Source organism: Coregonus lavaretus (genome assembly GCF_964263955.1).
Source record: "Coregonus lavaretus genome assembly, chromosome: 22".
Lineage (NCBI taxonomy): Eukaryota > Metazoa > Chordata > Actinopteri > Salmoniformes > Salmonidae > Coregonus > Coregonus lavaretus.
This window is the reverse complement of record NC_140009.1, coordinates 44,005,691-44,077,779: the sequence shown is the minus strand read 5'-3', so window position 1 is coordinate 44,077,779 and position 72,089 is coordinate 44,005,691. Positions and strand designations below refer to the sequence as shown.

At 42.2% G+C, this 72,089-nt stretch overlaps 1 pseudogene across 1 annotated transcript; it reads left to right on the top strand.

The window, feature by feature from the left end:
* Nucleotides 1-14,025: 14,025 nt before the first annotated feature.
* LOC311149966 (cytosolic acyl coenzyme A thioester hydrolase-like) lies at nt 14,026-69,692 on the top strand (annotated as a pseudogene). The gene is made up of 9 exons: nt 14,026-14,057; nt 16,949-17,066; nt 28,373-28,529; nt 34,673-34,740; nt 51,878-51,992; nt 53,035-53,130; nt 67,665-67,781; nt 69,395-69,499; nt 69,685-69,692. The product of its transcript is annotated as a cytosolic acyl coenzyme A thioester hydrolase-like (transcript).
* The last annotated feature ends 2,397 nt before the right edge of the window (nt 69,693-72,089 follow it).

Sequence of the window (72,089 nt, the reverse complement as noted above, 5' to 3'; positions counted from 1 at the left end):
CAGCTGTCAAGTTGATTTTCCTCGAAGTACTGTGATATACACACACACACTATTATTGCACTGTTCACAATCATCCTCTGTGTGGCAATACATTTCCCTGTGTGTGTTACATAGTGAGGTTGCCAGTCTGTTACCACTGATAGGTGGTTAGAAGGGTAAGGCAAAGGAAGAACCTTCCAAATAATGTTTGTTTCATGTTCTTTGCCGTTATAGATCATGAGAGATTAATAAGCAAAACCAGTGATATGGAGATTTTAAAGGTGGTCTTTTTAAAAAAAAAATCGCTACACATACCTCTGACAGGCAAGACAGTGTGATAAGAAGCGGAGTCCTACTCCAGAGCACTTGCAAATTGTTTGTTAAACGCATTGGGAAATGTGGGACATCATCCATGTTTTAACATGCATTAATGAGGTAATGAGGACACCATGCCATCTAGTGGTAGAGTTGCGCTATTTCAGAAAAAAAACGACAGGCATTTTAGCAAAATGGGTTTATTCAATTGATCTAATCAGACAGAAACTATTCGTCAACAAATTTGCACAAACCAAATTTGCACAAACCTTCGGGAGACTTGTTCCTCTCCATTTAGTAAAGCAAAATAACATTGACAGAAAAATTGTAGGGAAATAGTTTGAATGTACTCCCAAATCCTACATCTATAAATTGTGTCTTTCGACCAATCACATAAGATCTTTTCACAGATCCTTTTCAGAGCTGATCTGATTGGTCACAAGACCAATTAGTGAGAAGAAAGAAAATCCGAATTGGGCTGCCTGTGTAAATGCAGCCTAACTGTTGGACAGACATTTCTGACCAATCTGGAGTTTCAACAAGCATGCATGTTTAACAACTCTCAGAATGTGTTATTCATAAAAAAAATTACACATTACATGTTGAATGGGGTATGGTAGTAGGTGCCATCGCACCGGTTTGTGTCAACTGCAACGCTGCTGTGTTTTTCACAAGGACGACGACTCAATATTAGGAAAGTGTTCCTAATGTTTGGTACATTCTTTCATGTACTTTCCTCTCTGATCCTTCATTTTGAGCTTTATCCATGTCCACAATAGTCTCAAAATATTTGGACTAATCTCTGCCTCCTACAACCTCTTAAGCCACCTGAAAATACACAAAACAAGCTGCATGTTAAAATACAAAACAAAGGTTAAACGTTGCAGAGGGAATGAAAACCTCAATCTCCCAACAGAATAATGTGATTATGAAAGCAGACACTATGCAACCTGCACCAAACTTTAAATGAAATCTCATCTATATTAATAACCATACCTGTGAGTCTTAATCATAAGAGCAGAGACGTCTGGTCTGGCATTTCTCTGTTGGCTTTGCAGGGGCTTTCACAATGTCAGACATTGGTCTGGTCTGAATGGGACTATTCTGAAACAAAACATGAAGATGACAAATGAGAGAATAGCTTTGAAACTCTGAAGGAAGCAGGGGAGGAGGTAAGGAAGAATGAAAAAAAAATACAGCGAGATAGACTACATAAAGCGAAATAACGCAAAGAAATAGTAAATACAGTATATACTGTATATTCAGACCTCTTCAGATTTCTGGTGAGCATGCCGTTGACCAGTTTAATGTGCTGGTCTAATAGGTCACCCTGGACTGCAAACATAAAAACCATAAAACTAAAAGGTCAGTTGAGGTGAGAAAAGGTAAAATGACTAATGCCTGAAGTACAGTGAGTTACACACTATGTATGTGGACTCACTATGAAATGCCATTCAGGTCAATCTACCTCAATCATCGTTAAACAGGCCTTCCCCAAAGTAAGGGAGGTAGGATTGTGATTTCTAATACCAACATGTATATCGAAAACATTTATAGCCTGTTGGATTTTATTTTTTACAATATATATATTTTTCGATCCTACCTCAAACTATAACATTTAATTGAATAAAGTCCTCGATAAAGGACTACAAAATAAAATGGTTGACAGAACAGGAATTTAAATATCTTTGTCCCAAAACCTACAGTTTAAATCCTTTATGGTCTGTGTAAGGTTCACAAATCAACCACATTAAGACCTATTGTTTCAGGTATTGGCTCCCTAACAGAAAGTGTCTCGTTATGTGGACTTTCACATTTATCCATTAGTCAAACAGTTGCGATTTTATTTTTAAAAAGACACCACTGATTTTCTAATGAAACTACAAAGTACAGTGGGGAAAAAAAGTATTTAGTCAGCCACCAATTGTGCAAGTTCTCCCACTTAAAAAGATGAGAGAGGCCTGTAATTTTCATCATAGGTACACGTCAACTATGACAGACAAAATGAGATTTTTTTTTCCAGAAAATCACATTGTAGGATTTTTTATGAATTTATTTGCAAATTATGGTGGAAAATAAGTATTTGGTCAATAACAAAAGTTTCTCAATACTTTGTTATATACCCTTTGTTGGCAATGACACAGGTCAAACGTTTTCTGTAAGTCTTCACAAGGTTTTCACACACTGTTGCTGGTATTTTGGCCCATTCCTCCATGCAGATCTCCTCTAGAGCAGTGATGTTTTGGGGCTGTCGCTGGGCAACACGGACTTTCAACTCCCTCCAAAGATTTTCTATGGGGTTGAGATCTGGAGACTGGCTAGGCCACTCCAGGACCTTGAAATGCTTCTTACGAAGCCACTCCTTCGTTGCCCGGGCGGTGTGTTTGGGATCATTGTCATGCTGAAAGACCCAGCCACGTTTCATCTTCAATGCCCTTGCTGATGGAAGGAGGTTTTCACTCAAAATCTCACGATACATGGCCCCATTCATTCTTTCCTTTACACGGATCAGTCGTCCTGGTCCCTTTGCACAAAAATAGCCCCAAAGCATGATGTTTCCACCCCCATACTTCACAGTAGGTATGGTGTTCTTTGGATGCAACTCAGCATTCTTTGTCCTCCAAACACGACGAGTTGAGTTTTTACCAAAAAGTTATATTTTGGTTTCATCTGACCATATGACATTCTCCCAATCCTCTTCTGGATCATCCAAATGCACTCTAGCAAACTTCAGACAGGCCTGGACATGTACTGGCTTAAGCAGGGGGACACGTCTTGCACTGCAGGATTTGAGTCCCTGGCGGCGTAGTGTGTTACTAATTGTAGGCTTTGTTACTTTGGTCCCAGCTCTCTGCAGGTCATTCACTAGGTCCCCCCGTGTGGTTCTGGGATTTTTTCTCACCGTCCTTGTGATCATTTTGACCCCACGGGGTGAGATCTTGCGTGGAGCCCCAGATCGAGGGAGAATATCAGTGGTCTTGTATGTCTTCCATTTCCTAATAATTGCTCCCACAGTTGATTTCTTCAAACCAAGCTGCTTACCTATTGCAGATTCAGTCTTCCCAGCCTGGTGCAGGTCTACAATTTTGTTTCTGGTGTCCTTTGACAGCTCTTTGGTCTTGGCCATAGTGGAGTTTGGAGTGTGACTGTTTGAGGTTGTGGACAGGTGTCTTTTATACTGATAACAAGTTCAAACAGGTGCCATTAATACAGGTAACGAGTGGAGGACAGAGGAGCCTCTTAAAGAAGAAGTTACAGGTCTGTGAGAGCCAGAAATCTTGCTTGTTTGTAGGTGACCAAATACTTATTTTCCACCATAATTTGCAAATAAATTCATTAAAAATCCTACAATGTGAATTTCTGGATTTTTTTTCTCTCATTTTGTCTGTCATAGTTGACGTGTACCTATGATGAAAATTACAGGCCTCTCTAATCTTTTTAAGTGGGAGAACTTGCACAATTGGTGGCTGACTAAATACTTTTTTCCCCCACTGTATACCAGTTATTAGTGAAGGAGATTGGCTGATGAGGCCCTCAAATTCTTCCTCTCCAACCGCTTAAGTGATGTGCCTACAAATTATAAATGAGCTTGCACAACTAGTGCCTAATAAAAACTATTTTCAATTTAATAAATAATACTACCTACAGACTTTTGGAAGAGCAATGGAAACTCCATTAGCTCCCACCTATGCAAATCTCTTCATGGGGAAATTCGAATTGGATTTTATTTATGAAAATAATCCTTACAAAGACCATGTTAAATATTGGACCCGCTATATAAACGATTGCTGTATGATCTGGACGGGTTCCGAAATTAAAATATATACATTTCTTAACTACATTAACTCTAGAGTAAAATCAATTTCCTTCACTATGGAAAATAACTAACTCTAGACATTTCTTAGATGTACTTGTTACAAAAGGACAATCTATAAGTACTACAGTTAACAGAACCTACAGATAAAAATACTGTATTGACAGCTGATAGTTATCACCCTCTCCCCCTAAAGAGGTTTACCAGTAAGTCAACTTCATAGACCGCGTCGCGTCTGTGACACAGAGGTAGAATATGAGACAATCAAATTTTCTCCTTGAGCATTTTCACTTGAGGAGATACCCCGATACCTGGCTTGATGAAGCTCAAAAACAAGTTAAAAGCTTGAACTGAAGCGAGTTACTTAACTCCCAACAAAAACAGAAGAAACAGTTCTGTAAACTATATACTTACTTTCAATGATAGCCGTAATGGCATCAAGTCTATTGTCAATAAACATCGGCACATTCAATTCAGATTCCTCTTTCAATTCTGCCTTCCAGAATCCACCTTTACTCACCTATAAACGATCAAGAAATCTATCAAACATATTGGTTAAATCAGATGTGTTCAGAGAGAGAAAAGAGGCATTCATAAAAGGACACTTCCCCTCTAGATCTTGTACCTCTTGTAGCACCATAAGGAAATGTTCTAACTTTGTATGCCCTCAGACTTCTAGGACCTATGAGATAATGTCATGTATAATGCATTACTAAAAATTGAGTTTTTTATATGTTACAGTGTTCTTGTAATAAGATTTATATTGGAAAAACATCCCGCACCTTGAAGGTACGCCTTGGAGAACATAAATCTCATGAATTGATAACGTATTTTGGTGAGCGGACACCTGGGGCGGTTGATTTGGGAGTTGCACTTCGTGCCCACTCCCATACCCTATAATTCTGTATTTCTTTGTGACTAATTTGTATACAGGTAACAGTAGACCAGAAAAGCCACATACCTGATTGGCAGATGAGTGGCAATCCTGATTAGAAGCACCTGCTGCACATCTGTTGTTCTTTATAGATGCTGTTCTGAATGAAAAGAAAACTGTACCTACACACTGAAGGCTGTAAAGTTGAAACGTCTGTGTACGCTATCCCTGATGCAGTGAAAATAATTTAAAACATAGAAGAAAGAAGTAAGCTTTATGCAACATCTTTTTGAGCGCAAACCCATTACACCATTTTGCTTAGCCAAAGTAAACAAATCCTAAGGAAAATAGTGCTAATTCATAATTGTGACAACAGGAGGTAACACTGGTCTAATTTCAGACTGAAATAGGCCTACGAGGTATTTTAAGATAGACTATAAGATCCATTAAACTCAATACCGTATGAAATAAATGACTTAATTATTTCTGCTGTAAGGCTTCGCATGGGTTGGCCATCTTATTTGAATAACTTCCATATCCTTGTCTGTACATAATGCCCTGAATCTTTTCTACAACGCCCGGAAATCTGCCCCCTTTATTCTATGTACCCAACGCACTAGAAGACCAGTTCTTAAAGCCTTTAGCCATATCCTTATTCTAGTCCTCCTCTGGTGATGTAGAGGCTAACCCAGGCCCTGCAGCCCTCAGTATCACTCCTACTCCCCAGGCGCTATCATTTGTTGACTTCTGTAACCGTAAAAGCCTTGGTTTCTTGCATGTTAATATCAGAAGTCTCCTTCCTAAGTTTGAGTTATTCACTGCGTTAACACACTCCGCCAACCCTGATGTTCTAGCAGTGTCTGAATCCTGGCTTAGGAAGGCCACCAAAAATTCGGAAATTTCCATCCCCAACTATAAAATTTTCCATCTAGATAGAACTGCCAAAGGGGGTGGAGTTGTAATCTACTGTAGAGATAGCCTGCAGCTCTATCATACTATCCAGGTCTGTGCCCAAACAGTTTGAGCTTCTACTTCTAAAAATCCACCTTTCCAGAAATAAGTCTCTCACTGTTGCCGCTTGCTACAGACCCCCCTCAGCCCCCAGCTGTGCCCTGGACACCATATGTGAATTGATTACCCCCCATTTATCCTCAGAGTTCGTACTGCTTGGTGACCTAAATTGGCATATGCTTAACACCCTGGCCATCCTACAATCCAAACTAGATGCCCTCAATCTCACACAAATTATCAACAAACCTACCAGGTACAACCCTAAATCTGTAAACATGGGTACCCTCATAGATATCATCCTGACTAACTTACCCTCTAAATACACCTCCGCTGTCTTCAACCAGGATCTCAGCGATCACTGCCTTATTGCCTGTGTCCGTAACGGGTCTGCGGTCAAACGACCACCCCTCATCACTGTCAAACGCTCCCTAAAACACTTTAGCGAGCAGGCCTTCCTAATTGACCTGGCCCAGGTATCCTGGATGGATATACATCTCATTCCATCAGTAGAGGATGCCTGGTTGTTCTTTAAAAGTAATTTCCTCTCAAATCTTAAATAAACATGCGCCATTCAAAAAATACAGAACTAAGAACAGATATAACCCCTGGTTCTCCTCAGACTTGACTGCCCTTGACCAACACAAAAACATCCTGTGGCGTACTGCATTAGCATCAAATAGCCCCCGCGATATGCAACTTTTCAGGGAAGGTAGGAACCAATATACACAAGCAGTCAGGAAAGCAAAGGCTAACTTTTTCAAAACAGAAATTTGCATCCTGTAGCACTAACTCCAAAAAGTTTTGGGACACTGTAAAGTCCATGGAGAATAAGAGCACTTCCTCCCAGCTGCCCACTGCACAGAGGCTAGGAAACACTATCACCACCGATAAATCTACAATTATCGAGAATTTCAACAAGCATTTTGCTACGGCTGGCCATGCTTTCCACCTGGCTACCACTACCCCGGCCACCAACTCTGCACCCTCCGCTGCAACTTGCCCATGCCCCCTCCCCGCTTCTCCTTCACACAAATTCAGACAGCTGATGTTCTGAAAGAGCTGCAAAATCTGGACCCCTACAAAATCAGCTGGGCTAGACAATCTGGACCCTTTCTAAAACTAGCCGCCGAAATTGTCGCAACCCTTATTACTAGCCTGTTCAACCTCTCTTTCGTAACGTCTGAGATCCCCAGTGATTGGAAAGCTGCCGCGGTCATCCCCCTCTTCAAAGGGGGTGACACTCTAGATCCAAACTGTTACAGACCTACATCCATCCTGCCCTGCCTTTCGAAAGTATTTGAAAGCCAAGTTAACAAACAGATCACCGACCATTTCGAATCCCACCGTACCTTCTCCGCTATGCAATCCGGTTTCCGAGCTGGTCATGGGTGCACTTCAGCCACGCTCAAGGTCCTAAACGATATTATAACCGCGATCGATAATAGACAGTACTGTGCAGCCGTCTTCATCGAGCTGGCCAAGGCTTTCGACTGTCAACCACCGCATTCTTATTGGCAGACTAAATAGCCTTGGTTTCTCAAATGACTGCCTCGCCTGGTTCACCAACTACTTCTCAGATAGAGTTCAATGTGTCAAATCGGAGGGCCTGTTGTCTGGACCTATGGCAGTCTATGGGGGAGCCACAAGGTTCAATTCTTGGGCCGACTCTTTTCTCCGTGTATATCAATGATGTCGCTCTTGCTGCTGGTGACTCTCAGATCCACCTCTACGCAGACGACACCATTTTGTATACATCTGGCCCTTCATTGGACACTGTGTTAACAAACCTCCAAACGAGCTTCAATGCCATACAACACTCCTTCAGTAGCCTCCAACTGCTCTTAAACACTAGTAAAACTAAATGCATGCTCTTCAATCGAACGCTGCTGGCACCCGCCCACCCGACTAGAATCACTACTCTCGACGAGTCTGACCTAGAGTATGTGGACAACTACAAATACCTAGGTGTCTGGTTAGACCGTAAACTCTCCTTCCAGACTCACATTAAGAATCTCCAATCCAAAGTTAAATCTAGAATCGGCTTCCTATTTCGCAACAACTCATGCTGCCAAACATGCCCTCGTAAAACTGACTATCCTACCGATCCTTGACTTCGGCGATGTCATTTACAAAATAGCCTCCAACACTCTACTCAGCAAATTGGATGTAGTCTATCACAGTGCTATCCGTTTTGTCTCCAAAGCCCCATACACTACCCACCACTGTGACCTGTACGCTCTTGTTGGCTGGTCCTCACTACATGTTCGTCGTCAAACCCACTGGCTCCAGGCAATCTATAAATCACTGCTAGGCAAATCCCCACCTTATCTTAGCTCATTGGTCACCATAGCAGCACCCACCCTTGGTCTGCACTCCAGCAGGTATCTCTCACTGGTCATCCCCAAAGCCAACACCTCCTTTGGCCGCCATTCCTTCCAGTTCTCTGCTGCCAATGACTGGAACGAATTGCAAAAATCTCTGAAGCTGGAGACTTATCTCCCTCACTAACTTTAAGCATCAGTTGTCAGAGCACCTTACCGATCACTGTACCTGTACACAGCCCATCTGAAATTAGCCCACCCAACTACCTCATCCCTATATTGTTATTTATTTTGCTCTTTTGTACCTCAGTATCTCTATTTGCACATAATCTCTTGCACATCTAGCATTCCAGTGTTAATACTAATTGTAATTCTTTAGCACTATAGCCTATTTATTGCCTTACCTCCATAACTTGCTACATTTGCACACACTGTATATATATTTTCAGTTGTATTTTTTTACTTTTTTTTTTTACCCCATATGTAACTCTGTGTTGTTGTTTTTAATCGCACTGCTTTGCTTTATCTTGGCCAGGTCACAGTTGTAAATGAGAACTTGTTCTAAACTGGCTTACCTGGTTAAATAAAGGTGAAAAAAAAAATGTAGACTTATGTTCCAGCAGCAATGGTATGACTGTACATTGTTAGTGTTTACCAACAGTGTACAGTGATATCATGGCTGCATGATGCATGTTTCAACAGGTGTTTATTTGCTAAAATAAACTGTGTTCCCAGGTAACTTACAGCCTACAGATAATTCAGTTTAGTTTGCAATGCATTTAACAAGGCCTCCAACATTTAGGCTGCACAACAAGGCGTAAATACAATCATAAAATTACAAAAGACAAAAGGAAGGTAGGCCTTGTTGCTAGGATACAGTTGGGTGATGAGCTGGAAGTCTGCTCTTGCCTTATCAAACTCCTTCATGACAAACACCGCCTGCCTCCTCTGGAATATAGCCTTCTCATTGGCCATTTCAAGCTCCAGGGGGCGCGCGCACACACACGAGAGAGAGCAAAACCAAAACTAGGTCAGTGAATAGTTGTAGTGTGGAATTTTCAGGTAGTCAGATAAGTTCAGAAACAGTCATGTCAGGTGTGGGTCTCCTGAGTGAGTGTGTGTTTTGGAAGGTGGAGCTTGGTTCCTGTGATTTGAGGAAGCACATGGTCAGGTTGAGGTGAGCAGCCAACTGCAGGGCCTGAGCCATCTGCTCTTCCCCGTTGGGCAAACTTGATTCATTCTCCGGCCACGACACGATCCTCTTTAACAGGAAAGACGCCGGCCAATACTTCTACCACACACCCACCATCCTTTTATGCTGCACCACTACTTGAAGCTACAGTACCAGTCAAACGTTTGGCCACACCTACTCATTCAAGGGTTTTTCTTTATTTGTACTATTTTCTACATTGTAAAACGATGAAATAACACATGGAATCTTGTAGTAACCAAAAAAGTGTTAAAATATATTTTATATTCTTCAAGGTAGCCATCCTTTGCCTTGATGACAGCTTTGCGCACTCTTGCAATACTCTGCACTCCAGGTGTTTGCCTGGAGTGCAGATGGGTGGGGTTGGAACTAGTCTATTGGTTCCATTGTGCCAAGCAAACTCAAGCAATCCCAGATAAATTATTGCAATGATTTCAAATAGTATTTGAACGCGGGTCTGATACCAAGTGGCCCATGTGTGCTGGACACATAGCCTTGCAGGGTGACTCTCACATTAAGTTCCTCTAGTACCTGTGTAGTACCACTGCTCACTCTAGTAGCAATTTTGTATGCACATGCTGTTTGCACTGTCCATTTAAGGGATAAGACAATAGAAGAACCTCAAATGCGTTTCCTTGATTCCTCGTGTCCTCTCCTCCTTCTCAAAACCCATTGGATTTGAGGTTCAGAGGTCTTTCCCCTTTGACCTCCTCATCAATAGGTTTTGAGAAGGAGCCGAGGAGAGAGGATGCGAGGAATCAAGGAAATGCAATTGAGTTTCTCCCAAGACTGTGAGAAACGTGTCATATGTTAGGGCCAAATCACAAAAATGACTAGACATTCTCTTCTCACAGCCTACATGTAACTGAAACTGTACATCTAAAACATGGTTTGTTATTACCAATCATGTCTGAAGATTATTGTTCAAAACAAACAGAAGACAAAATGTCTCACCTCTCACTGGTTTTTACTAGTTACACTCAGTTTGAATAATGGAGTTCCCAGAGATTTTAGAAACACTTAAAGGGCTGTGTTTTGTCTTAACCTGGTGTGACGTTTTGATAACTGTGTAAATCTCTCTTGGACCAGGTGACTTATCAATATATTCGGCTCTATTTACTCTTAGATTAAAGAATGCTAATTAGCATCAAAGTAGACATCATGCAAAACTACAAATCCCTGCAAGCTCCTGCGCGTCATCTCTAGCTGACACCTTTGTTAACATGTATTGTGTCAATTTAAAACTTGCACAAGACGGTTCACAGAATTGTCAATTTAAATAAATGTTGCCAACTTATTAATTACTACATTTGGCTAACATTCGATAGTTAATCCAGAGATTCGTACCTTTGCCTCGATTCAGCATGATCGTCCAGATCATCATGGCATTTGTAGTTCTTTCTGATAACCACATTAGCAACTAGTTAGCATTTAATTTTTTCATACATTCATACAGGTGAATATATTGATAAGTCACCTTGTCCTAGAGAGATTTACACAGTTATCAAAACGTCACACCAATGTAAACCTATACGAAAGTGTTTCTAAAATCCCCTATGGGAAAAATGAATGGTGGAAAAACGATTGAAACCATTTCCCTGTTTGACCGCTAGGTTTTATGGGTATTATGACTCATACTGGGGTACTCTATTCAACCAACCTGGAAGACCAGGTGTGTTGTATTTAGTCAATCACTGAACTGATCAATTAGCTCAGTTGGTCTGGTGTGGTGCCTAGTTGGGACAAAATCCTGCAGAACTCCAGGAACAGGGTTACCTACCCCTGCTGTAGATACTCATTCAATTAAGCCATTTCACATAGATTTGAGCTAATCATTCTCATTAAACTTACCATATTCATCAAAAAGACATCACTGGAAAATAAGTGTATGTGGAGCGTCTATGTGTTTGTTAAACAGATACCTCTCTCACCAGGTAAGCCTATTGAGACATGGATTGTGTTCATTAGGCATCAAATGGAAGAAAATTGACTAAAACAGGGAGGGACTACCTGGACTTAAAGGAAACCCTCATTTTTGTTTTAAAAACTTTTCGAAACATTTTGCTTCAGTGCGCCCTACTGAACGTAACCCAGACATGATATTGGTGATGCTAATTCTTAGTCAGTCCATATGATTATAGTACCTGTGTATGCACCACTGCTTTCTATGTCTGAATTACATCAATGATGCACTTTCATGCGACAGGAAGGAATTTTTGAAAGGTAGTCAAATGTTTTGTTGTTTGCCATTCTCTGTTTTGTATGTTTTCGCATTTTTATTTTTGTCTTTGTGGCATGTCAGCTGGATATGGACTTGTCGAAAGAGAATCAGCACCACATTAGTCGTTTGACAATTCAGTAATCTTTTGAAGATTGCTATTTAATTGTCACTTTATACACCGATCTGTTCAGTTATTATTTTATGACGGTCATCAGTTAGCCTACATGGGATGATTCGAAAACGTTGTTTCACTTTTTAAGCAGTTACTTTTTCAAAAGAGGGGGAACCAAATCCAATAATGAACAGAATTTAACACAACACAGTATCATTTTGATCTGTATTAAATGCTTTAAAAACTGGGCCCTGGAGTTGCGTGTTGATATTTGTCCTGGTAAAAGCTGTTATGTTGTGATTGCTATTGATCTAAAAATAACTTTGATTTTGCAACTGGTTCTCATCCCTATTGGGTTGCCAGATTCAGCTATTTTGTCCTTTGGTAGTTAGGAGGAGAGTGTGTGTCACTGTTGAGTTGCAAGCGAGAGAGATGATGAGATCAGCAGGGTTGGTTGGATTACATGAACAATTGCAGATTACATGACAAAGTCATTAGTTACATAATCCATTGGATTACTCAAAATGAGTAATTTTATCTGATTACTTTTTTATTACTTTCTTGGTTAGACAGATCTGCCTCCTCAGTTTCCTCTCTAACTATGCCCACCCAACCCCCCAGCATCCTTGGTGCTGGCTGCATATTCTTGATGAAATGGCATCACTGCTAAAAGGTCAGCTTTACTGTCAAGCTCCAGGGAACATATTTTGTTATGCAATTGTCGTCCTACTATACACTGCCACCAAGCAGATTGTGGCCAGTAAAAGAGGAAATGGTCATTTGAATGTATGATAAAGACGTCAATAGACAGCTGTAACGGAATACAAGAGAAACACACACACACACAGGGTAGCCTACACCTAAAGAGATCATATTTCATTTTTCTTTGGGCTACTACATACCATGTGTGTGCAGGTCTTATATTTGATCCCAATGTTATGCTGACTCACTTTATTGTATTACCTTTACACTTGTCATACATTCCTGTAACACATTTATTAGTAGTACCAAAGACAGTACATTATGAAGATGGGCAGAAACTGCTTCTACAATAGAAATTCCCGATCACACTCAGCTCATGCGCAGAAACACGTTATTGGGTATAACGGTCATCTCGTGCTGAACTGTGCATGTGCAGGCCTTCAAATCATAGACACTCCTTTGATATAAAGTTGTTTATAACGAAAACAAATATGTGTCAGTTTGTCACTTTCACAAGGTTGGAGTAATATAACGTTCAACTACTTAAATCTAGGTTGTGCCTTTTTAGATTTTGAGAAAATGTATAACTAAGGAAGATTTTTCACTTCTCTCATTGACTTCTCAAACCCCGGCCTGGTCTGCTTCGCAAGGATTCTCGGATGTATCGCAATGTTGTGCCTCTGGATTTAGAAACTTTGTGATCCGGATTTGAGCGAGTGCTCAGCTCGTTCTCGACACTGTGTGCACACGTATGCGTGCTGAACTCTACGCCCACCGTGACGTATAGCACCTCCCACCGGGCAAAATGGTGTGAAAAGAGTGTGTCCTGTCCGATTCTGGTCCATGCTATTTAGAATCCTTGGGATGCCCCTACCCCATTGAAGTTGACGTTTAAAATTGTTATGGTAAAGATCATGGATAAAGTGAAACTTATCCATTTTTCTACTTGATATTCATAATCTCCAGCACCACCCCAACATCAACATGTTGAAATGGTACGTTTCTATGTTTTGTAGTAAAAAAGGTAGAGAGATGTGTTTCCAATGACATGTGCATAGTGTGATTTTTACCAGTTGTAAGTAGGCATTGCCTACTAATTGTCTACTAATTGGTTGATGATGTCATTGGAAACACTTATCTTCCTCTCTTTTTTTACTACAAAAAAGAAATGCGCCATTTTCATATATGTTGATGTTGGGGTGGTGCTGAAGATGATGAATATGGAGTAAAACATTTTAGGAATTTTCCTGTAAGGTTGGGTGTGGACGTCCCAAGGATCCCGGATAGCACTAACTGTCCGGTTCTCACATCAGAGGCGGGGTCAGTGTGATGATGTCAAAGTATGATGTAACTGGGAGAAAAGGAGAAGGCTGGTGGACAGGTCACATACACTTGTAGAGACAGACAGCATGAGTGTTAAGACTGATTCAAGATCAGTGAACACAGGTTCCCTTTCAATCAGCAGAATGGAGATGGGCTCCATACAGCAACTCAGCAGGTAAAGTTGACTTATCTTTCTCACACACACACACACACACACACACAAACACGTGCAACCACACAAATTATTTCCTGAGAGGCCATGATCGTGCTTGTTTTTTAAATTGGTGTCATTTGGTCAGTTAATTTAGTAAAGAGACCGGTACTTTTACCTGGAACAAACATTGGTTGCTAAAGCTTTTGAAACGTTAGCCCTAAATTCATGTTTTATATTGATTGCAGATTGCAGTCCCAACAAATCTGAATGGCTGGCTAAATATTCCTTGGTTTCCCTTGGGATTTTACAATGCTGATATTCCTGTTTCCCTTTGTACATTTATTGAAGTGTGTGACAGCAAGGTTTACGTAATAATAGATACTATTGGTCAGCAGTTTCTCCCTATGAAGCTAGATCATGTCTGTGAGCGTCTGTGCCTACTCTGTCCTAATGACAAATCAAACAGAGCGGGACATTAACTAATTGGGGTGTGTGATGCAGATGGCTTTTTAGGGGGAGCACACTTCAGTGAGGCCTGAGAACAGGAAGAGGAAGTGTGGTACGGCTGACGGGGGGTGATCAATCTGACTTAACTGCTATAATACTCCAGATGTGTTGGGAGAGAGAAAAGCTCAGTCCATCTGGCCAGAAACAGTAGAGATTCACTCTTGAGACTTCCATGATTAATAGCTGAGAGAGCTGTGTTTGTGTTAGAGTGAGGGTTGTGGAACTCTGGCATACCAAAAAGCTAAGCATCTATCAAAATATTTGTATAAATATATAATTCTGATTTACACTACCAGTCAAAAGTTTGGATACATCTACTCATTCAAGGGTTTTTCTTTATTTGTACTATTTTTTACATTGTAGAATAATAGTGAAGACATCAAAACTATGAAATAACACATGGAATCATGTAGTAAACAAAAAAATGTTAAACAAATAAAAATATATTTTATATTTGAGATTCTTAAAATAGCCACCCTTTGCCTTGATGACAGCTTTGCACACTCTTGGCATTCTCTCAACCAGCTTCACCTGGAATGCTTTTCCAACAGTCTTGAAGGAGTTCACACATATGCTGAGCACTTGTTGGCTGCTTTTCCTTCACTCTGAGGTCCGACTCGTCCCTAACCATCTCAATTGGGTTGAGGCAGGGATTGTGGAGGCCAGGTCATCTGATGCAGCACTCCATCACTCTCCTTCTTGGTAAAATAGCCCTTACACAGCCTGGAGGTGTGTTGGGTCATTGTCCTGTTGAAAAACAAATGATAGTCCCACTAAGCCCAAACCAGATGTGATGGCGTATCGCTGTAGAATGCTGTGGTAGCCATGCTGGTTAAGTGTGCCTTGAATTCTAAATAAATCACAGACAGTGTCACCAGCAAAGCACCCCAACACCACCTCCTCCATGCTTTACAGTGGGAAATACACATGCAGAGATCATCCGTGTCTCACAAAGACATGGTGGATGGAACCAAAAATCTCAAATTTGGACTCCAGACCAAAGGACAAATTTCCACCGGTCTAATGTCCATTGCTTGTGTTTCTTGGCCCAAGCAGGTCTCTTCTTCTTATTGGTGTCCTTTAGTAGTGGTTTCTTTGCAGCAATTCTACCATGAAGGCCTGATTCACACAGTCCCCTCTGAACAGTTAATATTGAGATGTGTCTGCTACTTAAACTCTGAAGCATTTATTTGGGCTGCAATTTCTGAGGCTGGTAACTCTAATGAACTTATCCTCTGCAGCAGAGGTAACTCTGGGTCTTCCATTCCTGTGGTGGTCCTCGTGAGAGCTAGTTTCATCATAACACTTGATGGTTTTTGCGACTGCATTTGAAGAAACTTTCAAAGTTCTTGAAATGTTCCGTATTGACTGACCTTCATGTTTTAAAGTAATGATGGACTGTCGTTTCTCTTTGCTGTTCTTGCCATAATATGGACTTGGTCTTTTACCAAATAGGGCTATCTTCTGTATACCACCCCTACCTTGTCACAACACAACTGATTGGCTCAAACGCATTAAGAAGGAAATAAATTCCACAAATTAACTTTTAAGAAGGCACACCTGTTAATTGAAATGCATTCCAGGTGACTACCTGATGAAGCTGGTTGAGAGAATGCCAAGAGTGTGCAAAGCTGTCATCAAGGCAAAGGGTGGCTATTTGAAGAATCTCAAATATAAAATATATTTTGATTTGTTGAACACTGTTTTGATTACTACATGATTCCATATGTGTTATTTCATAATTTTGATGTCTTCACTATTATTCTACAATGTAGAAAATAGTAAAAATAAAGAAAAACCCTTGAATGAGTACGTGTGTCCAAACTTTTGACTGGTACTATATAATACTGATAAGAATGATTTATGATTCTTGAACGAGTCCAAGAATGTGTGAATTCAAAAATATTTTTGTACTTCATTCTAGATCGAAAGAAGTATTCAAATGCATGTATGAATGTTTGTACAGAATGGCTCTTGTAGCCCTCTAGCTACAACAGACTCTTAGTTTTAAAAGAAATATCTTAACTTCACCTCACATTCAACTAACACATCAACATTCATAGAGATAAAGTTAGCCTTCTATAGTTTGTTCATTTATTTTGAAGAAATTATTTTTGGTGACCAGCTTGGATGCTAACAATGTGGGGTTTAATGATACTGTACACTTAACACTTAGTTAAAAACTCTGAAAAACAAGGCCCCATTTGTCTACTGTGCCTACTTTGTCTAAGTTGAGCTACCTTTCACACTGAGATTGTATACAGATGTTAGTGCAACTGTACTGGTGCGATCATTTCTCTATGTGCGAGACTGTTGAAAGATTCCTCCTTGGAGGACAGTAAACCATTGCATTCTTCTATTCCTAATACTAATTTGTGATGCTTGTTCTCTTCTGTCTGTGCCAGGATCATGCGTCCCGATGACGCCAACATAGTAGGCAACGTGGACGGTGGCACCATCCTGAAGATGGTCGAGGAGGCTGGATGCATCATAGGAACACGTCACTGTAACATGTAGCCTGGGGTAAGTGTGTGTGTGTGTGTGCGCGTGCGATTTGCACCTGGAACAAGCATTGGCTGCTAAAACTTTTGAAACGTTAGCCCTAAATTCATATTTTATAACGATTCCAGATTGCAGTCCCAACATCTGAATGGTTGGCAAAATATTCCTTGGTTTCAGTTTTGTCAATAGAAACTGGTGTCTTATAGGGATGTGCACGGTTATTTGAATATCCGAATGGACGTTAGTATTCGAATACTTGTGTGAGTGTTTGTTTTTGCGAGAATTCTTTTTTTATAGGCCTATTTGTGACCGACCATCTTGATTTGGTCAGCACAATTTGAAATTGTGTTTTTTTACATTGAATAAAAGTAGAGACAGAGCTACAAAAGGGTATTTCATACACTGCAGTTGAGGAACAATGGGAAAGTAATTCTGCTTTGAAAGTTGATAAACTTGTAACCCCACTTTTGAGATAATGGCCCTTGAATGTTTTGGTACATCTACTGGAGAGCTCTTCTTTGTCTACACCCATTCAGCATCCTTCACACCCTCTTAAGCCTTAGCCCCACCCATTTCTTTAAGAATTCACATGTGAGGCCATGTACTAAACAGAGTGAGTAAGGTAGTGTACTAAACAATAAAAGATTTCAAGACTAAAAGTGGTAAAAGTAGTAGCCTACAATAAGGAAAAACTCAAAGTAAAAATACACTTAATCTAGTCCTTGGCCTATATCCTAATCTGATTTTGGTGCAGGTCATGTTGTTCTTCACATTACCGTCTCTGGTAAACACATACAATATCAAATAAAATGAATGTTTATTTGTCACATGCACAGGATACAGAAGGTGTAAACGGTAGAGTGAAATGGTTACTAGCATATTTTCATAGTAGCAATATCAAAAATAGAAAGGGTCCAGATAAAAACATTGTGTAAATATTTTATAATTATTAGATGATGCTTACCCAGACACACTTTATTACTTCACTCTAAATTGATGGGTCATGTGAAAGAAATGCTATAACCACCCCCCAGCCACATCTAGCTAAGTGGATGGGTCTCTATTGTCTAGACCTGTTCACGTGTTCATGAAATACAACAGATGTCTGAAATCACCCCTAGACACACCTGGCTAACTTGATGGGTCATTTGTTAGCTACCTAGCTAAACAATTAACCATACTCCCAACCCATACAGTACTAGCAATACAAACGGATTGTCATAGCTAGACACCATGCATGAAATGCTGTAGTATGAATCCGCAGGTAGCTAAAGCTAACCAACTAGGTTCAATGTTAGTTAGCTAGCTAACATTACGCTATAACTAGCAATGCAAATTGATTTCTGAGATGATGATGATGATGATAATATTACTACACAGATCATACATGTAATGTTAGCTAGCGAGCCAGCGGCTGGCTTCCGGGATAAGCAAGCAGTGCGGCTTGGCAGGGTCGTGTTTCGGAGGACGCATGGCTCTCGACCTTTGCCTCTCCCGAGTCCGTACGATGGGACAAGACTGTAACTACCAATTGGGTATCACGAAATTGGGGAGAAAAAGGGGTACATTAAATAAAAAGTGCAATGAAAACGTATAATATCTGAAAATGTAGCTAGACTCTTACCCATATATGTGGATGAACACTTCATGGCAGACTGGAACCACTTTAACTAAGTAAGACGTCCTGTGCCATTTCTGTTTTGTTTGTTGCTACAGCTTGTTTGGCCCATTGTGTCAAGTCACTCCGGTTCACACTGACCGTGTGCAGAAAGCAGTCCATCACAACTTTTTCCCACTGATATTTGTCGATGACACCTGCTAAATTCAGGGAAGCAATGTTGTTGAGAGCAGTTGCAACACTTTTGCAGTTCTCCATGGCTAACGTTATAACTTTCAAAAAAGCTGCGGTAGCAAGGATTAGCTACACATACTGAGCAGCTCATGTTATAGACAGAAGCATGCTACATGGCAGACCAATCTGAATTCATCTCTCGACATGTCCAGCCCATCCATTATCTTAGCCTATCATGGCTAGCGAGAAGGTTCCTGTGTTTTTCCATGGCTAAACCAACTAAGCTCGTAATTTAACAATTGTATTCATATTTACAGATGGCATACAAGTTTGTTATTAAGGTATATGAAAGTTCACATGTTCCAGATAAAAAATTATATGTTCAAATGTCTCTCCTGTGAAGTAGTGAGGTGCAACATACTCCTAGCTTCCTGAAACGGGTCACATTTTAACACTGAAAAGGCTTTTTCTAAATTAAAATATCCATGTGACATTGTTAAATACAAGGTTTGAATGCTTCTGACCTTGATGTGCATTTTGATAGCATATCTATTTCACTTTTGAATGTATAGTGAAAATTTACTAGACATTTTACATTTACATTTTAGTCATTTAGCAGACGCTCTTATCCAGAGCGACTTACAGTTAGTGAGTGCAAACATTATTTAAAAATAAATAAAAAATTCATACTGGCCCCCCGTGGGAATCAAACCTACAACCCTGGCGTTGCAAACGCCATGCTCTACCAACTGAGCTACATCCCTGCCGGCCATTCCCTCCCCTACCCTGGACGACGCTGGGCCAATTGTGCACCGCCCCATGGGTCTCCCGGTCGCGGCCGGCTACGACAGAGCCTGGATTCCAACCAGGATCTCTAGTGGCACAGCTAGCACTGCGATGCAGTGCCTTAGACCACTGCGCCACTCGGGAGGTGTTGTCTAATGAATTTTGACTATTGGCTGTTCTGTCACCACTCCCTCTTCAATCAGGGTTGATTTGGAAAATGCTTTGTTCAAAAAAATACCTATCTTTGTACTCCCTGATGAACGCCATACAGCCGAAACATGTCAGCTTTTAAATGTTCCATTGAACATGCCATACAAATAAAGGCATTTTAATTAATTATATCAAGAGTGCCTTGGTTCTCCTTTCTTTTTGATATACCATGACACTTCAAATTATTATTTTAGTAAAACAACTATGTAGACTACTGGTAGTTTAGGTCGCTGGTTCTAATCCCCGAGCCGACTAGGTGAAAAATCTGTCTGTGCCCTTGAGCAAGGCACTTAACCCTAATTGCTCCTGTAAGTCGCTCTGGATAAGAGCGTCTGCTAAATGACTAAAATGTAAATGGTAGCCAACTTGTAGCCTTCGTGTGTGTAGCTTGTTGTTTATGTTGGCCAATCAAAGAGGCTCAACGTGAAGCAAGTGGAGTGAGAGTTTGTATTTATTATGGATTCCCATTAGCTGCTGCCAAGGCAGCAGCTACTCTTCCTGGGGTCCAGCAACATAAGACAGTTTAAAATACTATATGACCTTACATTTCATAACACCTTACCCAACACATTCAGTGTGTTCCCTCAGGCCACCGCTCCACCACCACATATCTACAAAATCTGTGTGTAGAGTGAGTGTCTTATCATGTGTATGTGTGCCTGTGTGTGTCTCTAAACATTCCGTAAGGTATATTCTTATCAGTTTTTTTCAATCCGATTCTACTGCTTGCATCAGTTACCTGATGTGGAATAGAGTTCCATGTAGCCATGGCTCTATGTAGTACTGTGCGCCTCCCATAGTCTGTTCTTGACTTGAAGATTGTGAGGAGTCCTTTGGTGGCATGTCTTGTGGGGTATGCATGGGTGTCTGAGCTGTGTGCGAGTAGTTTAAAAATACACCTAGGTGCATTCAGCATGTCAACACTTCTTTCAGAAACAAGTAATGATGAAGTCAATCTCTCCTCCACTTTGAGCCATGAGAGATTTGCATGCATATTAAAGTTAGCTCTCCGTGTACATTTAAGGGCCAACCATGCTGCCCTGTTCTAAGCCAATTGTAACTTTCCGAGGACTCTTTGTGGCACCTGACCACATGACTGAACAGTAGTCCAGGTGAGACAAAACTATAGCCAGTAGGACCTGCCTTGTTGATAGTGTTGTTAAAAAGGCAGAGCAACGCTTTTTTTATGGACAGACTTCTCCCCATCTTAGCTACTGATGTATCAACATGTTTTGACCATGACAGTTTACAATCCAGGGTTACTCCAAGCAGTTAAGCACCTTAACTTGCTCAATTTCCACATGATTTATCACAACATAATAGTTGAGGTTTAAGGTTTAGTGAATGATTTATCCCAAATACAATGCTTTTAGTTTTTGAAATATTAGGACTAATTATTCCTTGCCACATATTCTGAAACTCTTTGTTAAGTGTTGCAGTGATTTCACTTGCTGTAGTAGCTGACGTGTACATAGCCACACTGGCTTTACTCAAGGCCAGTGGCATGTCATTAGTAAATATTTAAAAATGTAAGGGGCATAGACAGCTGCCCTGCGGAATTCCTGATTCTACCTGGATTATGTTGGAGAGGCTTCCATTAACCTTTTCACACGTACCAACATTTACATTTTTACATTTTAGTCATTTAGCAGACGCTCTTAACCAGAGCGACTTACAGGAGCAATTAGGGTTAAGTGCCTTGCTCAAGGGCACATTAACGTCATTTAGCAGACGCTCTTAGCCAGAGCGACTCACAAATTGGTGCGTTCACCCTATAGCCAGTGGGATAACCACTTTACAATTTGGGGGGGGGGGGGGTTAGAAGGAATACTTTATCCTATCCCAGGTATTCCTTAAAGAGGTGGGGTTTCAAATGTCTCCGGAAGGTGGTGAGTGACTCCGCTGTCCTGGCGTCGTGAGGGAGCTTGTTCCACCATTGGGGTGCCAGAGCAGCGAACAGTTTTGACTGGGTTGAGCGGGAGCTGTGCTTCCGCAGAGGAAGGGGAGCCAGCAGGCCAGAGGTGGATGAACGCAATGTCCTCGTTTGGGTGTAGGGACTGATCAGAGCCTGAAGGTACAGAGGTGCCGTTCCCCTCACTGCTCCATAGGCAAGCACCATGGTCTTGTAGCGGATGCGAGCTTCAACTGGAAGCCAGTGGAGTGTGCGGAGGAGGGGGGTGACGTGAGAGAACTTGGGAAGGTTGAACACCAGACGGGCTGCGGCATTCTGGATGAGTTGTAGGGGTTTAATGGCACAGGCAGGGAGCCCAGCCAACAGCGAGTTGCAGTAGTCCAGACGGGAGATGACAAGTGCCTGGACCAGGACCTGCGCCGCTTCCTGTGTAAGGCAGGGTCGCACTCTCCGAATGTTGTAGAGCATGAACCTGCAGGAGCGGGTCACCGCCTTGATGTTGGCGGAGAACGACAGGGTGTTGTCCAGGGTCACGCCTAGGCTCTTCGCACTCTGGGAGGAGGACACAGCGGAGTTGTCAACCGTGATGGCGAGATCATGGAACGGGCAGTCCTTCCCCGGGAGGAAGAGCAGCTCCGTCTTGCCAGGGTTCAGCTTGAGGTGGTGATCCGTCATCCATACTGATATGTCTGCCAGACATGCAGAGATGCGATTCGCCACCTGGTTATCAGAAGGGGGAAAGGAGAAGATTAGTTGTGTATCGTCAGCGTAGCAATGATAGGAGAGACCATGTGAGGATATGACAGAGCCAAGTGACTTGGTGTATAGGGAGAAAAGGAGAGGGCCCAGAACCGATCCCTGGGGGACACCAGTGGTGAGAGCACGTGGTGCGGAGACAGCTTCCCGCCACGCCACTTGGTAGGAGCGACCGGTCAGGTAGGACGCAATCCAGGAGTGAGCCGCGCCGGAGATGCCCATCTCGGAGAGGGTGGAGAGGAGGATCTGATGGTTCACAGTATCAAAGGCAGCAGACAGGTCTAGAAGGACAAGAGCAGAGGAGAGAGAGTTAGCTTTAGCAGTGCGGAGAGTCTCCGTGACACAGAGAAGAGCAGTCTCAGTTGAATGACCAGTCCTGAAACCTGATTGGTTTGGATCAAGAAGGTCATTCTGAGAGAGATAGCAAGAGAGTTGGCTAAAGACGGCACGCTCAATAGACCAACAAATGCGTGTGATCAGGAATTCCCTGCAGCGTACGATCAAACTGGTTTGATTAGAACACTTATTTAGAATGTCCAGTTTTGATTGACGCAACAGTCAGCATTTGAGCTAGTCACATTTGTTTTTTTTCACAGAAACATTTCGCACAAACACAGTCCTTACAAAGTTATGTCCTGAATATGACCAGTTTATTTTTGGATGCAATGTTCAGACATTAACAGAAGTAGCGACAGCATACACAATCACCCACATCGGAAAATGTAGGCTACATTAGTCCTAGCGCTAACTGAGGAAAGATTGACATAACACGAGGTCATATTTAGAGAACTCTCGGCTGACAGAAACCACACTATGAATTAGCTAATAGCAATTACTATTTATAATTCATCACATCACGGGTGAGCTCACCATTGATCAAAATAATTGAGTAAAACACTTTCTTGTAATCGAAAGTAATCTGACGATGAGTAGTTTATGCGCGCTGCCATGTTTGTTTATTCGCTTCAACCAAAGATAAAAAGAGATGTATTTGGTCTGGCAGACGTTTACTGTGACACCCAGAATGCATTGTATAATGTCAACAAACATGGCGCCACACAAAGCTGGCAAATAGCTTAGCATTAGCTCATTATAATCAGTACAACCTTCTAAAAATTATTTTACACACATCATAGGTGTCCATTACAATCTATGCAATAATCGGAATGGATTAGTGTTACGTGAATTATTTAACAAACTATTTCAGTGTCTCTGTGCGTCCCGGTCTGCATAGTCAGAGATTTATTCATTGAGAATTCTGCCATCACAATTTCAGCGTCCATCTTTTATACTCATACGTCATACAAACATCCCTCCTCTCTGTAGGCGGGCTGTAGTTTTCCACTTTAAAACTGCTCTCATGACCATCAGTTCACACACACACACACACACACAGCCTCACAATATCCTGCACCATATTTCATACTCATTAAAAAGCCTAACAGTTTCTCTCCTCCCTAAATTCCTCAGTTATCAGTTGCCTGTAGACAGTTCTCCTTGTCCTTTGTTGTCTGGCCTAACTCTTACTCACATTGCTAAATAGTAACACAATGTCATAATCTTTACTGGTCCTACACTCACATTCTAACACATTTCACACAGTTTCAGGGTGTAATAATTAGTAATTAATAATTAATCTATCAATTAGCTGTCACCAGTACTTGAGAACATGTGAATGAAACTGTAAATGCCAGCCAGAAAATGTGCCAGTTCGTGCAAGACTGCGCACGTCTGCAAACTTGATCTGCGGAAACACTAGGGAAGTGCTTGGGCTCTCCTCAAAGAGAGAAGTTTGTCGGGCTCAGTATAGCCTCAAACATAATGTCACAACGGCTGATGTAGATGTGGTGAAGGAGTCAAACGCAGACACAGAAGCTCAGTCCAATACTTTACTGAACACGACCAAAAATATACAAAACACTGGCCTCAAAAAAAACAAGAGGCGGACGATGCGCAACAATGCGCAAAAGGCTAGAATTCCAAGGCGCACGAAAACAGTACAGTGCGACGACAGGGAAAACAACAAACAAACAACGAGCCGACCTGATGACAGGCGAACAATAACACACAACACAAAACTAACCTAACGGGAAACTTATAGAGGACATAATTAACTAAACAGGACACAGGTGTACACAATCAGACAAAACCAACAGACAGCGAAAACATCAAACGGTGATAGCTAGTACTCCGGGGACGACGACCGCCGAAGCCTGCCCGAACAAGGAGGAGGAGCAGCCTCGGCCGAAACCGTGACACATAAATTGTCCGCAACACTGAAACGGGCTACTTCTATGTGAATTAATGAGGAGGCGGAACACACCTAAATTCAAACTGTTGTTAGAAAATATAACTTGTCAATTTCGAATTATTTTCTAACAAGTTGAAACATAGCCTATAGATAAAACAGGGCAGCGCGTGTTAACTGTCCTGTTGCGTAACAATCACATTTTGGAACAGTGAGTGCATTCTGACATCACGTGCGTAAAACAACTCACGCTAGGGCGACCGTTAGAGATATTTGTAACTCACGTGTGAAAAGGTTAAAGAACACCCTCTGTGTTCTGTTAGACAGGTAACTCTTTATCCACAATATAGCAGTGGGTGTAAAGCCATAACACGTACGTTTTTCCATCAACAGACTATGATCGATAATGTCAAAAGCCGCACTGAAGTCTAACATAACAGCTCCCACAATCTTTTTATCATCAATTTCTCATAGTGATTTTCTTGAAGGTCTATGTCCCTAGATTTGGAAAATGTGTGATAGCAGTGCAGCAATGGCAGCTTTCTATGTTATCACTCTTTCATTAATCCCTCCATCCCATTCATTTTTCCCATAGGGATTTTACCCTATGACAAACAATGTTAGTATTCAACAAGGTACTGCTCACATATACCCTTTTAATGTCAAATGTGCTGCTTTGTTTGTGGACCTGTTAAAAGCTTTTTATACTATTGATCATGCTATTTTATTGAATAAGTTGTCCTCGATAGGCCTGAGCTCTGACGCCGCTTCATGGTTTCATGATTATCTTAGTGACAGAACTCAGGCCATCATGATTTGATGGGGTTAAGTCTGAATTTCTTGAAATGCATAAAGGTGTACGACGGGTCGATTTTGGGACTTGTTCTCTTCACAATTTACAGTGCCTTCGGAAAGTATTCAGACCCCTTGACTTTTTCCACATATTGTTACATTACAGCCTTATTCTAAAATTGATTAAATAAAAATATTTCCTCCGCAACCTACACACAATATCCCATAATGACAAAAAAAACAGGTTTTAAGAAATGTTTGCAAATTTCTTAAAAATAAAAAACAGAAATACCTTTTTTTTTATACAAAAGTATTGAGACCCTTTGCTATGAGACTCGAAATTGAGCTCCGGTGCATCCTGTTTCCATTGATCCTTGAGATGTTTCTACAACTTGATTAGAGTCCACCTGTGGTAAATTCAATTGATTGGACATGATTTGGAAAGGCACACACCTGTCTATATAAGGTCGCACAATTGACAGTGCATGTCAGAGCAATAACCAAGCCATGAGGTCGAAGGAATTGTCCGTAGCATTCCGAGACAGGATTGTGTCGAGGCACAGATCTGGGGAAGGGTACCAAAAAATGTCTGCAGCATTGACGGTCCCCAAGAACACAGTGGCCTCCTTCATTCTTAAATGGAAGAAGTTTAGACGCACCAAGACTCTTCCTAGAGCTGGCTAAACTGAGTAATCGGAGGATAAGGGCCTTGGTCAGGGAGTTCCTCTGTGGAGATGGGAGAACCTTCCAGAAGGACAACCATCTCTGCAGCACTCCACCAATCAGGCCTTTTATGGAAGAGTGGCCAGATGGAAGCCACTCCTCAGTAAAACTCAAATGACAGCCCGCTTGGAGTTTGCCAAAAGGCACCTAAAGACTCCTAGACCATGAGAAACAAGATTTGCTGGTCTGATGAAACCAAGATTGAACTCTTTGGCCTGAATGCCAAGCGTCACGTCGGGAGGAAACCTGGCACCATCCCTACAGCGAAGCGTGGTGATGGCAGCATCATGCTGTGGGGATTCTTTTCAGCTGCAGGGACTGGGAGACTAGTCAGGATCAGGGCAAAGATGAACGGAGGAAAGTACAGAGAGATCCTTGATGAAAACCTGCTCCAGAGCGCTCACAACCTCAGACTGGGGAGAAGTTTCACCTTCCAACAGGACAACAACCCTAAGCACATAGCCAAGACAACGCAGGAGTGGCTTCTGTACAAGTCTCTGAATGTCCTTGAGTGGCCCAACCAGAGCCTGGACTTGAACCTGATCTCTGGAGAGACCTGAAAATAGCTGTGCAGCGACGCTCCCCATCCAACCTGACAGAGCTTGAGAGGATCTGCAGAGAAGAATGGGAGAAACTCCCCAAATACAGGTGTGCCAAGCTTGTAGCGTCATACCAAAGAAGACTCGAGGCTGTAATCGTGCTTCAACAAAGTACTGAGTAAAGGGTCTGAATACTTATGTAAATGTGATATTTCCGTTTTTTTATTTGTAATAAATGATCCAAAAATTCTAAAAACCTGTTTTTTTCTTTGTCATTATAGGGTATTGTGTTGAGATTGAGGATAAAAAAAAGCCATTTTAGAATAAGGCTGTAACGTAACAATGTGGAAAAAGTCAAGGGGTCTGAATACTTTCAGAAGGCACTATTGGTCAATCTGTAAAAAATTGTATACTTCATCTATATGCTGATGATACTATTATGTATGCTAGACTGTTGATCTGGCTGTGTCAAAACAACAGTCAGATTTTATAGCCTATGCAGGAATGATTTTAAAATTTAATACTGGCAAAACCAAATACATGTTATTTTTAAACTCTCGTAAGAATGTTTCAGATGAACTACATGTTCACTCATTAAATGGTTCTCCAATCGAACGTGTTCCTGCATATAAATACTTAGGCATTTGGATTGATATGGATTTGACGTTTAAAAAACATATAGATGAGCTGGATAAGAAGCTAAGATTTAAAGTTGTCCTTTTCTACAGAAACAGATCATGCCTTTCTCTAGGCAGTAGGAAGCAGATTATTCAGTCAACCTTTTAATCTGTTCTTGATTATGGTGATATTATTTATGAAAGTACAGCTGCTACTACTCTTAAACCTTTGGATGCCTTCTACCATAGTGCCCTTTGTTTTGTTACAGGTGACAGTTTTGATACTCATCACTGCATCCTCTCAATAGGTTGGCTGGACTTCGCTAAAGACCCATAGATCTCTACATTACTCCCTTTTTGTTTACAAGGCCCTACTTCATAAACTTCTGTCTTATCTAACTTTGCTGCTGAAGTATAATGCACAGGATTGGTTAACTCTTGAGGTACCTAGCATCTCCACCGAGCTAGCTAAATCTGCTTGTATTGCTGAAACAAAATTAATCTTAATGTTCTGGTGCTGTTCGGGCAATTTAAAGTATTGATTGGGGACTTATTTGTAGAGGAATGTAACTGTTTTTCTGGGTGAATTGTGATGTTTTATTTGTGCTTCCCATGACTGTGTTTTTGTGTGTTTGTGTGCGGACAAATGGTGGTCACACCAGATACTGACTTTTTCTGATCCACGCCCCTACCAACAGTTATGTGAAATCCACAGATTTAGGGCCTAATGAATTCATTTCAATTGACTTATTTCCTTATATGAACTGTAACTCAGTAAAATCTTTGAAATTGTTGCGTGTTGCAGTTATATTTTTGTTATTGTCATGAATTGTGAAGGATCCTATCTACCCTAGGTGATGCACATTGTTTGGCCATTGTCAAAGCTGGAAACCCTAACTAAGACTGATTGCCTCTTTCCCTCCATCACCCCTCCCTCCTCTCACTCTCTCAGGATCGCTGCGCGGCGCAACTGGCTCGTGTGGAGCGTACCGACTTCTTGTACCCCATGTTCATCGGGGAGGTGGTGCATGTCAGCACCGAGATCACCTACGCCTCCAAACACTCTGTGGAGGTGCAGGTCCACATGACGTCAGAGAACATCCTCACAGGTAACCATAGCGACCATCCATTACGCATACCTCTTCCAATAAAATGTAAAGTGTACCCCTCTTCAAATCGATAACGGTCACTGGATATTCAAATTGAACACTTGCTGTCTGAGAGTGTGACTGGCTGCAACACTTTCAGACGACCAACCTGCCGAATATTGTACTTTGGAATTGGCTCTGGAGGGTTAACAAATTACCTCCTTGTGTTTGGTGACGGTCAGTCGCTAGGGGGCGGCACAGCGCAAGTCAAAGAACAAAATGGAAAGAAAACACTTCTGCTCCTATTGTGTCCTCTTGGAGCCAAAATTAAAGCTCAACATTAATGTTGCTTCCATTGACGGTATATTTACTTCTATGATGTCATATATCCTTAGTCGTGAATTGTATGTTTTTGTATCAGAATGAAGTTACCCCTCTGCACAATACAATCACGTGTGGGAATGTAAAGACTTGGTGTTTATGTATGTAAACATATGCACATTTTGGTGCAGCGATTCAACTTGAGATGTTGGTGCCTCAATGGTGTGAGTGCAGTTATCATCTTTGTATCTCCTGGTTACTCCTCAATAAACTGCACATATCAGTCCCCTGCCTGGTCTGCAATTCATGATTTGCAGACCAGGCAAATAAAATGTATGCACGAACTGTAAGTTGCTCCGGATAAGAGCGTCTGCTAAATGACTAAAATGTAAATGTGAAATGATTTAGCATTCTGTGTGGACTAGCTACTATATATTGTGTGGCATTAGCTGTATATTCACATTTGTTTGTTGTCAGCTGGGTGCATCAGCACTGTAGACTGCTGTTAAAGGTTGGATGTTGTTGGGTACGCACTCACACGCACACGCTCATGATGCATGTACACACAAACACACCCACACACAGAGAGACTCCCTGTGGATGAAGGGAACGAACAGCGCGGTGGCACGGCCTGACATGCTCTTCTGACCCTGAAATGTCAACTGACATGACAATGCTGCGAAATGGAGTTGACAACCATGGGAACCCGTGTTCTGATCATATCTGTGACCTGGTAATATCTGTGACCTGGTAATATCTGAACTGAACTCAACAGAAAGCAGCAGGAGACAATCCAATGCACATATTGCCCAAAGGGCTGTGGCCAATGATTCTCTATGAAGTAAACAGACAGAATTGTCATGTATGTTGTGGTGGAAGCTGACATAGTAGGAAAAAGACAGAAGTACTGTATCCGTATAAGGTGTTTTGGTGTGTTTTGTTTGGATCCTAGCGTCAACACAATTAGTAGAATGGACATTCCCCTTAGCAAGCTAAAAGCATGTACATTTGTGTGTTTTCAGTTAACTGAGAGAGGGAGAGAGAAATCGAGAGATCTCCCCAAGGTGGCCGTTGCCACAGCAACAATGCTTTTCCATGTGGCAGGAGAAGTTTGGGAGACGTGGGGGCAGAGAGATGAGAATGACAGGTGGAGAGAGAGGAGCTAGCTGCTGCTGCTTCACATGGGCACTGCCAAAGACACCCTTCAGTTGGGGTCCTTCCAGAGAGGAGGGGCTATAACTAACCATAGGGGAAGTCTATTAGGTCATATGAAATATAATGGAGCGTGCACTGCAACAAGATTGTTCATTTCCATTAATTCTGTATCTTCATACTTACTATGTCCACTATAGGAAGTTGAGATTCTCCACGTAAACAAATGCTAGCAACGTATAGGATAGCAGGGGTTCTCCAGCATGTGCCGTATTCTCCCTGTGTGTGTGTGTGTGTGTGTGTGTGTGTGTGTGTACAGTACTAATATGAATGTGTGTATACTGCATGCATTTGTGTTTATATGTGTGTGTCTGTGGTTTTGTGTGAGCATATGTGTATGTTCATTTATGTATGTGTGTATATCTGTGTGTGTGTCACTGTGTGTGTGCTGTGTCAGTGTTTGGCCCTTTAAAGGCTCCTGCAGGGTCAAGGGGAAGAGATGCTAACGGGAGCAGACATTATTTGCTTCTGTCATTTCCACTTACTGTCAGGCGTCACAAACAGCGGCCCAGTTGGCCACAGACGTTGTGTGTGTTTGTGTGTAACAGGGCCTCTGTGGACACACACTTGCCCTTTCTATCATTGCCGTTCTCACCCATTGACATTTGAGATTTCACCCATTTGTTCCTCTTGTTTTCATTACCATACCCTCCCAAGCCTACTCGTCTACCTGGAACAGACCGGTGATAATTCCACAGTTCTATTCACTGACAGGCGTGTTGTAAGGGTTTGATGGTTGGGGACTAGGGTGTGTGTGTGTGTGTGTTAAAGTAAATGTGTGTGCGTGAGTGTTTTTGCTGGTGTCTGTATGTTTGCATATTTGTTAATGTAAGTGTGTGTGTGTATGTTGTGTGGTCACATGACCGGGCTCCCAGGTTCCTCACAGTTAGTCAGTGTGCATCTTGTCAGCGTGGCCTCAGTCACACTCCCCAAGGGGAACTTTGGGTACTGTGTGCACAAGCCGTGATGATTGTCCCCGCAGGGCGGACCATCATGAAACACAGACACACACACACAGAGAGAGACACATATTTACATGAACACATATACACACACAGACTGTTGCACACATATACACACACAGTTTACTGTAATGCATTGTGGGCCAGGCTTAAAAAAGCATGGCAGTGCTGTCATGATTGTGGAGTGTGGCTCACACGGCATAGCACGTGCCATAGGAGAGTTGGAGCAAGAACATGTCTCTCACGCATGCACACACACACACACACACACACAATCATTATCGCCCATGTTAACAACACATATAAACAGTCACATCTCAGGCTTCCATAGGGAGCAGAAACGTCCTTTAGGGCAATTCCATGGTAACGGAATTATGCATTGACTCAAAATGTTCACTTTAAAATGTATGCCAAACAAAAAACATTGATTTCAAAGTTTAACAAGCCATACAACTCTATGTATAAGAACTACTTTGAAAAATGTACATAGAACATTTCACAAAAACACATTTCATGGAAGAACAATGCAGATGCAAGGCTTGACAACAGAATTACAGTAACATTTTCCAAAACTCTCATAAATATCTGCTCCAAATTAAGATTCAAAGATGTCTGCAGAAAGAAATGGTGTGTCAGCTATGACATGACACATTGAGTTGGAAAAAAATGTATTTTGGTTATTTAACTACAGTAGGTGAAGGGGATTTAAATCCGGTAACAGAATTGTATCATGGGTCCCTGATCTGTACTATACAGGAATGCATAATTATGGATATGAATGTCATTCTCTTCATGGCGATGTATCCTGAATTGGTACACAAAGGTAGAAATATGCAATATCCTTATTTTGCATATATGGGTATTATTCTACACACTGGCTATTATTGTAATGAGCTCCGCCCCCAAACAAGACCACATTTGGTTGGTCCGGAGCAGGCCAAATCTGAAACAATCATCGACATCTATGTTTCACAAGTTTGACATCATAGCACAGCAGAGTAGAGTTCAGTACAGTAAAGTAGATATGTACATTACTGTACTCAACTCTAATGTACTGAACTCTACTCTACAGTACTGTACAGAAGAAACTGTAACCTAGCAGTTATAGCGGCTAAGAAATGCATTGCCATTAATTGGAAGGTTGGTTATCCTCTCACAATGGATGGAAGAAATGTCAAGTTATGTATCACTAGGGTATACTGTGCAACTTTCATAAGGTCTGGATGCCTTAAATGGAATAGTGTATGACAAAAGGAGTCTGCATTGAAAACATGCCCACGTCAGGGGACATACACTATATAAATAAAAGTATGTGGACACCCCTTCAAATTAGTGGATTCGGCTATTTCAGCCACACCCGTTGCTGACAGGTGTATAAAATTGAGCGCACAGCCATGCAATCTCCATAGGAAAAAATTGGTAGTAGAATGGCCTTACTGAAGAGCTCAGTGACTTTCAACATTGCACCGTCATAGGATGACACCTTTCCAACAAGTCAGTTCATCAACTTTCTGCCCTGCTAGAGCTGCCCCGGTCAACTGTAAGTGCTGTTATTGTGAAGTGGAAACGGCTCAGCCGCGATGCGGTAGGCCACACAAGCTCACAGAACGGGACCACCAAGTGCTGAAGCGCGTTAAAATCGTCTGTCCTCAGTTGCAACACTCACTACAGAGTTCCAAACTGCCTCTGGAAGCAACGTCAGCACAATAACTGTTCATCGGGAGCTTCATGAAATGGGATTCCATGGCCGAGCAGCCACACACAAGCCTAGGATCACCATGCGCAATGCCAAATGTCGGCTTGAGTGGTATAAAGCTCGCCGCCATTGGACTCTGGAGCAGTGGAAACTCTTCACCATCTGGCAGTCCGGCGGACGAATCTGGGTTTGGCGTATGTCATGAGAACGATACCTGCTCCAATGCATAGTGCCAACTGTGAAGTTTGGTGGAGGAGGAATAACGGTCTGGGGCTGCTTTTCATGGTTCGGGCTAGGCCCCTTAGTTCCAGTGAGGGGACATTTTTTCACGCTACAGCATACAAAGCCATTCTAGACGATTCTGTGCTTCCAACTTTGTGGCAACAGTTTGGGGAAGGCCCTTTCCTGTTTCAGCATGACAATGCCCCCGTGCACATAGCGAGGTCTATACAGAAATAGTTTGTCGAGATTGGTGTGGAAGAACTTGACCTGCACAGAGCCCTTACCTCAACCCCATCAAACACCTTTGGGATGAATTGGAACGCCGACTGTGAGCCAGGCTTAAATCGCCCAACATCAGTGCCCGACCTCACTAATGCTCTTGTGGCTGAATGGAATCAAGTCCCCACAGCAATGTTCCAACATCTAGTGGAAAGCCTTCCCAGAAGAGTGGTGGCAGTTATAGTAGCAAAGGGGGGACCAACTCCATATTACAGTTTTTCTCCATTGGTTTGGCTCATTTCTTGAAACAGAAATTACATTCTCAAAACTACATGGACAAACCTCCAAACCACTTGGCAATTGTTCACAACAGAATTGAATTTCTCATTCATTTCATCAAATTGCAAATGTCTAAGTACATGTCTCAATGTCTCAGTACATCTTTGCAAATGATTAAGTACAGGTAGCCTACATTTAGCACAATTTCCAAGTGACTAGATCTTGTTGATCTAAACTGATTGTTGATTCTCAGTCTAATGGTTGTTCGCTCCAAAACGTGTCAGCGTCATTTCATTGTATAAGTCATCACATGCACAATAGTCTGTTCAATTGTCAAAATTAGTCAAGAACATAATACCATGAATACCATATATGAATCCCTTGGAACATTTGATAAATTTATTACAGCAATTGACAGTCGGGTGAAACTAGAACTTGACTAACGAAGGAGGAGTTTCACACATCTCAGATGACCAATCAAACAGTATGTTTAGTTACCTGACAGGTGCTGTCCATGACTGTGAATGCTGCCAAACATGTATGTAAAGAGCTTGACCATGCAGGACCAGTACAATTTATGAACATGGAGGCACCTGGCCAAGTAAATGAACAAGGGCAACTGCCTGCTCGAGGAAGAGGAAGAAGAAGAGGAGGAGGAGGAGTAAGGGTGCGTGGTGGTGGAATAGGGGGAAGAGGCCGAGGAGCACGAAGACACCATGCTGTCCCGGATGAAATTCGGGCCACAATTATAGACCATGTCATCAACCATGGCCTCACAATGGCGGAGGCAGGTCGCCGAGTGCAGCCTAATGTGCCTCGCTCAACAGTCTCCTCCATCATCCAAACCTTTCGCAGGGAAAACAGGTATGTAGTCAGTCAATGATGGAATTATATGTTGTATAGGACAGGACACTGTGCATAGAGCAAGAAATATATTTATTTACATATTTACCTATTCATTTAGTGTGTGTGTGTGATAGGCCTACAGTAATATCTTACCTCAATGGGATGTTATGATACTAAAAATGACAAGAAAAACATTGGAGAAAATAAACTATGGAATAGTTTATTTTCTACAGTATTGATGATACAGTTTACAGTAGTATTCCAGTCACTGTGCAGTGATGCATTAGAATTGTGGTAAAGTTACTGTAAGTAAAACAACAATACAATTACATAGGTAACTCATTCTGTAAGGAATACATAAGGTATATATTACGAATGGAGTGTTGTCCTTTGACTTCTATATCTAGGATTGGACGACAACCTTGCACAGGTGGCAGAGGAAAACTTCTCAATGAACAACAAGAACAAGAGATCTGTAACATGGTGATGGCAAATAATGCCATCACATTGAGACAGATCCGCGCTGCAATCCTACAAGACAATGCCATATTCCAAAATGTCAACTCTATAAGCATCTCCACAATAGACCGGATATTGAAGAAGCATCAGATGACAATGAAGCAAATTTACAGGGTACCATTTGAGAGGAACTCTGATAGAGTGAAAGAGCTGCGGTACCAGTATGTACATGTAAGTCAGTTACTGGTTGTCCATCATTATAACATTTTTACAATTAAGCAGTGGTTCCCAAACTTTTTTGGCTTCAGTACCCACTTTACCTGATTTGTGTATCCAGGTAATCCAGGTATGGAAGTATTTGATTTATCTGACTTCAACATTTCGCCTAAAAACTGCAGCTTACTGTATGATGCAATTATCATTATAATCCTTATTTTGAAGAATATAACATACAATAAGAAAAGGGGTCAAAGAGCTGCAATTAGTGCCTCCCATGTAAATCTATCTAATACTGTGGGTTTTACTGTAACATTTCAGTAAGTCTAGTCATTGATGATTTCCCCCCTCCCCTTTCTGTCAAATACCCCCTGTAGTACCTCTGCATAGGGGTACATGTACCCCAGGTTTGGAACCACTGGAGTAGTGGCCAGTAGTATATTGAACTTGTGGAGAACATAGAACATTCCTATGTAATTGTCTGTAACTGTAGTGTATGACTCTTCTGTATGACTGATTTGATGTTTTCTTTTTTTACGCTATTGTAGAGAATAATGGCATTGGAAGGAAACGAGACCCATCACATCCTCGTGTTTGTGGATGAAGCTGGCTTCAACCTGGCCAAGGGCCGAAGACGTGGCCGTAATATTATTGGCCACCGGGCCATGGTGGATGTCCCAGGCCAGCGAGGGGGCAATATAACTATGTGTGCTGCCATATCGGAGAATGGTGTGGCCACTCACATCCCCAGTCTTGGCCCATACAATACACAGAAGCTCCTCATCTTCTTGGACCGCCTTCATGTTGATTTGATCCCTGAAAATGAGAGCGGTCTCGTAGGGCCTCACCTACCACAATATGTCATTGTATGGGACAATGTGAATTTCCACCGTGGCCCGCTCATCAGGGCCTGGTTCACTACTCATCCAAGGATGGTCATGGTGTTCCTACCACCTTACTCTCCTTTCCTCAATCCTATTGAGGAGTATTTCTCCGCTTGGAGGTGGAGAGTGTATGAGCATCGGGCTCAAGATCAGAGGTCCCTGCTCCATGCAATGGACGCTGCGTGTGAGGATATTACAGCAGATCAGTGTAGGGGATGGTTGCGACATGCACGCCGTTTCTTCCCTCGTTGCATCGCAAGGGAGAATATACGCTGTGATGTGGACGAGAATCTGTGGCCAGACAGACAGCAGCGTGTGGATGGCCAGGAGGGTGAGGACAGCGACCAGTGAAGAACTGTTAGTTGTGAAACTCCAGCTTTATTTACAGCACTGTAGGCTGCATATAATTTTCATTGTTTTTTGTTTGTGTGTTTATATTACAGTATATTATGCTGTATACATTTTCTTTTTACTCTGATGTATGGAAGTTACTTTATGTGTGTGAATGATAATGGTTACAATTTCCTTGGCAGTATGAGTGCAATGTGTGATGTCAAACCTTGGAGGCTACTCTTACCCTAAAATCCTATTTATTTTTTTCAGTTTTATACACAATTGTATTCTGTTAGCTAGACAAAAAACAGTACAGTAACCATTGTCAATGAAGGACTGGGCTAAGACTGAAAGGTGGACATGAGGGATATTTCAATGGTCCTCTGCCATAGTGACAAAACATCTAAACATTTTGACTTGCAGTGTTTACACAATGCCAAAGGGACGAAGCATTTTGGGGGCACTGACTGTTTAAATGAGAAGGAAATTTAGTTTTGACACATGCGTGAACTGTTTTGGGAGAGGTATGAGCTTTTGCAGGTGAACCATGGTGTTGTGCCGAACCATCCACGTTATTTTGGCTAAAGCACCAAGAGTGTTGAGAACGTCCGGTCTGTTTCAAGAAATGAGCCAAAGCAATTGAGAAGGATCTTTGCCATTTTCGTGGCACTGACTCCTTATATGGGAAAGGAATTTAGTTTTGAAGCATGAGTGAACAGTTTTAGGAGAGATATGAGCTTTTGCAAGTGAGCTGTAGTGTTGTGCTGAACTGTAAGACTGTTTTGCCAAATGATCTTAGAGTTTTGAGAATGTAATTTCTGTTTCAAGAAATGAGCCAAACCAATGGAGAAAAACTGTAATGCCCATGATTTTGGAATGAGATGTTCGACGAGCAGGTGTCCACATACTTTTTGGTCATGTAGTGTACCTATTTAGGCAATCCCTAGCTGCTGGGCTGCTCAGTCCTGGCCCTGGGGTCTGCCGTACTGTTGTCACTCTGGCCTTGGCCTAACACACCTGAAACCAATAATTTATGTTTCACTAAGATCCTAAAGCTAAGTGGGGTGTGTTGGGTTGGGGCGCTGCAGGGCCATGGACCCCTAGGGGCAGGATGGGGTGACGCAGCTGTATTGTGTGCAAGTAAACAAAGCTCTACAGTGCTATTAGGCCTATGATATGAATTATATGGAGGGTGCACTGTTTCTGTGTGTTAATGTGTAGGTGTATGTGTGTTTTCATTATACTTTTGTTTTCCAAACCTTTCCCTTGAGACAAAACAAATAGATGGGAAGGAAATTGTGTTGGGAAAGAGTTTAGTTATTGACTAGACTGGTGGGTGTCGGGCATGCTGGCGGCTCGAGCTGGCTGGTCGGTCTGGCTGAAATATAGAGGATGTCTTAATAAAGACAATCAAAAGTTAAGTCTTTGTACTTTATTTGTTAGAGTTGTTCATTTGTTAGGCTATTGGTTAAAGGTGCAACACAATATTGAATTATCATTCATCTAGTTCAGTCTTATCAATCACTTAAACATATTTAATAATGATATCTTACCTAGCTTGATGACTGTGGGCATTTTTGCTTACTTTTTGTTCTAAATAGAGCCGGCTAGAATGGCCATGGGTCATATTAGATTGTGTAGAAATGAGCTTTAGATGCCCCCAAAAATGGGAGGACCCCCAGACCCCCTGCCAAGTTATGTCCCTTTTTTTGTGAATCATTGATCATCAATCAGAGAAGCAAACGTTGACTCCAAACTAAGGAAGCCATTCCTTTAGTTTAAAGCACACTGTATGATGACTACATTTGATTGAATTCCACCCTTGAAATCTATTTATAGTCTCTTTCCCCTGCTCTGTTCAGCAGGCTGGCAGTTCTGCAGTGGTTCTAGCTTGGCTCACTTCTATGGAAAATCGGTGGTTTTGATCATCGGATCAAGCATTAAACAATCCCCGCTGTACTATCTTTGTTCATGGAACACGCTTTTCTGAAAGGCCAGTAAAATATGGATTATTTTGGGATGGGAGGGATGGAAAGAAAGAGATATATTGGGGCCATCTCTCCTGGGGTTTGGATTCGGAGTGTTCAAAGTCACTAGGAAGGGAAGGATTCCCTTGGAGAATTCCCAAAAATAGGATGAAGAATTGACTGGGGAAGAGGATGTGAATGTGCACTGTGCTTCAGACCAGTGTTTGTCAGTCAAGAAGGATAGTCTCCTCATCAAAGTGAACTCCGCAGTTTTTCTTTCCACTGTGGTTACTAAACAAAAATAAAATACACAATCACATTTGAAACAAAAGAAATGCATGCACACACGAATACACTTAAATGTTGTTTGAATTACGCCAATCAGGGAGCTAATTTCTCTTCTTTGAGTTTGCATCATTTGAAAATCTCTTCTCCATCAGTCCACCAAAAGAAAAACAAACAAGCAATTAGTGCCACTAGACCAAAAGTTATCATGTCTTTGACACCCTATCAAACATTCACTTATGCAATATTGTACATTTGAAATTTAGAGCCAGTAGTTAAATGGCATTGCACTCCTCTCCTCATTGGTTCCAAAGGTCATGAATTGGAGCTCTCATTCTGATGCTTCCTCATCCCTTCCCCTCATGCCCCCTCCCCTACATAACAGTGAAGAGGTCCAGTAGAGCCATTTATAGCCTGGTATCAGTCTTTGTGAGCTGAGGCTATGTAAATATACCTCTGCTTCCTCCTATGTGAGGAACTTCCTGGATGATGGAGAGCAGTGAGCTAACAAGGCCGGGCAAAGCTCGCCCGATTCCACGCATGGTTGGCATGGCAACACTGCCTATCTGCATGGCTCTAACTTGGGTGTAAAATGCAAATGTTATTCCCAAATGATATCTGAGTGAGAGTGACTAACAAAATCAATGTGAGGCCCCCTGGAGGTCAGGGCACCTGGGCACGTGCCCTGCGTGCCCGGTTGGTAATCAGAATCAGAATCACCTTTATTCACCAAGTATATTTACTCTGAATGTTACTTGGTGATATGGTGCTGCCAGTGATAGACAACATTTAGAGACTGAAAATAGACAACAGAGTTTAAACAAAGTTTACATTATATACAACTAGGTAGAGTGAGCATAGAGACATAAGAGAATGAGCGTGGGTACGTTTGATGTACACATTTACAGTATCAGTATGAATATATCTCAAATGCGTCCATGATTAGGCTACGACAAGTTAGGGCTGGGCGATATATCATGTTTTTGCACGATATTCCAAATGCCTGTATCGAAAGAATCACGTTGTTGTTTTTGAGTGTTCATGTCCGCTTGTTGTCTTTTTGGTCTCGTCTCCTTTGCTACTTCTGTGCTGTGTGCACCTTCCCATTTATACCAGAGATCTGTATATAATGAAGAGATGCTCATGTCCCCGCCCTAACAATGGGAGTCGTTGTCCCAAAGGCGGGAAGGCAGGCGACAAGCTTAGGTCCAAAATAAGCCCATAGAAACACATTGGGCTTAATTTGGACACCTTTTGGTGAAAGTGAAACCTCTCGCTTCACCTCTTCTTCTCCAGCGTTTCCCAAACTCTGTCCTTGGGACCCAAATGGGTGCACATTTTGGTTTTTCGCCCTAACACTACACGCTGATTCAAATTATCAAAGCTTGATGATTAGTTGATTATTTGAATCAGATGTGTAGTGCTAGGGCAAAAACCAAAACGTGCACCCCTTGGGGTCCCGAGGACTGAGTTTGGGAAACCCTGGTTTACACACACACCAAGCCGTCTTCCTCTCTGACGGTTTCAACTCGTTATTTGCATTTGAGGTTTGGTCCAACAGAATCAGTCATATGGACACCGAAACTCATTGAGACATTATTTTACTGTAATAGAGGAGAAGTTAACCTTTCTAACAATACTATTTTTATGTCTCAAGTTGTGCACAGAGCAGACACTACTTAAACAGGAGTATCAATGACCATTGATTCTGGAAAATGTATGCTCAGTTTGTCGTGCGAGGCATTGGGGTACTACTAGCAAAATTTCAGCCAAAGACTTTTATACTAGCTGTCTAGTCTGTGTTTTTATATATGTGCAATAAGCATAAAACACTTACTTATATAAGGAATTGGCAACTCATTCTCATTCTGAGAAATAAGGTGGGCCACTTGATTTCAACATATGAAAAAAGAGGACAGGCTAGCATGCTGTTCAAACAGATGGAGACGGACAGAAAGGTGTGTTCATAACAATTCAGCTGTTCTAACTTGTTAGCTAGCAAATAGATCCAAGTTGGCTAAACTTGAAATATAACGATTCCTATAAGGATTAGCTGGCTACTCACTAGCACATGGGCTTGTGCTTCAGAGGTTGTTTATGAGACCTGTGTACATTTTCTATAATCCTGCTACAAGAAATGAATGTGCATTATGCATGGTTCTGGTTAAATCTGTAACAAAATGGGCATTTTCATAGACCGACTGAAAGCCAGATCAGTGATTATTGCAAAAAAGCAGGTTAAACTATTTAGAGGAAATAATTAAATTATTAGTGGGTTGTGGAAGGCTTATATTTAGCCTCGGCATAATTTCACAAGCCCTGAATTCATTAGATTATTGCTGACTGTTTGAAATGCAGTGTCTTTGACCTTTAATTGTAAAAGAGAAAACATTGGTAAATGTAATCTAAAAATGTTTTACTAACATGGGCTCATTTAGTGACTGTCAGTGAGTGACATATAACAAGAGGAAAACTGCTGATGCACAATGAAGTTTCAAAATTGCACCTTGTGTATTCTACTATTCTAACTTTCAACAGTAAGTTGACACCCCGACTGAGTTCCTAAAATATATGTTTTAGTTATTTATTTTTATTACAGAGGTCTGGATGTCGGTGTCTTCATATGTAGCTACGGCCCTGCCTACCTTATTATTTCATGTGGTGTGCCAACCAAGGCATGTAATAATGTACTGTGGTGCTTGTTCCATTGTCAGCCACTAAGCGCTACAGTGGTGACAGAGGATAATATTATTAAATACGATGGGAATGAGTAGAACAGCATTTGTTTCAGTGTGATGCAGTGCACAATATGCAGCACAGTTCATTTCTATGCTGTCTATACAGTGCATTCGGAAAGTATTCAGACCCCTTGACTTATTCCACATTTTCTTACGTTACAGCCTTATTCTAAGTTTGATTAAATCGTTTTTTTCCCTCAATCTACACACAATACCCCATAATGGCAAAAACAGGTTTTTAGACGTTTTTGCAAATGTATTAAAAATAAACAACTGAAATATCACATTTACATAAGTATTCGGACCCTTTACTCAGTACTTTCTTGAAGCACCTTTGGCAGCGATTACAGCATTGAGTCTTTTTGGGTACGACGCTACAAGCTCCCGAGTGGCGCAGCGGTCTAAGGAACTGCATCTCAGTGCTTGAGGCAGCACTACAGACCCCCTGGTTCGATTCCAGGCTGTATCACAACCGGCCGTGATTGGGAGTGCCATATGGCGGAGCAAATTGGCCCAGTGTCGTCCGGGTTTGGCCGGTGTAGGCCGTCATTGTAAATAAGAATTTGTTCTCAACTGACTTGCCTAGTTAAATAAAGGTTAAATAAAAAAACAGCTTGGCACACCTGTATTTGGGGAGTTTCTCCCATTCTTCTCCGCAGATCCTCTCAAGCTCTGCCAGGTTGGATGGGGAGCGCCGCTGCACAGCTATTATCAGGTCTCTCCAGAGATATTTGATCGGGTTCAAGTCCAGGCTCTGGCTGGGCCACTCAAGGACATTCAGAGACATGTCCCGAAGCCACTCCTGCATTGTCTTGGCTGTGTGCTTAGGGTCATTGTCCTGTTGGAAGGTGAACCTTCTCCCCAGTCTGAGGTCCTGAGCGCTCTGGAGCAGGTTTTTATCAAGGATCTCTCTGTACTTTGCTCCGTTCATCTTTCCCTCGATCCTGACTAGTCTCCCAGTCCCTGCCGCTGAAAAACATCCCCACAGCATGATGCTGCCACCACCATTCTTCACCGTAGGGATGGTGCCAGATTTCCTCCAGACGTGACTCTTGGCATTCAGGCCAAAGTGTTCAATCTTGGTTTCACAAGACCAGATAATCTTGTTTCTAATGGTCTGAGAGTCCAATAGGTGCCTTTTGGCAAACTCCAAGCGGGCTGTCATGCCTTTTACTGAGGAGTGGCTTCCGTCTGGCCACTCTACCATAGAGGCCTGATTGGTGGAGTGCTGCAGAGATGGTTGTCCTTCTGGAAGGTTCTCCCAGCTCCACAGAGGAACTCTTGAGCTCTGTCAGTGACAATCGGGTTCTTGGTCACCTCCCTGACCAAGTTCCTTCTCCCCCGATTGCTCAGTTTGGCCGGGCGGCCAGCTCTAGGAAGAGTCTTGGTGGTTCCAAACTTCTTCCATTTTAAGAATGATGGAGGCCACTGTGTTCTTAGGGACCTTTAATGCTGCAGAAATGTGTTGGTACACTTCCCCAGATCTGTGCCTCGACACAATCCTGTCTCGGAGCTCTACGGACAATTCCTTCGACCTCATGGCTTGGTTTTTGCTCTGACATGCACTGTGTGACCTTATATAGACCTTTCCAAATCATGTCCAATCAATTGAATTTACCACAGGTGGACTCGGATCAAGTTGTAGAAACATCTCAAGGATGATCAATGGGAACAGGATGCACCGGAGCTCAATTTAGTCTCATAGCAAAGGGTCTGAATACTTATGTAAATAAGGTAATTATATATTTTTGCAAACATTTCTAAAAACCTGATTTGCTTTGTCATTATGGGGTATTGTGTGTAGATCGATGAGGAAAATGTGTCTATAAAAAATATTTTCTCAAGCAAAAGTTGCGGCAGTCTGCACATTTGGAAGTTGGTTTCGTGTTAATAGCTTAAGTCATTTAAGCGCTAGAACAAGCGGAATAAATCTAATATTAATAATAACTAAATGGTAACATTACAAGTGAAGTTGTAGGGCTTGCTAAAGTGCTTTACAATTATTTTTTTGTGGTAGTAGAAGACGTTTAAAACATTTTACTTAAACATATTATTTTATAATGTAGTCATTTTAAATGCCCATCCCTGGTCAGTAGTTTCGGTCAGTAGTTGTGTGGGTCAGTAGTATGGTTGTGGTCAGTAGTTGTGGTTGTGGTCAGTAGTTGTAGTTGTGGTCAGTAGGTGTGTGGTTAGGTAGTTGTGGTCAATAATTGTGGTCAGAATCTGTGTAAAGAGAATCAATGTGCTTAATATTAGGAAAGTTGAGAAATAAATATAGTAGCCTATAGAAAGCTGATGGGATCCTCCTCTTTAAAAAAAAAGGCCATAACTCTGTTTTTTCACGCAATTGCATAACCTATAGAAATGAGCTCATGGGCTTTCATGACTTGTGACTGCAGGTGTGGCGGTAATATGGTCACTGTAACAGCCCTACCCCCTACCCTCTGTAGCGCCTTGTGGTGGTATGACGCACAGTTGCCATACCAAGCAGTGATGCAACCAGTCAGGATGCTCTTGATGGTGCACCTGTAGAACTGTTTGAGGTCCCATGCCAAATCTTTTCAGTTTCCTGAGGGGGAATAGACGTTGTCATGCCCTCTTTACAACTGTCTTGGTGTTTGGCCCATGATAGGTCCTTATTGATGTGGACACCAAGGAACTTGAAGCTCTCGACCCGCTCTACTATAGCCCCGTCGATGTGAATGGGGGCGGGATCGGCCCTCCGTTTCCTGCAGTCCACGATCAGCTCCTTTGTCTTGCTCACGTTGAAGGAGAGGTTGTTGTCCTAGCACCACACTGCAAGTTCTCTGACCTCCACCCTATAGGCTGTCTCATCGTCGTCGGTGATTAGACCTACCACAGTCGTGTCGACGGCAAACTTAATGATGGTGTTGGAGTCATGCATGGCCTCGCAGTCGTGGGTGAACAGGGAGTACAGGAGGGGACTAAGCACGCACCCCGAGGTGCCCTCATGTTGAGGGTTAGTGTGGCGATATAAGAGAACGGAGTTGAGGGTTCCTCCAATAACTTTAGCAAGAGACGACTCGTGTTGACATTATAAGAATTTGCTTTTAATATACTTTAAAATAATGTAGAACATTAGTTAGCATAGATAATGACCCTACAGTACTTTTCTATTTGCAAAAGGTAACTAGCTAACTACCTACCTAGCTAGTGCTGTAGCTATATGCTATCCCTTGTCATGATCAATGGTTATTTATTGAATGTTGGCTATCCAAGTTAGCTGGCTAGCTAAGCTAATATGCCAATATAACCTGGTACTAACTAGCTATGTTTCATTTAAACATCCTCCAACAACACATCTCTAGCTTGCTTATGATTCATTCCCGCTATTGGGCTGACACTGGCTCGAGCTGCAGCCTCACTTAACGTTAGCCTGAATAGCATAATAGCTTGCTAGCTATTATAGCTAAATGTCTTTGCCAATAGTTTTGAATACCTAAAATGGACGAGATACTCACTGCCATAGTTGTGGCAGTGCTTTTCTATCTGTCGAGTGAAGAGGAGACGACAGCTAGGAGGGCAGCTAGACAGTGACAGCGGGAGGAGGCACTGAGAGCTGCTGTCCTGGTGCTGTTTGTCAGTGTAGGTATCTCTTGTGGGTCTTCCAAATGACTACAGGTGATCAGTTGTAGTTGGATATATTATGTGAAATACTAGATTATCATGGAGACATGATTTGATAAGATCAAATAATAACCCTTAACGCCCCTCCAAGACTGATACCAATCAGGCCCCCCGAGGACAAGAGTATAAGAATAAACTCATTAATCATACTGAATCCTGATAAATAATGAACTAGTCAGCACAATTTATGCTGAGACATTCATATCTGTTCTATACAATACAACTTGTGTCCTAAACATGAATAACATTTTCTCCATTGTCTTTCATTTGTTTCCTGCATACATGATTGTACAGGTGGCCCAAGGTCCTTCCCCTCTGAACTTTCCCTAAACCAGGAGGTGGAGGGGAGGGACCTTACATATTTTCTGATACATTCTGGGAGAATCACAAACATCAATTGGATTCCCTTGTTTCCTTACATCCTCTCTCCTCGCCTCTTTCTCAAACCTATTGGAGGAGAATGTCAGACCTTCTTATCCAATGGGTTTTGAGAAAGAGGATGCGAGGAATCAAGGAGATGCAATTGAGATTCTCCCATAGGAAGCAAGAAGAGGGACTGCGAAGAAACTGGGAAATACGGTTGAGAATGAGCCCCTGAGTTGTGTTTAGTGGGGCACAACGCTGCATCATGAACAGGTATGAGTGTCTCATAGAATTGGGATAGTGTCAGCTTCATTTATTCTTGCTCTGAAAAACAGCACCCCACAATCTTCACAGACAAGTGCAGCCCATCACCTGTATTGAGGGAGTAAGAACAGAGGGAAGAGATATATCTCCACCGTATTTCCCCAATTCCTCGCATCCTCTCTCCTTATGTAAATATTACATTTACATAAGTATTCAGACCCTTTACTCAGTACTTTATTGAAGAACCTTTGGCAGCGATTACAGCCTCGAGCCTTCTTGGGCATGATGCCTTCTTGGGTACGTTCATCTTTCCCTCGATCCTGACTAGTCTCCCAGTCCCTGCCGCTGAAAAACATCCCCACCGCATGATGCTGCCACCACCATGCTTCATCGTAGGGATGGTGCTCCTAGCGGGCTGTCATGTGCCTTTTACTGAGGAGTGGCTTCCGTCTGGCCACTCTACCATAAAGTCTGTGTTCTTGGGGACCTTCAATGCTGCAGAAAGTTTTTTTTTTTTTTTTTGCCTGGGCAGCAGGCACCTTCCCTCCCAGTTGGAAGTGTCATAATACATAATCAACATGAACACCATCCAACAGTATTGTATATCTGGACGTGATTGACTCATTGATAACATGTCAGAAACATTTCCCTCAGATGGTTAATTTGAATGTGTTAGCTAGCTAGTTTCATTCACTCCCATCCATTCTGCGCCAACTTAAAGATTGCTGTACACCAGTGGAACCCATCCAACTTGAAGTCATACCACAGATTCTCAATTGGATTGAGGTCTGGGCTTTGACTAGGCCATTCCAAGACATTTAAATGTTTCCCCTTAAACCACTCAAGAGCGCTTTAGCAGTATGCTTAGGGTCATTGTCCTGCTGGAAGGTGAACCTCCGTCCCAGTCTCAAATCTCTGGAAGACTGAAATAGGTTTCCCTCAAGAATTTCCCTGTATTTAGCGCCATCCATCATTCCTTCAATTCTGACCAGTTTCTCAGTCCATGCCGATGAAAAACATCCCCACAGCATGATGCTGCCACCACCATGCTTCACTGTGGGGATGGTGTTCTTGGGGTGATGAGAGGTGTTGGATTTGCGCCAGACATAGCGTTTTCCTTGATGGCCAAAAAGCTCAATTTTAGTCTCATCTGACCAGAGTACTTCTTCCATATGTTTGGGGAGTCTCCCACATGCCTATTGGCAAACACCAAACGTGTTTGCTTATTTTTTTCTTTAAGCAATGGCTTTTTTCTGGCCACTCTTCCTTAAAGCCAAGCTCTGTGGAGTGTACGGCTTAAAGTGGTCCTATGGACAGATACTCCAATCTCCGCTGTAGAGCTTTGCAGCTCCTTCAGGGTTATCTTTGGTCTCTTTGTTGCCTCTCTGATTAATGCCCTCCTTGCCTGGTCAGTGAGTTTTGGTGGGCGGCCCTCTCTTGGCAAGTTTGTTGTGGTGCCATATTCTTTCCATTTCATAATAATGGATTTAATGGTGCTCCGTGGGATGTTCAAAGTTTCAGATATTTTTTTATAACCCAACCCTGATCTGTACTTCTCCACAACTTTGTCCCTGACCTGATTGGAGAGCTCCTTGGTCTACATGGTGCCGCTTGCTTGGTGGTGCCCCTTGCTTAGTGGTGTTGCAGACTATGGGGCCTTTCAGAACAGGTTTATATATAGTGAGAGCATGTGACAGATGATGTGACACAGGTGGACTTTATTTAACAAATATGTGACTTCTGAAGGTAATTGGCACAAGATCTTATTTAGAGGCTTCAGAGCAAATTGGGTGAATACATATCCACGCACCACTTATCCATTATTTATTTTTTCGAATTTTTTGAAAAAGGTTATTTTCATTTCACTTCACCAATTTGGATTTTTTTGTGTATGTCCATTACATGAAATCCAAGTAGAGATCCATTTAAATTACAGGTTGTAATGCAACAAAATAGAAAAAACGGCAACGGGGATGAATACTTTTGCATCCTTAATCAACAACTGCTTTCTAATTACTGGTCATCAGTATCTTTAAAGATCCCAGTGTCCCTGTATATAGCCTCGCTATCGTTATTTTTACTGCTGCTCTTTAATTATTCGTTACTTTTATTTTGTATTTTATATTGTATTTTTTGTGATTTACAAAACAAACCTTTTATTTTTGGGGGTATTCTTTCTTAAAACTGCATTGTTGGTTAAGGGCTTGTAAGTAAGCATTTCATTGTAAGGTCTACACCTGTTGTATTCGTCGCCTGTGACAAATACAATTTGATTTGATTTGTCAATCAGGGGCGCAACTTTGGTTTTAGAAGTGGGGGGGGGGTTGGGGGTCCTCCCCCAGAATTATTTTGGGCATCTAAAACTAATTTCCTGCATTTCTAGACTATCCAACATGAGCCATGGCCCTTCTAACTGTCTCTATTTAGACCCCAAAAAAGTAAGCAAAAATGCCCACAGTCTTCAAGCTAGGTCAGAGATCATTATTACATATGTTTAAGTGATTGATAAGACTGAACTAGATCAAAGGTAATTAAATAATAAATATTGTGTTGCACCTTTAACCAATAAACTAACAAATGAAAACAAAGACTTTTGATTGTCTTTAAGGCATCCTCTATTTCAAATTTCAGCCCGAGCTGCCTGCACGGCCGACGCCCACCAGTCTAGTCAATAACTAAACTCTCTACCAACACAATTTCCTTCCAAGGGTAAGGTTTGGAAACAAAAAAAACAAAAAAAACCTTAACCTTAGTCTTGTAATAAATAAAATAAAATAAAATGATACATAACTTCACATTTTTGCCATCCATTGTGAAAGGATAACTAACCTTCCAATTAATGGCAATGCATTTCTTAGCCGCTATAAATGCTTGTTTTCACAGTTTCTTCTGATAAGTCTCCAGTATCAATATTTTCAAGCAAACAAAAACAGGGAGAAGAGAGAATCTGTAGACATGCACTTTGCCAGAATTCAGCCAGCTTTCACAAGACCATAACATCTGCAAATATGTCCCCGTTTGTGTTTTACACCTCCAGCAGAGGAATGACATTTCTGAGTGCATTATATTCAGTTTCACTTGCATATAATACAGTGGGGAAAAAAAGTATTTAGTCAGCCACCAATTGTGCAAGTTCTCCCACTTAAAAATATGAGAGAGGCCTGTAATTTTCATCATAGGTACACGTCAACTATGACAGACAAAATCACATTGTAGGATTTTTAATGAATTTATTTGCAAATTATGGTGGAAAATAAGTATTTGGTCAATAACAAAAGTTTCTCAATACTTTGTTATATACCCTTTGTTGGCAATGACACAGGTCAAACGTTTTCTGTAAGTCTTCACAAGGTTTTCACACACTGTTGCTGGTATTTTGGCCCATTCCTCCATGCAGATCTCCTCTAGAGCAGTGATGTTTTGGGGCTGTCGCTGGGCAACACAGACTTTCAACTCCCTCCAAAGATTTTCTATGGGGTTGAGATCTGGAGACTGGCTAGGCCACTCCAGGACCTTGAAATGCTTCTTACGAAGCCACTCCTTCGTTGCCCGGGTGGTGTGTTTGGGATCATTGTCATTGTCATTTAGAATGTTGAGGAAATCCAATGCAAGGGGATGGAGGACAAAAAGGACAAATAGTTTAATATTCAAAAAAAGTATAAAAGATATCAAAAAGTTGTATACAAGCAACTCAAGCGAGACCAGTCTGCACATTTTAAAGTTTGAATGGTGTAAGATGAGTAGCGTGCTGAAGAAGAAGAAGGGTTTAAAGTCAGGACTTTTGCTTTGCAAGTCACACCTAATAATAATAATAATAATAATAATAAGTACTGAATGTCAAAGATTTAGAATGGGACATTTGCTTCTCAAGTCCCATTAATAATAAGAAGGTATGTCAAAGATTTAGAATGGGATGTTTGCTTCGCAAGTCCCATTAATAAGAAGTATGTCGAAGACTTAGAATGGGGACTCTTGCTTCGCAAGCCCCATTAATGAAAAGTCAGAAGTATGATGAAGATTAAAAGTTTGGACTTTTGCTTTGCAAGTCCTATCTAATAGTAATAATATGAGTATGTAAGAAATCTAGAGTTGTGCATTGCTTTACATGCACACCTAATAAGAAGTATGTCGAAGATTTATGTGAGGGCTCTTGCTTTGTGTGATGAGGTGTTGTTGAAGAAGTCAGGTGGAGGAGGGTAAATCACAGAATAACAGGCTTTAATCCGCAAAATACAGGTTTACGCAGAAATGCGTCAAACACACTCCTGGGCACAAAACAGGCGCACTGGAAAATACAAGGCACACGGGAAAATACTCTCGTCAATACACGAGCTCCACCGAGCTTCACAAACCTCCACAATAAACAATCACCCACACAGACAAGGAAACAGAGGGAACACTTATACCATGACTAATGAGGGAATAAGGACCAGGTGTGTGTGATTGAAGACAAGACAAATGGAGTGATGATAAATGGATCGGCAGTAGCTAGTAAGCCGGTGACGGCAAACGCCAAAACCTGCCTGAACAAGGAGGGGAGGCAGCCTCGGCGGAAATCGTGACACTTTGCAAGCCCGACAATAATATAAGTATGTAAGAAATTGAGAGTTGTGCATTGCTCTGCATGCACACCTAATGATCCACTTTTTAAAAAGCGATTTTCAAACATGCTCAAAGCGCTACTTAATCAATCATAATGTCAATCCACAAAAACATATTCTGCTCTTCTAATGCACTTGGCATATGAGTTGCTGCAAAAGCTCTCAGCCTTAGCTGTAGTTTAGCTGTGTAGGTCCCTTGGAAGGGCCTACTGAGGCCAGGATTCAATCTTGATCACGCTTTGTCGGCTATGCACCATTTAAAGCTCATTTCCGATTGAGACGACATTTGAAGCTTTTACAGTGAATGCGGTCTCTGCAAATGCGGGACATTGCTTTTAAAAGGTGCATAGCTGACAAAGCGTGCTCAGATTGAAGGCTGCATGGCAAGGAGAGATGTGATATGAAGAGTGGGATTTATTGATATTTTGCTTATGTGACCTGCTATTTCCTCTGTACAGTCGTTGTGTGCAACACAAAGCTAACCCCCCCCCACCCCCCCCCCCCTACACACCCCACACACACTTGCAGTTAGCAATGAACTGAAAATACCTTGGCGGGAAGGAGCTGATATCAGCATGAAAACGTCACAGCCTGATGACGGGATGCGAGTCAATACCTGGAGATGTTTATGTCGAGACACTTGAGAGATCGACACACTTATTAACCTTCTAATTGTTTTCTCCTTGGTTTCATTTCAACCAATGGGATTTGGAGACCCTGGCTGTGCAGGTCACATAGGGTTTGGTCATACTTGGGAAGAACCAAGTTTGCTGGAGAGTTTCATAGATTTCCTCTGTTCGTGTTTTGAATGAATATGAGTGTTGTCTCACTTTGAGCAAATGCCACATTTGTTTCCTCTGCAATAATATCAGGGAATGGAAGACATTCAGTCAAATAAGTTGCTTTACTAGCTAATTATATCCCTGTATGTCTGCAGCAGCATTTCCTTGCTCTTTTTAAAGGTAGACTCAGCAAAATGGCATCATCACACAGAGCGGGGAAACTTCCAACTTACAGATATCAACAATGACGACATATATGAATCAGTCAAAGACTGCAACTATTAGCTCCTTCCAAAGGTAGGGCGCAAAAGACAATAGACTGTCTTGACAGATTTTAATGTTAATGTTGATAGTCGCCCGGTTGTGTATGACAATGTCATACTGCTGAGTGTACCTTTCAGTTGCTGCAGATGTTTGAAGTACTGGGAGGGCATTAAATGCTATGTGATAGTAAACTCATGTTATGTTTCACAGGGGCTATGAAGATGACCAACCGGGCGGTGCTCTCGTATGTCCCCTTCTCTCTGAAAAACAGACAAATCAAATTTTATTTGTCACATACACGTGTTTAGCAGATGTTATAGCGGGTGTAGCGAAATGCTTGACAGTGCAGTGATATCTAACAATTACACAACATATCCCCAATACACACAAAAAAGTAAGGAATGGGATTTACAGGATGCTCTCAATTGTGCATCTGTAAAAGTTTGTGAGGGTTGTAGGTGATAAGCCAAATTTCTTCAGCCTCCTGAGGTTGAAGAGGCGCTGTTCTTCACCACACTGTCTGCGTGGGTGGACCATTTCAGGTTGTCGGTGATGTGTACGCCAAGGAACTTGAAGCTTTCCACCTTCTCCACTGTGGTCCCGTCGATGTGGATAGGGGGGTGCACCCTCTGCTGTTTCCTGAAGTCCACGATCATCTCCTTTGTTTTGTTGATGAAACAAGGTCACAGAGGTGCTTCCCATCAAGGTAGGTCAATGCACAGAGAAGGATGTAGTTGACACTAATCTAAGGTCAGTTTTGTACAGTATTTCCCTTGCATGATGGTTAACGTGCATGTGTCCATTCTAGTATACCAGCTCAGAGCGGGAGGAAGTGGGGAAGAAGCGCTACGAAGCTCAGAAAATGGAGAGACTACAGACGAGGGAGAGAAACGGAGAGCTGCTGACGCCTATGTCTGCCCCAGGTAAACACCTCTGCTCTGACCCCGATCTCTGACATCTGTCCTCTAGGACTTGATGGGATTGAACTCTATACAGTCTAAACCTATAGGGTTGGACATTTACCATAATGGAAAAGATAGGGCCTGTATCCAACTCTGTCTAAACTAGAGAAGTAACATAAATATCACCCATTTGGAGCAAGTCTGTTTCCTGTAAAATTGCTGTGTTTGAGAAGCGTGTTTGAATTCCCCCTATTTAAAAAAAAATATATTAAATAAATGAATAGGAAAGTATGATGGCTCAATTGGTTTGGCCATAGTGCTTGATCGTCACTAGTTACCACAGTCATAATGTCATAAACCCCGCCTATTTAGACAATTTATCTTCTTTAAAAATCGTATTTTAAACGTAACCTCAACCACACTGCTAACCTTATGGCTAACCATAACCTTAATATAAGACCAAAGAGCAAATTTTTGTTTTTAGAAATGTTTACGATATTGCCAATTTTGACTTTGTGGCTGTGGTAACTGGTGGAAACCATGGTGCTTCTGCCTCTCTGTTGGCACAAGGTAGTTAGCAATTGTGCTGAATTGTTTTATGTAGGCACCAGAAAGTATTAATTTAATCTCACAAATCACTCTTACCCTAGTAAAGTAAGTAAATATCAGTTAAAGTGCCAGTTGAAACTAATGTTTCAATGGTATAAGTTCGGTACTGCGTGTATTATTGATGAATAGGTGATCCGACAGTAAAATAGTTCATATAATCGCATGTCTTTTTTTTGTCTCCACCTAACTTTGATTTTCTTGATTCATTTTACCTGCTGCACAGACAGAACAACAAAAGGTATGTCTGTATGGATTTTCAAAAGGTTGCATGCATGTCAGCACAGAGAAATTGGGATGGATGGATGGAATTTTTTCATCCTTGAACACTTCGCAAAGTATTCCTGGTTATGCCCTGATTATTTTAGTAACACCGAGGCCATTTAACTGTCTCAATACTAATATTTCAGCCTAGTTTTTTTCTGTGCGTGCATTCGTGTGTGTGCGTGTGTGGCAGAGCCCTACGCGGTTGGCTTTAGCCAGTCCAGTCTGATGTCTGATCCGTCTGGTGGGACCTTCAGAGACTGCACGCTGCACGGCTTTGTACATGGAGGTGAGTCAAGCTGCTCCGTCACTTCTGCTGTGTGTGTGTGTGTGTGTGTGTGTGTGTCACATTCAGCAGAGGTTTAGATGGTTTGTAAATTCCAGATAGAGAGGAAGGACGAGAGACAGAGAGGCAGCAGCATCCAACCTGGATGTCTTATGTAAACATGACAGTGGCAGCATCCCCAGCAGTGTGCTCTGCATAGAGTCATTAATGAGCCACTTCATGTGAGCGAGGAGGGAAGAGTGAAAAGGGCACAAACTTCGTTCTAAACGGCTACCGCCGCTTGTTTCCCATTTGCCTCTTAATTAGACACATTCCTCTCTATCCTTTTCCCTGTTCCCTTGTCACTTTCTCTCCTCCTTCCTGTATTTTTCTTGTTACCCCTGTAGGAGTGTTAGAACAAGCAATCAATGCAAGGGGATACAGAAATGAAATATTGTAGCAAAACAACCAAAGCAAACTGTATATAAAGTGCATTTAAAGTTTGATTTGATTTGGGACTGTTCTTTAACTTTTTTTTTTTTTTTCTTGTTTCTTGGCAATTTCTCGCATGGAATAGCCTTCATTTCTCAGAACAAGAATAGACTGACGAGTATCAGAAGAAAGTTCTTTGTTTCTGGCCATTTTGAGCCTGTAATCGAACCCACAATTGCTGATGCTCCAGATACTCAACTAGTCTCAAGAAGGTCAGTTTCATTGCTTCTTTAATCAGAACAACAGTTTTCAGCTGTGCTAACATAATTGCAAAAAGGTTTTCTAATGATCAATTAGCCTTTTAAAATGATCAACTTGGATTAGCAAACACAACGTGCCATTGGAACACAGGACTGATGGTTGCTGATTGTCACGTTCGTTGAATGATGGGTCAGACCAAGGCGCAGCGTGATATGCGTACATGTTTATTTAAACTGTTAAACACCAAAACAAAACAACAAAGGAAACAAAACGTGAAGTCCAAGGTAGAACACACAACATACCTTACAAGGAACAAGATCCCACAACCCACTAGTGCCAACAGGCTGCCTAAGTATGATCCCCAATCAGAGACAACGAGCGACAGCTGCCTCTGATTGGGAACCACACCGGCCAACATAGAACTACACATACTAGAATAACACCCATAGAACATACACAACAAAGAATATACACACCCTGACTCAACATATAAGAGTCCCCTGAGTCAGGGCGTGACAGTACCCCCCCCCCCCCCCCCCCCCCCCCCCAAAGGTGCGGACTCCGACCGCACAACATAACCATAACAGGGTAAGGGGCCGGGTGGGCATTCCGCCTCGGAGGCGGATCCGGCTCGGGGCGTGACGACCTCTCACTCTCCGCCTCCCTTTTGCGCCCCTGGTCTGGTTTGGACCTCGGCGCGCTACTTCCCCTCTCCTTCCTCCCACGATATGCCAGGCGCTGTCTTGACCCTGGTATGGGAGACCCCGAACCTGGAGAGGGGCTGACTTCATGGTCTGGACTGGAGCCGCTGACCGGAGCTGGACTAGGCACCGGTGGAGCGGACTGCTCTGGCTCCGGAGTGGAGCCGCTGACCGGAGCTGGATCACGCACCGGTGGAGCGGACTGCACTGGCTCCGGAGTGGAGCCGCTGACCGGAGCTGGACTGGACCCCGGTGGAGCGGACTGCTCTGGCTCCGGAGTGGAGCAGCTGACCGGAGCTGGATCAGGCACCGGTGGAGCGGACTGCTCTGGCTCCGGAGTGGAACAGCTGACCGGAACTGGATCAGGCACCGGTGGAGCGGACTGCTCTGGCTCCGGAGTGGAGCAGCTGACCGGTGCCAGACCAGGCACAGGTGGAACGGGCACGGGCCGTACCGGACTGGACAAACGCACCACTGGTCTGGTGCGAGGAGCCGGAACAGGCCGGGCTGGACTGGCGACGCGCACCACTGGCTTGGTGCGAGGAGCAGGAACAGGCCGGGCCGGGCTGGCGACGCGCACCACTGGCTTGGTGCGAGGAGCAGGAACAGGCCGGGCCGGGCTGGCGACGCGCACCACTGCCTTGGTGCGAGGAGCAGGAACAGGCCGGGCCGGACTGTGGAGGCGGACTGGAGGTCTGGAGCGGAGAGCTGGCACAACCCGTCCTGGCTGGATGCCTACTTCCGCACAGTATGTGTGAGGCATCAGCACAGGACGCACTGGGCTGTGCACGCGCACTGGCGATACAGTTCGTAGCTCCGCATAACACGGAGCTTGCCCAGTCACACGCCTCTTCGCATGAGTACGGGGAGTTGGCTCTGACTAACCCTAGGCTCCGCCAACCACCCCGTGTGCCCCCCAAAGAACATTTTCTTGGGGCTGCTTCTCGGGCTTCCTCCTCGACCGGCCTCTTCCGTGTTGCCATTGCTCCTCTCCTGCCTGGGCATCTACCTTAGCCCATGGTCCTTTCCCCGCAAATATCTCTTCCCATGACCACAATTTGCCCACCTGTGACATGGCTACTCGCTCCACCTGGGCACGCTGCTTGGTCATCGTTTGGTGGGATCTTCTGTCACGTTCGTTGAATGATGGGTCAGACCAAGGCGCAGCGTGATATGCGTACATGTTTATTTACACTGAATAAACACACGACAAAACAACAAACAAACGAAACGTGAAGTCCAAGGTAGAACATACAACATACCTTACAAGGAACAAGATCCCACAACCCACTAGTGCCAACAGGCTGTTTAAGTATGATCCCCAATCAGAGACAACGAGCGACAGCTGCCTCTGATTGGGAACCCACCGGCCAACATAGAACTACACATACTAGAATAACACCCATACAACATACACAACAAAGAATATACACACCCTGACTCAACATATAAGAGTCCCCTGAGTCAGGGCGTGACAGCTGATAATGGGCCCCTGTACACCTATGCAGATATTCCATTAACAATCAGCCGTTTCCAGCTACAATAGCCAGTTACAACATTAACGATGTCAACACTGTATTTCTGATCAATTTGATGTTATTTTAATGGACAAAAAAAATGCTTTTCTTTCGAAAACAAGGACATTTCTAATTGACCCCAAACTTTTGAATGGTAGTGTGTATGTATGTATGTATGTATGTACAGTGGGGAAAAAAAGTATTTAGTCAGCCACCAATTGTGCAAGTTCTCCCACTTAAAAAGATGAGAGAGGCCTGTAATTTTCATCATAGGTACACGTCAACTATGACAGACAAAATGAGAAAAAAAAAATCCAGAAAATCACTTTGTAGGATTTTTAATGAATTTATTTGCAAATTATGGTGGAAAATAAGTATTTGGTCAATAACAAAAGTTTCTCAATACTTTGTTATATACCCTTTGTTGGCAATGACACAGGTCAAACGTTTTCTGTAAGTCTTCACAAGGTTTTCACACACTGTTGCTGGTATTTTGGCCCATTCCTCCATGCAGATCTCCTCTAGAGCAGTGATGTTTTGGGGCTGTCGCTGGGCAACACGGACTTTCAACTCCCTCCAAAGATTTTCTATGGGGTTGAGATCTGGAGACTGGCTAGGCCACTACAGGACCTTGAAATGCTTCTTACGAAGCCACTCCTTCGTTGCCCGGGCGGTGTGTTTGGGATCATTGTCATGCTGAAAGACCCAGCCACGTTTCATCTTCAATGCCCTTGCTGATGGAAGGAGATTTTCACTAAAAATCTCACGATACATGGCCCCATTCATTCTTTCCTTTACACGGATCAGTCGTCCTGGTCCCTTTGCAGAAAAACAGACCCAAAGCATGATGTTTCCACCCCCATGCTTCACAGTAGGTATGGTGTTCTTTGGATGCAACTCAGCATTCTTTGTCCTCCAAACACGACGAGTTGAGTTTTTACCAAAAAGTTATATTTTGGTTTCATCTGACCATATGACATTCTCCCAATCCTCTTCTGGATCATCCAAATGCACGGGCCTGGACATGTACTGGCTTAAGCAGGGGGACACGTCTGGCACTGCAGGATTTGAGTCCCTGGCGGCGTAGTGTGTTACTGATGGTAGGCTTTGTTACTTTGGTCCCAGCTCTCTGCAGGTCATTCACTATGTCCCCCCGTGTGGTTCTGGGATTTTTGCTCACCGTTCTTGTGATCATTTTGACCCCACGGGGTGAGATCTTGCGTGGAGCCCCAGATCGAGGGAGAATATCAGTGGTCTTGTATGTCTTCCATTTCCTAATAATTGCTCCCACAGTTGATTTCTTCAAACCAAGCTGCTTACCTATTGCAGATTCAGTCTTCCCAGCCTGGTGCAGGTCTACAATTTTGTTTCTGGTGTCCTTTGACAGCTCTTTGGTCTTGGCCATAGTGAAGTTTGGAGTGTGACTGTTTGAGGTTGTGGACAGGTGTCTTTTATACTGATAACAAGTTCAAACAGGTGCCATTAATACAGGTAACGAGTGGAGGACAGAGGAGCCTCTTAAAGAAGAAGTTACAGGTCTGTGAGAGCCAGAAATCTTGCTTGTTTGTAGGTGACCAAATACTTATTTTCCACCATAATTTGCAAATAAATTCATTAAAAATCCTACAATGTGATTTTCAGGATTTTTTTTCTGAATTTGTCTGTCATAGTTGACGTGTACCTATGATGAAAATTACAGGCCTCTCTCATCTTTTTAAGTGGGAGAACTTGCACAATTGGTGGCTGACTAAATACTTTTTTCCCCCACTGTATGTATGTATGTATGTATGTATGTATGTATGTATGTATGTATGTATGTATGTATGTATGTATGTATGTATGTATGTATGTATGTATGTATGTATGTATGTATGTATGTATGTATTTATGTATAAACAGTTGAAGTCGGAAGTTTACATACACTTAGGTTGGAGTCATTAAAACTCATTTTTCAACCACTCCACACATTTCTTGTTAACAAACTATCATTTTGGCAAGTCGGTTAGGACATCTACTTTGTGAATGACACAAGTAATTTTCCAACAATTGTTTACAGACAGATTATTTCACTTATAATTCACTGTATTACAATTCCAGTGGGTCAGAGGTTTACTTGACTGTGCTTTTAAACAGCTTTGAAAATTCCCGAAAATGATGTCATGGCTTTAGAAGCTTCTGATAGGCTAATTGAAATCATTTGAGTCAATTGGAGGTGTACCTGTGGATGTATTTCAAGGCCTACCTTCAGACTCAGTGCCTCTTTGCTTGACATCATGGGAAAATCAAAAGAAATCAGCCAAGACCTCAGAAAAAAAATTGTAGACCTCCACAAGTCTGGTTCATCCTTGGGAGCAATTTCCAAACGCCTGAAGGTACCACGTTAATCTGTACAAAAAATAATACGCAAGTATAAACACCATGGGACCACGCAGCCGTCATATCGCTCAGGAAGGAGACAGGTTCTGTCTCCTAGAGATGAATGTACTTTGGTGCAAAGGACCTTGTGAAGATGCTGGAGGAAACAGGTACAAATGTATCTATATCCACAGTAAAACAAGTCCTATATCGACATAACCTGAAAGGCCGCTCAGCAAGGAAGAAGCCACTGCTCCAAAACCGCCATAAAAAAACCAGACTACGGTTTGCAACTGCACATGGGGACAAAGATCATACTTTTTGGAGAAATTTCCTCTGGTCTGATGAAACAAGAATGGAACTGTTTGGCCATAATGACCATCGTTATGTTTGGAGGAAAAAGGGGAAGTCTTGCAAGCCGAAGAACACCATCCCAACCATGAAGCACGGGGGTGGCAGCATCATGCTGTGGGAGTGCTTTGCTGCAGGAGGGACTGGTGCACTTCACAAAATATATGGCATCATGAGGAAGAAAAATTATGTGGATATATTGAAGCAACATCTCAAGACATCAGTCAGGAAGTTAAAGGTTGGTCGCAAATGGGTCTTCCAAATGGACAATGACCCCAAGCATGCTTCCAAAGTTGTGGTAAAATGGCTTAAGGACAACAAAGTCAAGGTATTGGAGTGGCCATCACAATGCCCTGACCTCAATCATATAGAAAAAGTGTGGGCAGAACTGAAAGGCGTGTGCGAGCAAGGAGGCCTACAAACCTGACTCAGTAACACCAGCTCTGTCAGGAGGAATGTGCCAAAATTCACCCAATTTATTGTGGGAAGCATGTGGATGGCTACCCGAAATGTTTGACCCAAGTTAAACAATTTAAAGGCAATGCTACCAAATACTAATTGAGTGTATGTAAACTTCTGACCCACTGGGAATGTGATGAAAGAAATAAAAGCTTAAATAAATCATTCTCTCTACTATTATTCTGACATTTCACATTCTTAAAATAACGTGGTGATCCTACCTGACCTAAGAGAGGGAGTTTTTACTAGGATTAAATGTCAGGAATTGTGAAAAACTGAGTTTAAATGTATTTGGCTAAGGTGTATGTAAACTTCTGACTTCAACTGTATGTATGTGTGTATGTATGTATATGTGTGTATATGTGGTCCTCTGTATCTCAGCTGGTAGAGCATGGCGCTTGTAACGCCAAGGTAGTGGGTTCGATCCCCGGGACTACCCATACACAAAAAAAATGTATGCACGCATGACTGTAAGTCGCTTTGGATAAAAGCGTCTGCTAAATGGCATGTTATTATTATATGTGTATATGTGTATATGTATGTGTGTGTATATGTATGTGTGAAAAAAAAAAATACATATGTGTGTGTGTGTGTGTGTGCATGTGTGTGTGTATATATATATATATATATATACTCTTTGCATTCTCTCAATCAGCTTCATGAGGTAACCTGGAATTAATTTCAATTAACAGGTGTGCCTTAAAAGTTAATTTGTTGAATTTATGTAAAAAATAGCTCAAAAAAGCAAAGAGAAACGACAGTCCATCATTACTTTAAGACATGAAGGTCAGTCAATACGGAACTTTTCAAGAACTTTGAACGTCTCTTCAAGTGCAGTCGCAAAAACCATCAAGTGGTATGATGAATCTGGCTCTCATGAGGACCGCCACAGGAATGGAAGACCCAGAGTTACCTCTGCTCCAGAGGATAAGTTCATTAGAGTTACCAGCCTCAGAAATTGCAGCCCAAATAAATGTTTCACAGAGTTCAAGTAACAGACACATCTCAACATCAACTGTTCAGAGGGGACTGTGTGAATCAGGCCATCATTGTCGAATTGCTGCAAAGAAACCACTGCTAAAGGACACCAATAAGAAGAAGAGACCTGCTTGGGCCAAGAAACACGAGCAATGGACATTAGACCGGTGGAAATGTGTCCTTTGGTCTGAAGTCCATATTTGAGATTTTTGGTTCAAACCGGCGTGTCTTTGTGAGACGCGGTGTTGGTGAACGGATGATCTCCGCATGTGTAGTTCCCACCGTAAAGCATGGAAGAGGATGTGTTATGCTGTGGGGGTGCTTTGTTGGTGACACTGTCTGTGATTTATTTAGAATTCAAGGCACACTTCACCAGCATGGCTACCACAGCATTCTGCAGCAATACGCCATCCCATCTGGTTTGGTTTTAGTGGGACTATCATTTGTTTTTCAACAGGACAATGACCCAACACACCTCCAGGCTGTGTAATGGTTATTTTACCAAGAAGGAGAGTGATGGAGTGCTGCATCAGATGACCTGGCCTCCACAATTGACTGGTACTGTAAATGGAATAGAGCTAAGCACAGGCAACATTTTAGAGGAAACCCTGGTTCAGTCTGCTTTCCAACAAACACTGGGAGACAAATTCACCTTTCAGCAGGACAATAACCAAAAAAACACAAGGCCAAATATACACTGGAGTTTCTTACCAAGACGACATCTATGGCAAGACTTGAAAATGGCTGTCTAGCAATGATCAACAACCAACTTGACAGAGCTTGAATACTTTTTTAAAGAAAATGTGCAAATATTGTGCAATTCAGGTGTGCAAAGTTCTTAGACCTACCCAGAAAGACTCTGTAATCGCTGCCAAAGGTGATTCTAACATGTATTGACTCAGGGGTGTGAATACTTATGTAAATTATATATTTCTGTATTTCATTTTCAATGAATTAGCAAACATTTCCTAAAACAAGTTTTCACTTTGTCATTATGGGGTATTGTGTGTAGATGGGTGAGATTTTTATTTATTTAATCCATTTGGAATTCAGGCTGTAACACAAAATGTGGAATAAATCAAGGGGTATGACTACTTTCTGAAGGGTGTGTGTGTGTGTGTGTGTGTGTGTGCGTGCGTGTGTTTTTGTCTATTTGCTGAAGCATTTAGTTGCTTTCTGAACAAACAAAAAAACTCCTCAAAATCCCTACTAAACAAAACATTAAAGACACAGTATTTACATTAACTATCTACAAAATTCATGATTTTGATTGCACAGCATGTTTAATGACCTATATAATGACTCAGGAGATGAGTCCAAGGCAGATGAATCACCATTCATTTGAGTGGAAGTGAGTAGATGGATGGGAAGCACAAGGCTCTCAGGCAGTAAGAGGGGTCCATCCATGAAAGAGTGGAGTCTAGACTTCAGGGGTCCTTCAAACTAGGCCAGCCCAGGGAGCTGTGACTGTTTTCCCCTCACAGTTAAAATGGATGTCACAGTTTACATGGTCAAGGACAAGTGCCTCATCAAAAGGCCTTTCTGAGTAGGCTGACGCTGCCACTAGACTAGAGGTCTAGATGCTGATCTTGCCTTTTCTCTCACCTAATGGTTGAAGTTAGGAATTGGGGAGCGGAAGCTGATCCTAGATCTGTGGCTAAAAGCCGTTTTGTGGTCAATTAGACATCTGCAGTGGCCATACAGTATTTACAGCGATGCGGAGCATTCATACTTATTTTGCTTCGTGGAGTTGTGGTACGCTTCCAATAAATTGGTCTGCACCGCACCACTCGTAGGGATTCAGAGCTAATCTCTATAGCCATCCAGCTAATTACGAGCAACTGTCTAAACGAAAAGACAAAACTTACCTCTTCGGAGATGTTAGATTCCGTTTTCCAGTGCTTGACATAGGAGCTCAGACAAGATAACATGAAGTAAAAATGTTGCACCGTTTTCCCACCTGCATCTCCATCCCAAATCTCCCCATTGCCCCCCAGCAAAATTAGCCCACATTTAGGCTATTGTTTATGTGTGCGTTTCACATTATGTTGAGTATAATGCTTGTATGGATGTCAACCCCAATACATGTTCATGTCATCGTCATCAATCAACTGCATTACAGTTTAAAACGACTGACTACCACCACCTATTTCTGTATGCTAGCTATGCTACCAGTTTATACGAACGTGTTAGCATTTAGCAGTCACTTTTTCTTAACCTGAAAAGGGGCAACTTCTAAATGTTATGCAGCGAAAACAGCCAGATATATCCAAATCAGATTTTAGTAACCACATTGTGGGCCTGTTACAATACATAAATCATGATGGATTTGACAAATATCCACTTTGTTAGATCAGATTTGTTGAATTTGTGCCAATCCAGCATCCTTCTATCCCCCACAATCTGCATTCCATTGACCTCTTTACTGCATCTATCACCCCATTACCTCCCCGATCTCTTTCCAGGAGTTCAAACACATTTTTGTGTCTTTGAAATGTAGCCAGTTTCGCCAGTATGCCATTCACTCCCCGCTCATAGAATTAAAAGGGATGGCCTGGTGTAAATAAGGTCAACATGTCCTCTAGCTCATGTTCAGACCAATCCAATGCTTTTAAATCATTGTCTACTCTGCTAGTGTGAGAGGAAAGAATGCAGGAGAAGGAAGAGGCTTGGAAGTTTTTTATGAAAGAAAGAGGAGATCTCTGCCTGTCACCCATCATTCATTCTCTCTTTCTGATCCAGAATCTCTCTCTCTCTCTCTCTCTCTCTCTCTCTCTCTCTCTCTCTCTCTCTCTCTCTCTCTCTCTCTCTCTCTCTCTCGCTCTCTCTCTCTCTCCTTGTGTTGTTAGGAAGCTTTCCACTTGTTTCCATGGAAACCGGCTTCAAACCCATGGCAGTCTGATTAAAACTTCTGAATTCGTTGACATGTTGTAGCATTCATCACTCAGATGCTGTCTAACGGTGCCACGGTTTGTGTGTGTGTGCATATCAAGCAATTCAATTCTGTTTCAATTCAAGTTGATACAGAAACTGTTGTAGCAAAACAACTTATTTGACCTGACGCATCATCAACATGGCAGGCACGAACACAGACAGACAGACAGACACACACACACACACACACACACACACACACACAAACTTCAAGTGTAAATCAACTTAATACCAGTCTTGGCTTGTCTTGAGGGCTAGACAGTGCTGTCTGTTACGGTGTATATAAACGTGTCTTTTACATGTTACGAATGTAAATAACATATTTATTTAAATTTTTTGTCAAATCACTTACACTGATATCCAAGCCTTGTTTGTCCCTCCTTTTTGCTCTCCTTATCCACCTGAAACTTCAAAGCTTCAAACTTCAAACTTCAATTTCTAGAATCGTGACAGTTTCCCTGCCAGCCCTTGAGCAGCCAAAACAATTTTTATGGTAACCATGACAGCGCCCACTTGCTATTTGTCCTCAGTACAATTACATTAAAGTGCTACGAATACGTTTTTAATGCAGGATCTCTGCCAAGTTTAGGCCTGGAAACAGCTGCAAACACTAAAACTGCATACAAATATACATCAAATATGTGGCTTTTCAGGACGGGACCTGTTTCTATGGTAACACCTCATTAGGAGGCGGGTTGAGCCATTTTATTATAGCGTTAGTGATTATAGCACTCATTGTAGAGAGAACGAGAAAGACAGGGAAGGAGAGGGAGAAAGAAGGAAGTGTAGTGTTTTTTTTTGTGTGTTTTCTTTTACTGGGTTCCTCTGGGATACGCTTTCTAATTGCTCGTTTTTTTTTTTACATTGTGGAGTAAGCTCTCTCTCTCCCTCCCTCCGTCCCCCAGTGAACAGGGAGACATAGAGCACCACGTCACTCTTTGAATGTGCAATATTGTCCCACTATTGCCCACTTCAACCTTCTACAGTTCAATGAGGGGAAGGAGTTTGCATGGTGTTAACACCCCACTGTATCCTGTCCATATTACGAATAAACTCTGATTTGATTTGTTGTTGGATTTTCAGGTTTAGCTGCCAATGTTTCGTTGGATGACTTTATGTCAAATAAATTAGTCTCAGAATTAATTAAAGCATAGCTGGAGCGATGCCCACTTTTAAAAGGCTTCAGGAAAACTCTGATATACCTAGTAGAGCGCTGATTACAGCAGGAAGGGGCATTGGGGGTCATTCCAAATGGAGGCCAGTCGTATTTCAACAAGCTCCCTATTTCAACAAGCTCCCTCCCCTCTCTTGTCTTTTGCCAAAATGTAGAAATATACAGTCGAGACACTGACCTCTTACATATTCCCTCCCCTTGCACTTTAGTGCCTTGTTGCAAACAGGATGCATGTTTTGGAATATTTTTATTCTGTACAGGCTTCCTACTTTTCACTCTGTCAATTAGGTTTGTATTGTGTAGTAACTACAATGATGTTGATCCATCCTCAGTTTTCTCCTATCACAGCCATTAAACTCTAACTGTTTGGCCTCATGGTGAAATTGTCAGAACGCTGCGTGTGGATGTGGTGCAGGGAATCAAGCGCAGGAACAAGGGTGTTCGTCAACAGACTTTAGTAATCCAAAAACAGGTGCATTGCCAACCCAACCGGGAGGCAAGAACAAATTACGCACACAAACAACAGTGCGCAAAAACAAGAAAAGGCGCACGCAGTGCGGACTCTCGATACTAACAACACGAGAGAGGAAACTCCTCAATAGCAACAGCTGACAATAATAATCACACATAACACCTGACCCAACACACGATAACCAAATAGGAAACAAAATCAAACACCAACAAGGGACAGGTGTACAAACAGACAAAACCAAACAAACATGAAACATCGAACGGTGGTAGCTAGTACTCCGGGGACGACGACCGCCGAAGCCTGCCCGAACAAGGAGAAGGAGCAGCCTCGGCCGAAACCGTGACAGAAATCCCAGAGTGGTTTCCTTTTCTCTCCGGCAACTGAGTTTGGAAGGACGCCTGTATCTGCTCAAAGGGATATTCAATGTCTGCTTTTTATATTTTGACCCACATACCAATAGGTGCCCTTCTTTGCGCGGCATTGGAAAACGTCCCTTGCATTTGTGGTTGAATCTGTGTTGGAAATGCACTGCTTGACTGAGGGACCTTACAGATAATTGTATGTGTGGGGTACAGTGATGATGTAGTAATAAAACAATTATGTTAAACACTGTTATTGCACACAGAGTGAGTCCATGCAACAAATCTTTACTCCTGAACGTATTTAAGCTTGCCATAACAAAGGGGTTGAATACTTATTGCCTCAAGACATTTCAGCTTTTAGTTTTTTAATTCATTTGTACACATTTTGAGAAACATTTCCACTTTGACATTATGGGGTATTGTGTGTAGGCCAGTGAATCTCAATTTAATCCATTTTAAATTCAGGCTGTAACACAAACAAATGTGGAAAAAGTCAAAGGGTGTGAATACTTTCTGAAGGCACTGTACAGTACAACCTCTCCCATCTCTTTCTTTCTTTCTCTCTCTCTCTCTCTCTCTCTCTCTCTCTCTCTCTCTCTCTCTCTCTCTCTCTCTCTCTCTCACTTTTCCATAGAGATGCCACCACTGACTTTGAGGCTCCAAATCAATATCAGAGATCATGCATTAGATTAGAGTGGACTGAAACAAATGCATTTGTTCCATTTTCTTACTCGGCACAATGCCAGTCTTAGATTTTGTCATTACTAGTGCCTCCTCCTCATGAGATGGCTAACTGTCGATACATTGTGAGGAAGGGGAAAGAAATGATTCATAGTCTGAAAAGTACAGTGGGGAGAACAAGTATTTGATACACTGCCGATTTTGCAGGTTTTCCTACTTACAAAGCATGTAGAGGTCTGTAATTTTTATCATAGGTACACTTCGAATGTGAGAGACGGAATCTAAAACAAAAATCCGGAAAATCACATTGTATGATTTTTAAGTAATTAATTTGCATTTTATTGCATGACATAAGTATTTGATACATCAGAAAAGCAGAACTTAATATTTGGTACAGAAACCTTTGTTTGCAATTACAGAGATCATACGTTTCCTGTAGGTCTTGACCAGGTTTGCACACACTGCAGCAGGGATTTTGGCCCACTCCTTCATACAGACCAGATCCTTCAGGTTTCGGGGCTGTCGCTGGGCAATACAGACTTTCAGCTCCTTCCAAAGATTTTCTATTGGGTTCAGGTCTGGAGACTGGCTAGGCCACTCCAGGACCTTGAGATGCTTCTTACGGAGCCACTCCTTAGTTGCCCTGGCTGTGTGTTTCGGGTCGTTGTCATGCTGGAAGACCCAGCCACGACCCATCTTCAATGCTCTTACTGAGGGAAGGAGGTTGTTGGCAAAGATCTCGTGATACATGGCCCCATCCATCCTCCCCTCAATACGGTGCAGTCGTCCTTTCCCCTTTGCAGAAAAGCATCCCCAAAGAATGATGTTTCCACCTCCATGCTTCACGGTTGGGATGGTGTTCTTGGGGTTGTATTCATCCTTCTTCTTCCTCCAAACACGGCGAGTGGTTTAGACCAAAAAGCTCTATTTTTGTCTCATCAGACCACATGACCTTCTCCCATTCCTCCTCTTGATCATCTAGATGGTAATTGGCAAACTTCAGACGGGCCTGGACATGCGCTGGCTTGAGCAGGGGGACCTTGCGTGCACTACAGGATTTTAATCCATGATGGCATAGTGTGTTACTAATGGTTTTCTTTGAGACTGTGGTCCCAGCACTCTTCAGGTCATTGACCAGGTCCTGCCGTGTAGTTCTGGGCTGATCCCTCACCTTCCTCATGATCATTGATGCCCCACGAGGTGAGATCTTGCATGGAGCCCCAGACCGAGGGTGATTGACCGTCATCTTGAACTTCTTCCATTTTCTAATAATTGCGCCAACAGTTGTTGCCTTCTCACCAAGCTGCTTGCCTATTGTCCTGTAGCCCATCCCAGCCTTGTGCAGGTCTACAATTTTATCCCTTACACAGCTCTCTGGTCTTGGCCATTGTGGAGAGGTTGGAATTTGTTTGATTGAATGTGTGGACAGGTGTCTTTTATACAGGTAACGAGTTCAAACAGGTGCAGTTATTACAGGTAATGAGTGGAGAACAGGAGGGCTTCTTAAAGAAAAACTAACAGGTCTGTGAGAGCCGGAATTCTTACTGGTTGGTAGGTGATCAAATACTTATGTCATGCAATAAAATGCAAATTAATTACTTAAAAATCATACAATGTGATTTTCTGGATTTTTGTTTTAGATTCCGTCTCTCACAGTTTAAGTGTACCTATGACATGCTTTGTAAGTAGGAAAACCTGCAAAATCAGCAGTGTATCAAATACTTGTTCTCCCCACTGTAGGTCATGTTCTCATCAATGCAGACACTGATCAATGCAGAATATTAACTACATTTTTATTGATATACTGTGGGAGAACTTATATTGGAGGAGAGATTTGATTTAGTGATAACATAGGAGTCACATGCTAGCTGGTCTTCCCAGGTGGGACAATGAAACTGATGGACGAAGTGGCTGGAATCGTGGCATTCCGACATTGCAAGACCAACATAGTCACCACCTCTGTGGATGCCATCAACTTCCATCGCAAGATCATGAAAGGTAAGGAAATGTTCAACTCTGATGTCCATAAGGGTGTCCCTCAGAGCTTAGTCCTTGGTCCTCTCCAATTTACTATAAGTAATGTAGAACAAAATGTGTCAATTACAAAATAATATATGTATGTATTTGTATAATTACCGGTAATTCTTTACAGATTTATATTTCTACCTTTTTATTTTTTGGTTCATTCCAAAAAAAAATTGATACTCATTCTAATAACTTGATCACTGAATAACAGAGTCAATTACAAACGGTGCTAATAGCTATGGGCATTAGCCATGCTAATTAGAATTATTAGCATGGCTGCTGTGGTGCAACAGTACTGCTGCTTTCATGATGCTCCTTCTAGTGTTAACCTGTTAACTGAACACACCATTACCTGAGTGCGTCAAATCCAACTGCCTATATTTTTTACCTTAGACAAGCAGCATGTTGCGTGTAGATTAGCTAACCTGTGTCACATTTAAGTTAATCAAGACCCAGACACTTTTGATGTACAGCATATCTGGAAAAAATATGGTATTTTACCTCATTTGTCATTTGTACGTTTCCTGGCTGGGCAGTTGTTCCTTATTGCGCTAGTGAGAGGATATGAATCATTGATGACACTCCATTACCTCCTCCTTCCCTCCTGTTCCCTTGACTGGTTGTCGCTGCAGTGAGTCATTTATTCTCTGCTTGAGCCACAATCCTCTCAGATTAGTGAGCGCAATAGGAGCTTTCCCACAGAATGTTGACGTACTGTAGATCTTTGGTGAAGGCCATTATGATTAAATCCGACAGAGGGACACATCAATTTCTGAAAAATGTACATTCCATCTGCATAATTTGAGTGAGAAACTGTCATTCTGTGACATCGTTGACCCTTATGCCATGTCACAATCTTGGCTCAGCAGAAATTACCCATGAAACTTCAGACCTACCTCAGTCCATCTGTGTGACATGAACTTGACAGAGCTTTTACAATTTGTGAATATTTTATAAACAGTGTTTGACTCTAAAGTCATAAAACCATTGTCAGTGTTATCATTCCAGGGTGTTATTGGTTGTTTAGTTTCCCATGCTCATGATTTTCAAGACAGTTTGTTCTCAAGCAAACTGATGTCCTGGATGGAGGGAGTTGACACTTGCATCTGTGGCAAGTAGCCTACCAGCCCTTAGATTTGCTTCTATCTAAGCAGTTGTCTTCATTTCTTGCCATAATTGGGGAAACTGTACCCTTACAGTGAAGGTAGCAGTTTGAGGCTTAGCAGTGAGCACTAAAGTTATTGTGTGATATTATCCAGATACACAGTGCTGTATTTGTGCCAGTGATGCCAGTGTTATAATTGTCATCGAGCATGGTGTTCCCATCCCTCGGTGTAGGGATCAGTAGCAAACAGCCACAGAGGTAGGAGGTCTGTTAGCATTAAGAGAGTGTAGTCGAAATAGTGCCTCTGCATCTCATCCATTAACAGTGGACAGACTCACTTAGACCTCACAGATAGACTCCCCAGACAAAAACATAATCAATACTGTCACTAAGTCACCTGCCTCTGCAGCGTCCTGTGTAGGCCTATGGGTTCAGACCGTGTGATCACTGTTGAATGTTATGCAACCGTTTGTCTTTTCAGAGAACATTGACAATACGAGAGTCAAACAGGATGCTAGTGCATCAGGAATGTGTAGTTACTCAGCACTGAAGGCTGGTATTCTCTTCAACCTGTCAACCACACAAGGTTGGGGGGTGTTTCTGTGTATTGGTGATGATTGAAAAGATTGTAAACAGCATGCTCAGAAAGTGGCAGCTTTCAGACTGATTGGTTTATGAGTTGTGGGTGGTCCCATTGACATCTAACACATCTCCCCTTGGCCTACTCTCTGCACGCACACAATTCATTCTGTGTTCTCTGTGTTTATACAGGACTTTGACTTCTGGTTCTGTCGGTTAGGTGGCCTGTATAGCATGTGCTGCTAACCACTAACTACTGTGACTTCTATTGCGAAACTGTGGAATGTTTTCTGACCTCAGAACGGCACTGAACTCTGCTACAAAAACACCATAATACTCAATGTTTTTATTTATTTATTATTTTGTAAAAAAAAAAAAGGGGGTAGATCACTTTAATATTGCAGATTGTAACTTCCATCAATGTAATTGTCTGCATCATTTTTTAAAAACATTTTAGTTATTTAGCAGACACTCTTATCCAGAGCAACTTATAGTTAGTGAGTGCATACATTTTCATACTGGCCCCCCGTGGGAATCAAACCCACAACCCTGGCGTTGCAAACGCCATGCTCTACCAGCTGAGCTACACCAACTGAGCTACCAACTGCATCACTTCCAATCCCCCATATATTTTTTTGCGCAAATATATACAGTGAGGGAAAAAAGTATTTGATCCCCTGCTGATTTTGTACGTTTGCCCCCTGACAAAGAAATGATCAGTCTATAATTTTAGTGGTAGGTTTATTTGAACAGTGAGAGACAGAATAACAACAAGAAAATCCAGAAAAACGCATGTCAAAAATGTTATAAATTGATTTGTATTTTAATGAGGGAAATAAGTATTTGACCTCCTCTCAATCAGAAAGATTTCTGGCTCCCAGGTGTCTTTTATAGAGGTAAGGAGCTGAGATTAGGAGCACACTCTTAAAGGGAGTGCTCCTAATCTCAGCTTGTTACCTGTATAAAAGACACCTGTCCACAGAAGCAATCAATCAATCAGATTCCAAACTCTCCACCATGGCCAAGACCAAAGAGCTCTCCAAGGATGTCAGGGACAAGATTGTAGACCTACACGAGGCTGGAATGGGCTACAAGACCATCGCAGAGCATCTTGGTGAGAAAGTGACAACAGATGGTGCGATTATTCGCAAATGGAAGAAACACAAAAGAACTGTCAATCTCCCTCGGCCTGGGGCTCCATGCAAGATCTCACCTCGTGGAGTTGCAATGATCATGAGAACGGTGAGGAATCAGACCCGAACTACATGGGAGGATCTTGTCAATGATCTCAAGGCAGCTGGGACCATAGTCACCAAGAAAACAATTGGTAACACACTACGCCGTGAAGGACTGAAATCATGCAGCACCCGCAAGGTCCCCCTGCTCAAGAAAGCACATATACAGGCCCATCTGAAGTTTGCCAATGAACAACTGAATGATTCAGAGGAAAACTGGGTGAAAGTGTTGTGGTCAGATGAGACCAAAATCGAGCTCTTTGGCATCAACTCAACTCGCCGTGTTTGGAGGAGGAGGAATGCTGCCTATGACCCCAAGAACACCATCCCCACCATCAAACATGGAGGTGGAAACATTATGCTTTGGGGGTGTTTTTCTGCTAAGGGGACAGGACAAGTTCACCGCCTCAAAGGGACGATGGACGGGGCCATGTACCGTCAAATCTTGGGTGAGAATCTCCTTCCCTCAGCCAGGGCATTGAAAATGGGTCGTGGATGGGTATTCCAGCATGACAATGACCCAAAACACAAGGCAAAAACGAGTTGCTCAAGAAGAAGCACATTAAGGTCCTGGAGTGGCCTAGCCAGTCTTCAGACCTTAATCCCATAGAAAATCTGTGGAGGGAGCTGAAGGTTCGAGTTGCCAAACATCAGCCTCGAAACCTTAATGACTTGGAGAAGATCTGCAAAGAGGAGTGGAACAAAATCCCTCCTGAGATGTGTGCAAACCTGGTGGCCAACTACAAGAAACGTCTGACCTCTGTGATTGCCAACGAGGGTTTTGCCACCAAGTACTAAGTCATGTTTTGCAGAGGGGTCAAATACTTATTTCCCTCATTAAAATGCAAATCAATTTCTAACATTTTTGACATGCGTTTTTCTGGATTTTTTTGTTGTTATTCTGTCTCTCACTGTTCAAATAAACCTACCATTAAAATTATAGACTGATCATGTCTTTGTCAGTGGGCAAACTTACAAAATCCGCAGGGGATCAAACACTTTTCCCCCTCACTTTGTGTGTGTATATATATATATATATATATATATATATATATATATATATATATATATATATATGCGCAAAAAAAGTCGGAAGTTTACATACACCTTAGCCAAATACATTTAAACTCAGTTTTTCACAATTCCTGACATTTAATCCTAGTAAAAATTCCCTGATCTTAGGTCAGTTAGGATCACCACTTGTGAAATGTCAGAATAATAGTAGAAAGAATGGTTTATTTAAGCTTTTATTTCTTTCATCACATTCCCAGTGGGTCAGAAGTTTACTCAATTAGTATTTGGTAGCATTGCCTTTAAATTGTTTAACTTTGGTCAAACGTTTTAGGTAGCCTTCCACAAGCT